The following is a 50,783-nucleotide window of genomic DNA, read 5'->3' as shown; positions in this document are numbered from 1 at the left end:
GCGGGTATATATTTTACCTCTTGTTGATGTTCTGACTATCTATTATATTTTTCCACATTTCTATTTACACATATAAACATTTTTTCTGTGGATACTTGCTTTTCCTTTTAATGATATATATCTTTGATAATAGGAATGATAAAAATAATAATAATTCTTTTGAATTTGCGGTTTCTTAAAATTAACTCATTTATTATCGGTTAGTATTTGTAATTTATGGCAATACCCAAGTGGTTTTTGTCTAGTTCCTTTAATTCTAACTATTCTTATATATCTATAAACACTGTTATGATGACTTTTCAAAGTCACTCTTACTTCGATTTTTAATTTTTGCTTTCTGTAGAAATTTCATGTCACAGTTTCATCACTTATTGATAGACTTGCTTATCATTAGAGTTACTTGTAATTTTTGGCCAGGTTTATATAAAAAGCTATGTTGCATCATACCGCCACCCTGAATTACATTGGAATGTATAAATATTTTTTGCCACTATGTTCAGGTATATCATGCTGAACTAGACAAAGGAAATTTCCCATCTTGAAACTCTTTATCTGATACAGATGTGTACCGGTAGGTTTTGCAATGGGTTTTTTTTTTTTTTTTTTTTTTTTTTTTTTTTTTTTTTTTTGAGAGAGAGAGAGAGAGAGAGAGAGAGAGAGAGAGTATATGTCTTGTGTATAGCACGAAATATGGAGAAATTGAGTAAATTTCTCATGAGTTCTTGCTTAGTGGGTTCCAAAGGGTATGACTATTTCCTGCACCTCGGATGATAGTGATTTTAGAATTAATTGGACATTTTATTTATGTTGAACTTGCTTTATAATTGCTTTTACTCTGTTATTCCAACAGTTTTTCTTACACATTATTGCGTTTGCAGTAATTTTATTACTATAGTTCGACAGATCTAAACTGATAGATTGTTTACCTCCTTGAGAAAAGCGCTGCTGCCACTTCTCTCTTAACCTTTAAATCGTCCCCTTCTTAAGTCTTCAGCCATCTCCCAGTAGGGCAATATTTGGGACAGTACTCAATGGAAGTGACCGTATAAATCCTAATCCGTTAACTCCATCCCCATTCCATTTGGTTATTACTTTGGAGACTTTATTTATTGTTATATTTGCTATGACTTTTACCTGTAAATTTTACGTACATTACACGTCTTATTTGATGATCTTTTTCATTAAAAGTAATAAAAATCTGTAATTACCATTTATTGTCTTATGACATTTTCATATAATCTCGTCAGTAGAGTACCTTATATTTTTTTTTTTTTATTATTATTTAACTTTTCCGTCTGCCATACTATCCATTTCCTAAACAAGTTTGTAACATTTTGCATTTCATTGCCCCGTATTTTAAGTTTCCCCTAATCTTCATTCATCAAGTTATGATTTACTTTAGTTTCATTTCCTTTTTCATAGTATATTTTATCTTTAAAACCACACAGTATTCTGCCTTATTCTCTCTTGACTACAATTTCACTGATCTCCATTCTATTTGGTTATAACTTTTAAGGTTGTAATATTCTCTTATGTTTTTATAATGTATACCTTTCAAGTTTTGCATAAAATACATGGCATTTTATCTAAAACTGTTTTGCATTTAAAGTAAAAAAATCATTATTACTATGCATCATTTCTTATGACATTTTCTTCTGAAAAATATATGACATACAGAAATGAAAGCATAGTGTAAAAAAAAAAGATTGATTTTTTTTTTTTTTAGTTTCACATCCGCTTTTTGCCTTTTCATGGATTTTATAATGAAACTTGGTAGGAGATATAATAGAAGGTTTATATTGGGATAACGATGGAAAGTTGCCTCAGGATGCGCAGATGATTTTGTTTTAATCAGCCAAACATCACAAGATTTACAAAAAGTTCTTAATGATATAATAACTTTACAGTGGGATGAAATAGGTTGCCTTTCTAATATGTAGGAACAAGGGAAAATACAGAAATTCCGTAGGCAAGTGGGACATTGATGAAGGGAAAATTGCTTTTTTATGTCCTTCGTACCACCCAATTACTGGGAAAACTTGGGCCCACGGTATGAGAATTATGGGACGGGAGCCCGGAGATACGTGGAAGCGCAAACTCCAGAAAGAAATGAGTGTAATAAATTCACTGAGGCCCTTCACTGCTCATAGTGTTAGGCAGTGATGGTAATGGTGAGTGTAAGCACGGTGATAAAGATTATACCAAAATGTAAGGTAATTATGCAGTTGCATCAAGTACGTGTACATTATTTACATTACTTTTTAGAGTCAGTACTTATTGAAAGGTAATGAACGAAAGTAAATAAATTAGGCAGTGGTAAAAGTGATCCTTTGCAATAAATGAAATATGTTAATATATAACTTCAGCAATACAGTTAATGTGCTTTACTGTACGTAACAAAATTACCAATGAAAGCCATAGGTTTGCATGGTACAACGAAGTATAGAATATTTTTCAGTTGATTGTTTTTCTTATTTCGACCTTTTCTTTTTAGGTTTGTTCTTTTGAATATAACACGATAAATTAAAATATCCAACTATACAATGACACCAAAATGAGTATTCTAGCAAGGGAAATAACTCTACAGATACCCATCAAATATATACGGTTAGAGAATTTAACTTAGTTAAACATACAGCGTCCATTTTATTCCTTCAGTTTTAATTTGCCATAGGTGGCGTTTATAGGCTTAAGCTATTATCTGTAGTAAGGCAATTACCATAGTTTTGCATGGTGCAGACAAAATCTGTATATAATTTTTTCAGCTAATACTTCTCTACTGCAAAGTACAGACATTTTTGTTTTTTGCTAACTTCAACTCATCATTTTGAGCTGTTATTTGTACTAATTTACGCTTTTGAACACTGCTGTAAATTGCAACTATTTAGCTTTAATTTACACCAAAATCAATGCCTTAGTATGAAAATAAATGTACTTAAGCGAAATTTTGCTAAGCACAAATGAGTTCAGTGAGGAGGGTGCAGTGAAGTGATATACACCAAAAAGTACATGCGTACACACTGTGTTTTGCACAATAGAATTATTATTATTATTATTATTATTATTATTATTATTATTATTATTATTATTATTATTATTATTATTATTATTATTATTACCTGCTCAGCAACCACAGACTAAATTTGGCCGCTGGTCAAAAAAAAGAACAAGAGCAAGGGTGGATGTAGTAAAGATATATTTAAAAAAATTTATTAAACCAATGTAAATTAACAGATAAAATCAGATAGTGAACTATATGTAAACAAATTATGGTAAACAGATGAGTGAGTAAAACAGAATAGAAAGAAGTATAATTTTAGTGTCCCTAAGTAAGGGCTCTGAAAATCCAAAACAAAAGATGGCCATGACATAAAGACTGGGGATTTGAAAACACCAGTTAAATGGTCGAAGCTTTTTGTGAGGCAGTTAAGTGTGTCATTGGACATAATTCATCTACACAAGTTGTCTAATGAAGCAAATCATAGTTCGAAGGAGATGGATGTTGAGTGCCACAGCTCCTCCTTTGTATGATTATACTGAGGATATATTTTGAGAATTTGGATACAAAATACTTGAATATTGTTGATATGTAATGTGGTCTTGTATTTTGTTCGTCGTGATTTTATGGAAAGTTCATTTGTGTATCCATGAACAGAACTAAATGAATATGGTCTATTGTATCCTCTGTCGTTTGCTTTATATAAAACTTTACCCTTTACCCTACCATGCTGCAGGTAAACAGGTACGGACTGCAAGTCTTTGAAAGTGGATTGGCTTATTAAATATAAGTACCTTTTAATATTAATTTCACAAAAGTTTTTGCCAGTTTTAAATTATGTTAATATTGCAGAATTCATGTTCTACTTCCTCTCTCTCTCTCTCTCTCTCTCTCTCTCTCTCTCTCTCTCTCTCTCTCTCTCTCTCTCTCTCTCTCTCTCCTTTAATGAAGGTTTCCATTGTTGAGAAATTAAGAAGTAGATTTAGAATTAGTTTACTTACCTATGATTGCTGATACTAAAGATTGTCTTTATTTAAAAATAAATCATACAGACAGTCAAGTATTTATTAATAAAAGAGGTTCGAGTGCTTTGATGTAATTACTTTCTGTTGGTTAACTTTGTTTATGGTAAGGTCATTCTACATAGAATGACCTTATGAATAACTGTTGATCGACTAAACAAATTTTAAGGTAGGCAGATCTAAAGCAGATATCAATTAATTTTCTGCTTTAAGATTTGACTGATTAATGAGGCGATATATAACTAGGTAAAGTCTTAGCATCACGTATGTTATCCTAAAATACAAGATTTATAGTGAGGCACTGTAGAGATTGTATGGTATTGAATTTGCTGTATGATGGAAACTGTGTGGAAGTAATTGTTCATAAACGTCATAGTCTGGATGAACAAAACGTTGTGTGCATGGCTCAACAACTTCTGGAGGAAATTCTCTTTGCTTTGTTTTTAATTGGCAAAGTATTTAAGGTGTTTGTATATGTGACTACTCATTAACTTATGTAAATGTCATCAGCGCTAGGGTACAGACGTGGCTGAACTGGTTATAATTTTATTGCTTGCTTGAGGTCTTGCCAGATTCAATCCTTGTGAGATTTGGACAAACTTTAGCGTGTAAAAAGATTTTATAACACTGAAATATCCTCACAAGTTACATTGGAGAGAATGCAGATCAAATGAAATTGTCATTGATTCTGCTTGGTTAGCATACTGTACTATTACACAGTATGAGGATAACACTTTGTGGAGCTGTCACCATGAAATTTGTGCTGAAAAACATTCGAAAAAAGTACGTGGAGCTGGTTCGAAACAAAAGGTTCATCTTGCACAATTTTTTGCAATTTACAAGTAATAGTGAATGTCATTTAAAGGTTTACCAGTCACAGAACTCAATTTAAGTGCAGATTGGAGCACCAAATCCATTCCAGTACAATGGAAGGTTGTTTACAAGCAGATTTATTTTATTAGCTGGTATATTGGTGTTTAGGATCAAAGTATCTACTTGCATGGAACGAAGAGATCAGAATTATAGTTAGAGGTAAAAGTTCAAATCACAGTCTACCTTTGCTGTTGTATTTGAATTATAAAAGAAACTTCGTAGTTTGGTATAAATGTTGAACAAATGGATCCAGTGTGTATTGTGAGGTTAATGGCTTATTGTGGAGGTTAAATGTCAAATACAGCTGCCATTACTAGGGTCATTTTGCTTCACAATTTTATTTGATTGTTTCTAATAACTTTTTCAAGTTAGTTACACTGTTTTGTATCAATTATAGACATTCGGGCCGTAACCCATGGTCATTTGATTGAATGTAAAGTTCAAGGTTACCTGCTATCCTTGCTTTTATTCGTGAAACGATAGATTATGGTAGCGTAGGAGAGGCAAGCCAAGTATAACAGTCCTTTGCATAACCTAATGTTATCTGGATGCTGTGTAGCTTGCTCTCCCCCCCCCCGATTCTTGTTCCATTAAAATTAATTTTACAATTTCATCCCAGCTGTTTTAATGTTGATATAAGGGTGCATTATATAAGCTCTACTTTTGCCAACATATAAGTGTCTTTCCATCTGAATATTGTTATATTGCAGGGTTCAGTTTTATCGTAAATATTACTGACGATTATTGCCCTTTTATTGTAGAGCTGTAAAATGAGCCCCACACTTGAATTTTAGGTGTTGATGGATGCATATTTAATAGGTTGAAATCTTGCAACACTATCATAAGCATTTTGTTCATATTCCATTATTCATATACTTTGTTGATTTTTTCTACTGCTCATTCCATGTGTTGTACTTATCTAATTTTACTCATTCTTTTCTCTTCTGTTGTTTATTCGCAAATGGACAGCCTATAGTCGTTGCATGTGAATAACATCTCTCTTCAGTACTGTGTCGTTTTGGATTCGAAAAGAAAGTTAACTGATTTCAACCTTTAACAAATGAAAATAGAATTAATTTAATGTGTAATTTTTATAGAACAGACATTTCTTCGTTTTACGCTCAGTTTGATTAAAATCTATCGAAAACTCTTGAAATGCAAACACTGAAGCAAACAGGAAAACAAAGGCAAGGGATGAATGAATCAGGAGTGGAATAGGCGTGAATTGATGGCTGATTTGGTCTAAGTTATGATCCGTAATTCAGCTTACAAGAAATATGCAGCAAAATCTCTCTCGCTCTCTCTCTCTCTCTCTCTCTCTCTCTCTCTCTCTCTCTCTCTCTCTCTCTCTCTCTCTCTCTCTCTCTCTCTCTCATGCGTAACATGCACGTGTTTGTGCTCTCGCATTTAGATTCCCTTTTATTTCACTTATTCCCGCATGTTGAAAGTACTCCGTTTAAATGACTCACAATGCCTTACCAATTACACCTTGGCAGTTAATTTTCACAAGTATATTGTTAGTCAGTGTGAACTTGAAACCTGTTTACAGATAATTTCTTTCCCAAAGTTTTTGCCGTCTTCAGCTGATTTTTCTTTTTCTTTAACAGCTGATTGTGTTTGTGGGGTTTAAAGATTGGCATTGATAGTTTATATATAAAATTGTTTCTCTCTCAGCCAGATCACCGAAAAAACTGCGAATTGTTTTGAGGTGATATTTAAACATATATTAGGAAGCACCCTTAACTACATTTTTTATGGTTTACCTTGAATCTAACGGGACCAAAATATACAGTAGGTCCTGTCCTGAAAAAGTCGACGTCTGAAAATAGAGAATAACTTTACATACTTGGTGATGGAAGCGAGAAATTATTGTTTTCAGTTCCTTTTTTGAATTCGATATAATTCTGGATAAATTTCTTAGAAGTTCTGAGAATGAAAAAATTTCCTAATAGGAAAAAGTGCCATAGTTTTACAATTTGCTTTCTTCAAGGAAGTTTCTTTCATGGCAACCCAAACTAAGTTAACGACCGTTGTACCTGTTATTTCAAAATATTTATCTGGACTTACCCAAAGGTAACTAAATTTAGTTATTATGAGATAAGGTCTTTTATCTGCAAGCATTTATTTTTGTTCTTTTGCTTGCCCCATCAAGAGCTGCACTTGTGGGTAGTGTCGTCAGTGCATCTCACGTGGTGTGCTGTAGGCTTTACAAACCGGTGTTTGCTGCGTCCTTTCGGCCCCTGGCTGCAGCCACCTTTTCGCTTTTTACTTTACATCTATTCTCGCTTCCTTCAGCCTTGCTATGCAACCTCTCTAAATTTATCCATGGCTTTTAGTGCAACTATAGGGTTTTCTCCCAGTTCCACATTGTACTTTGTCCTTTATTTTTTGGATGTTTATCTTGCTGTCCAGCCACTCTCACACCCATATTTTCATTCTCTTAAGCAATGAATGGCCCAAAGTTCGCCAGTGCTTGGCTTGACAGCTGGAGTTTCATGGAACTAGGCAAGAGGTACATTTATGAATTATACGGTTCTTGCAGAACTTCTTATAGTCCTTTCATCTGTGCAGTTAATAATTTTGATTCCTCTCCTAAATCTTACGAATGTTCGATTAATTGATTATTCTTTTTTAATATTCTTGCTGAGAGCTGATACTCTGTGGTATTTGCTAATGTTGGTACTATTTGTAATTCAAATGTTTTCCGCTCTTTCTTAATTTCTGAGCTTATCTCGACACATTTTTTATTCTTTATGGTGGCCATTTTTTTTTCATCATCCCATTCCCAAATTTATCATGCTGAGTAACTTATCAGTACCTTCGTCCTTAAAAAAACATCTGTTTGGTTCTCAGTCATGGTTATATTGCACATTTCATCTATTTTTTTTTTATTAATGTTGCTATCTAATCTTGAAAATGTTTTGTAGCGATTGCGTAATCACATCCACATTTGTTATTCGTCCGTGAATTTATATATGTAAATGTTAAAAATATCTCTTTTGTCTCTGATACATTTTTGAATAAATTTCTCCTAGCGATAATCAAGAATATGTTTTATAAGCTAGCCTCCAGTGTACAGAACGGTAATACTCTTTTATTGTAAGTATAAGGTGATTTCAGAAAATTCATTTGATTGGCTGTCGAGGTATTTAAGTTTTGTTATATTGTTCATATAGAAATGTCTCCTCACGAAAAAGAAACGGCAAAAATACCATCGTTGTACATTTCGTAGAAAATAAGCGGCGAATCTGTATTTTGACGCCCGCCATTCCATTTAGTCTGGTAGTAAGCGAAGAATTGCTACGTTACCGTTCACTTTCTGTTTCGTAATATTTTTGGATACCTTTTAACCTCAGCCTGCGATACTAACCAGCATGGGTTCGAATTCCTGCATTCATTTCTTTTAGGGTTTCCTGATTTTTATAGGAATACATATCCAAAGGTATTGCAGTGCATAGAACAGGTTAGATACTGGAATCCCCTTATGTTTCGCAGATTTTGATGACATCCCATTTTGAACGGAATGCTTTTTCATGCAAATGAACGACATGAGACGAAAATTTCTCCAGAAATCATGGGATGTGAAATTTGCATGATATGCCTACGAGTATATGTTATAAAGGATTATATCCAAATAGATTTAGAATGTAAGGCGAACTTCTTAACCAGTGAGCGGTTTCCTTTTCTGTTAAGCACTATTTAGATGAGTTTCAAACTAACCAATGCGATTTTGCTATTTTAGGATTTGTATTTTGATCTTCGTAAATATAGGTCCAAACTAATGCTCTAAATTGCTTTTTCTTGTGTTCTACTGTAATGTAGCCATGCAATTAGGCGTTAGAAGACAATGCTAATATTTTTTTAAAGATTAGAAACAAATCATGTTCATAACTTCCTGTACATACACACACACACACACGTATACTGTATATATATATGTGTGTGTGTGTATGTACAGGAAGTTATATACATGATTTGTTTCTGATCTTTAAGAAAATATATAACTTTTAAGTTATTCAAAATGGGCAAACAGTAAACTGACTACCAGCACGTACCGTTATGTGAAAAAAAACTTTCTTATAGAATAGAATATAGAGTTTAGACCAAAGGCCAAGCACTGGGACCTATGAGGTCATTCAGCGCTGAAATGGAAAGTGACAGTAAGAAGGTTCAAAGGTGTAACAGGAGGAAAACCTCGCATTTGCACTATGACACAGATGTTAAAGAGGATGGAAAGTCAGATGGAAGAAAGAGAATATGAACGGAGGTGCAGTAAAAGGAACGAAAGAGGTTGCAGCTAGGGGCCGAAGGGACCCTGAAAAGACCCTTAAGTAATGCCTACATTGCACCAAATGAGGTGCACTGACGGCAATAACCCCTGGGGGGTATTTTCATATAGAAATAAATATGTGCTGTGATGGCTTGGGCTCCTAGCAGTTAGTTGTTGTTCTAGGCAAAAAATACTTCTCTTTTCATAACATTAGAGACAAAAGAAGATTATATATACTGTATATATGTGTGTATATATATATATATATATATATATATATATATATATATATATATATATATATATATATATATATATATATATATATAGCCCAAGCCATCTTAGCATAAATTTATTTCTATAAGAAAATATTCCCGCAGGGGTTATTGCCGTCAGTGCACCTCATTTGGTGCACTGTAGGCATTACTTAGGGTCTTTGCGGGGTCCCTTCGGCCACTAGCTGCAACCTCTTTCGTTCCTTTTACTGCACCTCCGTTCATATTCTCTTTCTTCCATCTGACTTTCCACCCTCTTTAACATCTGTGTCCTAGTGCAACTGCGAGGTTTTCCTCCTGTTACACCTTTGAAACCTTCTTACTGTCAATTTCCACATCAGCACTGAATGCCCTCATAGGTCCCAGTGCTTGGCCTTCGGTCTAAATTCTATATTCTGGTCTATGAGAAAATAATTTTTTTTTTTTTCTTCACATGACGGTGTGTGCTGGTGTTGTCAGTTTATTTTTTGCCCATTTTGAATAACTTGAAAGTTAATAACAATAATTGACGCTGGAGCGCGTTATTCCTTCTGGACAGTCGAAATCTAACAACCTTCCTTGTTTGTTTTCAGTGGGAAGTGTTGAGAATCCATTTTTAATGGGTATTGATAAATATTTTAAGGTGAATATTTACCCTTAATAATTGTAAAGGATGTCATAAAACTATAATTTAGACATATATGTTTATGAAGCAAGGTGATATTCGACATGAGTAGAAAGAATTGGAACTAAAAATAAGATTTTAGCAATTTATAACCCTACGTACCTTATCTTCAGTGAGATATAATCCTAACCACATTAAAAAAAAATTGCGTGCCAAGAGTTCAACATAGTGCTGGTGGATCACCCATAGTGCATCATAAAGATAACGACAGGGTCACCGTAATGCATTATGCTATATTCATGTACTAGTATTTAATATATACTGTATATGTGTGTATATATATATATATATATATATATATATATATAATATATATATATTTATATATATATATATTTATTATATATTTATATATTTATATATATATATATATATATATATATATATATATATATATATATATATATATATATATATATATATACACATACATACATACACTGTGTGCGTTTTGCTGTAGGGAAAAATGAAATACCGGGCTCACCTGCTTATTAACATCACGTGTTCAGTAGATATCAATATCAAACGTATAATGTTTGGGAATTAGTGAGTCTCGAACAGCAAGTGTCAACAGTAAGGGAGCTGTGTAGCTTTCAGAATCCTGGACCAATTTATCTTCATTCTGTATTCATATATATAGTTCATTTCCCGCGTTCCAGCCATTTATCCTTCTGGTAACAGTATATGTTCAGAAATGAGGCCTCTTCAGCTTTATTTTGTGAAAAATATACTTCTCTTCTCACATATATATATGTGTGTTTGTGTGTATACATACATACATACATACATATACACGCATGCATACATACGCAGAGTGTTTGTGTTGGTTGGAATTATGGGAGAGGGTATAGAAACGAGAAGAAAGGCTACAGAGTGGTAGGAATAGAGACATTATTTTCATTCAGGAAGTCCAAACTTCATTTTTCTTTTTACACATAGCTGTATTATTTTGCAGTCTGTTTTAAGCTGAATCTTCTGCATTATTATTTTTGTATACCATGTGCATCTTAGATGATTCCTGAAATTTTCGGGAAGGTGCAGACTTTTTTTGCAGCTTCTTCAAATTGCTCTGATGTGTAGCCATGTTCACAGAGATTGATTATCACATACAGTAGGCGCACGACGTAGGGATTCTGGAAGAAACAAGAATATAATCTAAAACTGACTTGTGCTTAGATTACAGTGTGTATATGTATGTGTATATATGTATATGTATAACTGAATCACGAAAATATGGAACGTGATGAATATATAAATAAAGATAAAATCCACGAAGGAAACGGAAACACGAGTGCTGCGAGGCCTTTCGTTGCTATGTCCTTTAATTAGCGTCGAAAGGCCTCGCAGCACTCCAGTGTTACTGTTTCCTTCGTGGATTTTATCTTTATATTTATATATATATATATATATATATATATATATATATATATATATACACATATATATGTATATATAGAGAGAGAGAGATAGAATAACTCACGACAATCCGCTAACAACCCTGTTATGTATTCACTTCTTAGACCAGCAGAGCAAATTAGCTATTAAAGCAGGAGAACAAATCTCACATTCCATGAAATGATTTTTTCTAGTGTTTTATGTTAATTGAGTCACCTCACCTGTCCTATATTGAAGCACAGTTTATCGAAGATATCAACCGAGAGCTCATGGCACTTCCATTGAGTGATTTTCTGGGACTGATCCTTCACAAACATAGCTGATTTTTCTTCATCTCCAGTTATTTCCTTCACTAGGATATGCGTAACAACTTGGACCAACAGCCGGGTCTGTTGGTTTAAACAGAGTGAGTATTAACATTTTTGCTGTGGGTCTCACACACTATATATACGTACATACATACATACATACATACATACATATATACATATATATATATATATATATATATATATATATATATATATATATATATATAATTCCTTTTTGGTATTATTCCCATGATAAAGTGCATTCAGTATGGAGATGCATTGTTGGTGTAACATTTGAGAGCACAATTCAAGTGTGAATGTGAAATATACATACATACATATGTATAGAGTATATATATATATATATATATATATATATATATATATATATATATATATATATGTATATATATATATATAATTTTAATTATACTGCAGGTATGCTCACATTTTCAACTGATGAATAGTGGATGACATATAGGCAGAAAACTTTTAGAGCATTAAATAATTCATATACCCACACAGATGACTTATTAACAGCTTGTGTAACTCCTTAGATACACAGCACCACTCACTTCTATCTTGTACTTACTCTTATGGTTTCTGGATATTGCCTTTCCTTTGTAGTGCCTCTTTAACTCCATCCACACTTCGCTTCCTTGGAGTTGCCTCACCACTTCTCTCATACATTCCCACCTTGTCTGCCATAGACTCTTCAAGTGTGAGCAACCTTTTGCATACACCCTGGTATCTGCTTGGTACACCTATTTTGTGGTTCAGTTCCTCCCTCGTTTCACCATCATCCGTTATATTTATTCCCAAATACCTAACTAGCCAAACACTATCATCCCTTAAGCATATTCATTAACGTTCACTGCCCCAACTTCCATATATCTGTTTACCTTCATAATCTCACTCTTTTTCACATTAACTATGTGCGTCATCCTTTTGCAAACACTTTCAAACTATATACCTATATACCTTTATATGATTGTTGTTCTGTCATCCCCTCCCTCCCTTGGCCCAGCACTTCAATACAAGGGAATGTAAATGTCCTGAATAATAACAGTTTTACCTTCATGAAACTTCTCATTTCCTAGTCCTAAATCTTGCTACTTTTGTGTCCTGTACCCACAAAAATTTTTCCATATGTCCAACTCTTCCCCATATTATAGAATTTCACAAACTCCTTGGCTACATCTTCCACCTTAGTGTCCTTAACCGTAGCTTATGTTCCATCCATGTCTTCCTTACTTGCTGTTTCTATCAAACTCACTTGTCTTAATTACATTTATCTTAATTTCATTTACAGCTAAATTTTTGGCCCTTCTTCCCAACTTCAGTTTACATTTATACTACCAACCACTGCTCTTTTCACCATTGCATCCATTTGCTCGTCCTAACTTTTTGTCACTATGCCTCTCATTGTACGTACAAAAATTCACGATAGTCTGCATAGTGTGAAAGTCACTGAATTGGTAGGGGCATCCAGATTTTTATTAGCTCCCTAACCTGTAGTGTTTTCCGAAAACATCAGTCTGTATATATGTATGTATGTGTGTATGTATGTTTTTCAAACTCAGTATGGGATATAGTAAAAGATATGCAGCTGCAGAACTCATGCCCATAGCCATATATTGATTTTATGCCATGCATCCCAAAAGTCATTGGATTTGTTGGATGGTAAAGGTAGAAGAGAGGCATAGCTGGAGAGCTAAGAATAGAAAAGTTGATGGGTTTATTGGCGAGATCCTTTGGTACAGTGGGGATTATGTATTTACCTGGCTTACCGTTAATTTGCACACGCTTAACTCATTCCAGATCCTTCAAATTGTTTATTAAACTTTCTTTTTTATTTCACAATTAAAGTCCAATACAAGAACGTAGAATCATTTCCATCCATCTCAGAGGCATATAATTATTTTAATGACACTACCATCAACAGTGCAGTTGCCTCTATTCCAACATCAAAATGGAAACCCTCTAGACCAGCAGTTCCTTGGTGAAACAAAACCTGCAGTAGTATGAGGAAGATCACTAAAAAATGACATAAAAAGTATGAGAGGAGTGGAACCGCCCAAGCCAAAGTTATTTACCAACGTGCTGTGGCCAAGCAAAATAAATATTTTAAAAAAGCAAAAAGAGAGTCATGGATGTACTACATTAATGGCATCAGCTCAAAAACATCATCCAAAATGATTTGGAAGAAAATTAAAAAAACTAAATGGCAGGTTCGTCTCTGAACCTCTGCCTTCCCTTAAAATAAATGGTGACCTAATCACCCAACCAGAGAGGGTCACAGAAAAATTAGGAGAACATTTCTCGAGAATATCAAGCAGTGAGAACTATTCTCTAGAATTCCAAGACATTAGAAATGCCCAGATTTCTCATGATTTAAGGGAAAATAATTTTGAACCATATAATGCAAAATTTACACTGCAGGAGCAGCTACCGGCCAACAGCTCTCACTATTTGTGTTTGTAAGCTGGTGGAAAAGATGATTCACCAGACTTGTGTTGCACGTAGAAACAAATAAATTGCTTTCTCCATTCCAGTTTGGTTACAGGAAGTTTAGATCTACTATAGATCTCTTTCTCAGGCTCTCAAACCAAATACAAGGTTTTGCTAAACAGAGCCAAACAGTAGGAGTTTTCTTTGACTTGCAAAAGACATACGACACCGCATGGCATTTTCTTAATATAAAAAAGTTGTATAAGATGGGCATTAAAGGAAAAATTATCAGATTTATAAATTCGTTTCTATCAGAAAGAAATATAAAGGTAAGAGTTGGGAATCATGTATCTCGACCTTTCTTACAAGAAGAGGGAGTTCAACAGGGTAGTGTCCTTAGTGTCACCCTCTTTGCTGTTGCCATTAATGAAGTCTTAGAAAAGATATCACCACCAGTAAAAGATGAATTTTGGCTCTGTACTGCACAGGATATGATGCAGTATCTACTAGGAGGTTCATGTAAAGAGCCATCGATAAAGTAAGCAAGTGGGCTAATGAGCAAGGATTCGATTTTCTGAGTCAAAAACTGTCGTGTTCGGTACTGCATGCACCGAACTAAGGAAACCATGAATTATTTTACCTTACTCTACTAAAGTAAAATTTTTAGGAATGGCCTTTGATGAAAAACTCACTTGGAATAATCATACTGACCAGTTAAAAATGAAAGTGAAGAGATCACTAAATACTTTAAAAGTAGTCCCTAGCTTTAATTGGAGTGTTGATAAGAAATCGTTGTTAAGGCTTAATAATGCAGTATGTTTATCAAAGTTAGACTATGGCTGCCAAGTATACACTTCTGCTTCAAAGACTAAACTTAAAGAATTGGACGCTGTGCATAATATTGGGCTAAGGATCTGCACTGGAGCTTTTAGAACTTCACCCATTGAAAGTATTTATGTGGACTCCCATCAACTGTCACTGGTCTGAGATACACCATGCGGCTGAAAAGCTCTAAGGAGAATCCTTTTTTTGAGATCTTAAAACAGTGAGACTCGAGTCTTTTTGGATCCAGATCTTCAGTACCATTTCAAATCAGACACCTGGGTGAACTGGAGGATGAAAGTATAAAAATGCAGAAGATCCTACAAGTTAAACATCCTGCTATCCCTCCATAGTTTATTCCAGCAATAGATGTCTGCATTAAAGAGAGAAGAAAGATCATCCAGAAGAAGAAGTCAGAAACAAGTTTTGGAGCATGATGAGAGGCATATAAATGACAGGAAAATCTATACTGACGGATCAAAATCAGAGATGGAGTAGGATGTGCGGTGGTGTGTGGGGGGGGGGGGAATCATATATAAAAAGGTTATCAGACTCCTCATCCATATTCACTGCTGAAGGAACAGCCATAGTTGATGCTTTAAATCTTGCATCTGATAAGAAATTCAAATTCACAGTAATATGTAGTGACTCAGGAGTGTTAGAAGCCCTAAAAAAGTTTAATCCTACCCATCCCTTAATTCAAAAGGCTCAGGAATGACTTTTTTTTTTTATCTTTCTGTTCGCCACAAATCAGTAAAGTTTTCTTGGATTCTTGGGCACACTGGTCTAGAAGGGAACCAACTGGCCAATAGTAAAGCAAAGGATGCTGCAAGATGTGATTTTTTAACTAATAAGGTGCCACATTTGGATATACGTCCAGTTATCAGATGATACATTCGTACAAAATGGTAGCAGAGATGGACTTCCCCCATTTTATCCACAAATAGGAAGTACAGAAACATTAGAAAAAGTATCGATTTTTGGAATTCGGGTTTTAATCGTAACAGAAGATACGAGGTCATCCTAACAGCTTAGGATTGGCCATACCCGCTTCACCCGAAGCTGTATTTTAGAGGGAGCCAGTGCCCCAGTTTGTGTTCACTGTGACGGTCGGCTGTCTGTCGAACACATACTGGTGCGCTGTCCTAAATCTAATTGCCATAGGGCAAAGTACTTACTAACTGGGAAGACTATTTTAGAAATTTTAAATGATGATGTTGAGGTAGACAACCTTATGGGTTGTCTGAAAGAATCTGGTTATTTTAATGAGGGATATGATCTTAGTATATTTAATAAAGATTTTAGTCATTTATTTTATATACTATGTGTTATATTAATTATAAAAGTTTAATATATATTTATTTTTTGTTGGTTTTCTGTAATATCATTCTTCATTTTTTGCGTTCATATTTTAACACTGAATTTTACTAGTATGTCATCGTTTATCTATTCATTATCAGTCATATCATTAATTTATATATTTCACCTTCATTACGGCGCTGAATAATCCTGATGGGTTCCGATGCATGGTCTTCAAGACCTAAATTTCATAATCAATCAATCAATTACAGTCCAATGAATAAGTTACACATGTTATATATGCTTCAGCCCATAAAACATGCTTAAATACTTACTATAAGCAAGGTTCCTAATTCTCTCCTCCTTTCATCCTTTTCCGTGTCATTCTTACTAGTCATTATTCTAGACTCCAAGATTTTGACTGGTACATCTGGACTGGCAATTGCTGAAGCCTGAAAAACAGAATGTAAACCAAGAAGAAAAATTCACCTGATGTGTATGAAATGCAAAGTAGTTTACTGCAGTCAAATTAAAGTATGTTTAAATCAAGCTTATTTTTCATAAGTTTTGCTATACATTTTGTTAGTTTCTGGTGTTTCTACGTATCTGCTTTAGCAAAGGCCCCCAAATGGAAAATTGAAGCATCTTGTCACCAAATGCTCATGAGTAGGTAATTGTTAAACACTTCAATAATTGAAGCTATTGAGGAGGAGAGTCTTCATACCTGATATGTCTTATACTCTTTTAAAGTTAAGTACACACAAGAGACTTGAGACAACTGGTCAGATGCTGTGAGGGAGTTCTGTGATTGGTTGCTGAACCTGATAACTAAACATGGCTATAACAGTACAGCTGGGAGCTTACAGGGCTCCCCGTCCATAAGAGACGAAAGAGGAATATACAAAGTGACGACGTTTATACACCACTGCAGATATTTCTGAAGTGCTGTGTACATGATACAAATAGCAGTTTTTACAGTTGAATTTATAACTGCTCCACATCCTTACAAGGCTTAAGCTGTCAATGATTCTGATAAGGTACTTGATCACAAAAATGTAGTATTTTACAAGTAACATATAAAAATAGGTCATTTTTTTTACAAATCAGTGTGCAGCTGTTCCAGATCCTTATTAGGGTGATGTTCACGATGTTGATACTGTGCTAGGTCACAGTATAAATAACACTATTGTTTCACTTTCATACTTAGTGAATACCTTTTGGAATACTGGTAAAGTATAAAGTTGCAATGAAAAATAGAATTTATACTAAAACAGTAACAAACAGGATGTTGTAATTGCCAGTAAGGTTCTGTCATAGATTGCGTTTACATGGCATACGAATTAGACTCCCAGAAAGGTTATCTTCAGCTTTAAGGTAGGCCTGTTTTAGCCTGTCAGTGGAAACCCTGTCCTTGTATGCATAGTAGTATTTTAAATGCTTTGTCTTTGCATTTGAGGATTGGGTTAGGGCCTCTGTATGGGGTGTTAGAGGTGGTTTGTGGGCCTCTTTCTGAAGGAAAATGAATTGGCAGGTGCTCAAATGACTTGAGATGTTTCTTTGTATTTATTATGTCTTTATGCATGGCGATTTTTCAGGGTCTTGAGACTTCTCCATTTAGCTGAGTAGTGCTGTTGGCAGGGAAGAGTCTGCCTGGGGCACACATGGGTTCACTGAATACCAGTTCTGCAGGAGGGTGGTAGATCTTTTCTTTAGGGATGGTGCATAGACTGAGGAGGACCCAGAGTATTTGTGATGCCAGATTAGGTCCACTGCACTTGGCAGTGAGTACAACTTTGAAGTGATTGGTGGGGTCTGTATACCATGCTGTTGGTGGCAGGGTTATAGACAATGGTGTGGAGGATCTTTGAAGTTCAAGAGAGTGAGGAAGCCAGAGCTAGAATGTCATGTTTGTTCTACTAGTAGCTTCTTTTATTGGTAGGTATAGATTTAGTTCCCTTTTATTGCTAGGGTTGGTGCAAAAACCATGCTGGGTTTGCCAAATTAGTGGAGGACGACCTTGTACTCTTAAAAGATTGCAAGGTTGGTAGGACATGGGCATAGCTAGTCTCTTAGCTACGAGAACATTTATATGAGAACATGTTGGCCTCTAAGATGTCACCAGTGTAAGGTCAAACACACTCAAGAGTTTGGAGGCAGCTGATTTATTCCCAGGATATGACCCACTTCTGACATGTCAAGCTGGCATTTCAAATGATGTAAGGGCACCTTGTAATTGGCTGAACCGGGCATCGAGACCTGGGTTAGGCAGCGAAATTTGGAACTTAAATTGTTCACCCAGATCTTGTTGCTGAGTGAATGTACAGCTTAGAGGCGGTTGTTGCGAACAAGCAGATCAGGAGTGTGTGGGTTACCCAGTCATATTGGTTTCAAGACAAGAATCTCGGTCTGCTCTGTGATCATGGGCTGAACATTTCCTGACTTCAACCCTTCCTGTTTATCTGGGCTTTGGAAAGAACCTGTGCTGGCAAATGGCCATCCAATCTTCAAAGCAACAACTGTCCCATCTAGAGGTTTACTTACTGTATGACTGATCGAGGGACAGCATACTTGGATGCCCAGCACTTACAATAAAAATGATTGCCCACTTTGCTACGATGGTGAGGATGGGTCTATTCCAGCTCTAATAACTATATCTGAAAAAGACAGGTATATGTATGTACAAGAGGTAATAGACTTTTATCCTTCTCGTGGTTAGGTCGGCAACGTGACCTCCTTGTGATTAAGGTGACGTGGGTTCGTTTTCCACGACCAGGCATCACGGACACTTCAATTTCTTGCGTTTGGATCTTACGGCTTTGTAGTGATAAGCATATCCAAAAAAGCGCAAAGAATTCAAGAAGTTAAGAGGGCATTGTGGCTATTACAATTACACACACACACACACACACACACACACACACACACACACATATATATATATATATATATATATATATATATATATATATATATTGTGTATATATTGTATATGAACTCTGGTTTTGCGCATTAAGAACAAGTGACAGCTGGATATGAAGTTAATGATAATATACTGATGGATAGTATCAGAAGAGGTACTATCCTTATAATTGAAGAATCAGTGAGGCTCAGTTTTGATTGTTTAGTATTTAAAATTTGGTTATGAAAAGATAACCTAAATTTAATTATGACTGGTGTCACCAGTTTCATTTTTGACGCACTCTAAACAGTTGCATTTAGTGTGAATGTAATGTTGCATAAATAGACAAAGAAATAAGGAGAGACGTTACTTACAAGGCAATCATCTTCGTCGGGCATGTCACCTTGCGTGAAGTTGACATTTATTGCACTTAAGTAGCCCCCATCTGTGTTACTCTTGTCTGATTTTCCATGCTGATTGCCTTTCCCTTGTAGGTGATGTAGTTGTGATACATGTTCAGGACTTGCATAGTTAGATTTTGTGGTATCATTGGAGAGCTGGTTTTCAGTGTTAAGAGAGCGAATTGAATTCTTGCTGCGATCATCACGTTCTCCCAGGAATTTCCACAACTTCTCTCTGCTGATTTTACGTTCACCCCATTGCTCGACATGAGAAGTAGTAACTTCTTTTTGTAGTATGTGGAACTGTTCTCTCAATGTTTCTTTGTGAATGTCTTCCTGCATAGGAAAATGTAAATACCTTGTTAGATTTATGTGTCATAACCTAAAACATATTTTATGTCTACTGCAAGTTAAAAGGACTTTTGGCAGTTTTATTTGATATTTGTAATATGTAGTAATTTTTTTTTATTATTATGAACTTTGTTAAGGAAACAAATTACACTTCTGAAGAAACAAATGTAACGTAAGTAATCGCAAATACTAATGTTCCTTTTGAAGAGGATGGCTATAATTACCCTGCACTCACGTCACTATTAGGAATTTGTGGGTCAAGAACAGCTAAGCCTTTCCTAATTAGAGTAAATGAACAAGTTAATAACATCTAAGATCTTACCTGAAATTTCCCTCTGCCTAAAATCCTTCTCTGAAAACGAGCACTCCCATAGAAGAGGTCAGCTCCAAATTCCCTAACCATGATGCTGGGTCTCAAGATCATGTGAAGTTGTTTAGGGATGTTCAGGGATTGTTCAGCATCAGAGAAAGGTTTTGGATGTGCTGTAATCATGGGTAGCTAAGTAACCTGACTGTACCTCTGAATTTGCCGCATAGTTTACAGTATTAGTTTAGGATTTAGATCTTGTTTGAAAAAATACTAGAATATGCTTTGTCATATACTGTGATGCTAAAAGTGCATTAGATTCCCAAAAATTATATAATAGTTCCTACTTTAGTTCGAAAAGCTCAAGATTGGCTCTTTTGCATTTCTTGTTGGCGGAAAAGAATTACTTTCTACTGGGCTCCTTCTCATATTGGACTTTGTGGTAATGAGGGGGTGGGCTGGGAAGCAAAGGAACTCATTTTAAACAGTAATCATTTGTTAGAAAATGTACCCTACTTTGATATGAAAAGGCCTTTTAGGTCATGCATTTTAAGAAGGTGGCAAGAAAGATGGGTGTCCCCTCTCCTTACCAATAGTAAAAAATAGCAAATTGTTAGGGTTAATGTTAGCCCCCGACCTGCAAATTTTAATAGGAACCGAGTTGTTTTAACCCGACTAAGGATTGTTCATGTCTGTCTCACGCATACAGCTTTATTGTAGATGGTATTAGTGTGCTACTGTGTTCTCATTTTGACAGGTCACTGTCATGTAAAGGTTTTCTGGTGCACTGCCTTGATTATAAACAGCTGGAGAAAATGTGGACTTCACCTGAAATCCCTTTGTGAGATTTTGGATGACGAAGTTTTACTTGAGCATCCTATAGCCGTCTTCAAAGAAATCAGTATTTTTATCATTAGATTAAATTATAATTAGTGTTTTAAATGTATAGCTGTGTGAAATGATTTGCATAATTTTTAATGCATTGGTATATGAATATACGAGTTTTTAATTCGTTCATCTCTTCATTGCCATGTTAGTGATGAGTGGCTTCCCTAACCCCAGTGCTAGTCCTATAGATGGTCCAAGTTTCAGACATTCATTCATTCACTCAGTGCAAATTGAAAGTCAAAGCAACTCAAGTATCAGCTTACCTTGTCTGTATCTTCCATCCACTTAATGCTAAATACGTCGCCGAGATATGTTCCAAGTTCTTCATCCAAATAGCAGGCATAGGAAGGCTCATGGGGATTTGCAGCGGTTAAAGCATAAACTGAAGGATTGCCCAAGTAATGTAAAAAAAGAAATATTTAAATTAGAAAAATTATGAAGCTATTATATCATTTGGTTAACAACCATATTGAAGTTTTGCTTTTAGATCTTGTTAAACATGAGCTGCATTGGGAAAAATTGCAAGTTTTTGGCTATTCGCGTTGACCTTTATTTCATTTGTATGATGGAATTCATGATAATGCATGCGGATGTGAGTGATTCAAGATTATTTCCAAAATTATGTTATACAGAAATTTAGTAGAGATTTAGTAACTGGGACAAAGACAGAGTGTATGGGAATGACAACACCAAAAACAATTTAGCTGCAAGTTAGACAAATGTGGTAAAATAATTTAAGAAATGGAATGATTTTACATTTTTTGGTAGCTGGATAATATCAAAAGTGCACTGTGGTAGGAAAACAAGTGTAGAACTGAGCAAGAAAGAGGGAGTTAAATGTAAAGTTTAGTAAAAAAAAGAATTTTTATTTTCTGGGCGTGAAATGTGGGAGATTAAGTAAGGTGATGGAATAGACCGTAACATTAGTGTGGATATGGAGGAGAGTTTGTGTGCCACGGATGAAGAGAAAAAGAAAATGAATTTTAGAAATAATGGGTACAGAGGAACTAATTAACTTATGGTGATTGCCATGAAGGGTGCGTTTTGGAGAGTATGTTTTGCTGATACAGACGGCAGGAAATAAGGAAAGATTGGAAGTCCAGGATTGCCTAATAAATCCTTTGTAATTTTTATGAGAATCACAGCAAAGACATATTTCCTTTATAGCTAAAAGTCATTATTACAGTAATCCTCATTTATCCACATTTCTTGAATTTGCAATGTGCCCATAACCTTACTTTTTGAGGGTGAATTAGTATAGCCTATGCACTTAACCTCATTAAATTACAAAAGTGTCAATAGAGCTGTATGGTGATGGATGTGTGGAACAAAGCTCAAAACTAGCTTGACATTGTACGTATTTTTTACTGGCTCAGTGAAAAGTTGTGTTGATTGGCTTAATGATGATGAGAGGCTTGTGGAGAAAGGGTAATGTGCTTCAGCGTGGGTGGTGATAAATTCACACACCTTTAATCAGCCTTGATCCATGTCTTGCCACTACTGTGTTACCACTTGTATTACTGATGTGTTTTGCCCAAAGTAGCTTGTTTTCTTTGGTGTCTCTATGCCTCATTAGGGACCATGTTTTGGTGTTTTGTGTTTGTTTGTACTGATTACACCACCACTCCTAAGTGTCACAAAACTGTGTTGCCTTTGACCAAGCTGAGATTCTTTACCATCTTGATGTCGGGTGGGCATACTGTACCTAGATATTGGTACCTGTAGAAAATGTAACAATGAGACTGTAGCAAATGAAGGTAGCAGCATTGCACTTTACACTGTGCACCAACATTGAGACACTTGAAATTTAATATGTTTGATTTTCTCCTTGTTAGCCTTGTACATACACAGCATTCATTATACATACACATAAATTCATGCAGCAGTGCCCCAGATATTTTGTGTGAGTTAACTGAACACGAATACGTACGTAATTTGCTTTCTAGGATTGTATTTTTTGTTTTGTTTTAATTAGCGCTTGTCATAACAAGACAACACAATCGCTCATATCTCTTTGAATTCTATACTGTTTTTATAAGTACTGTGTGTTTTATAGGCCAGTTAGGTTATACTCAATTCTGGGTAGCCTAGGCTAGAATAGCATATATTCTATAACGGCACTGGGAAATATTCACAAACTTAGACCTCACCTGATGTTTGGCAACAGACCCTGAACAGTGACCCTGACTCGCATGCTTAACATAGACAACCATCTGCAAAGAGGGTAGTTGTTTGTAACCGCATTGAAGAATGACAACTATCATTTAATGCAATTGCCTGTTCTTTCCCAGTACTTGCCAGCACAAGAATGATAACTGTTGTTGGGCAGATTGATGTTTGATGGCAAGAAAATTTTAGATTGTCGAAAATTTTGAGGGGATGATAAAGAAAGAAAATGCATAATATTTATAAGTAATTTAGCAAGGACAACGGTGAAACCAAGAAGGGTTGGAGTGCTTGATTTGACTTTGAAGAGTTTTATGAAGAAAAATTAAAACTCAAGGGGTTGTGGGTTTTCACATAAATGCATGGTGCCCTAAAAGTGATGAATGGAGAACTGAAAGTCCCATAAAAGTTTAACTTGGGGTTTTGGGTTGTACCACAGACACATTATCTCAAGCATAGCTTGCAGTAGTTGTTGAAGGATACATCTCTTTTGCCCTAAAAGTGAGATGAATTGGAGAAAATGAAACTTCCATAAAAAGTTGAACCTTGGGGTTAATGGCCCCTGACATATGTCGCCAAGCAGATTGTGTAGTTGTTAAAGGGTGGGCACATCTCTTTTGATGAAAGTGTCTACACATACTGTATATGGAGATTAGAGGAAAGAATCTAGTGAAAAAATGGTTTGAACAGGTACTCCAAGTTTAAGTACGAAAAATGAGAAAATGGGTGTTCTGTGACCTCTTCTGAATCTTTACCGTGCAACATGTGAGAACTGATGATGTCAGTGCATGGTCATCAAGTCAGTCGAAGTACTGAAATGCTGTTGTATTTAGGACAAATGTGCTGAATTTAGATATTCAAAGTGCTTTTCACTTTGTCTGAAAACTCTGCATACTACCGAGCATACAATGGGAGAAAAAAATGAAAAGTTAGATGTGATCTATACTACGTGAACTGGGTCCATGTTTATATACTCTCTCTCCTCTCTCTCTCTCTCTCTCTCTCTCTCTCTCTCAAGGTCTCTTCTCCACAAATAGTAACTCAAAAACAAAATTTTATAACAGAAAAAAATAAACTTACAAAATTTTCGTTACTATATCCATTTTCATGTATAAATGTTCTTTGGTTTATAGTTAAGACTGAATAATAAAATAACAAGAAAAAAAACGTCCTATATAGGGTTATATGAATAAAAATCAGGCTTCTGCATGTAAGACATGTGAGCAAAGTATGAATCCATGGATGTAATTAAAATTCTTTGAAATGACTGCAGAATTTTCACAAAGGTGTGATAGCACCATGGTATGTAAAGGTTACATTTTAATGGTAAGGATCGCTGTTAAAGAGATGATAGAAATAGAAAAATCTTTACAGCATTTTAAATTGTATAAAATATCCTACAAAATGTCCACTTCATAAAGATGAAGGAAATTGGTATGATAGTTCAAAGAAGCAATCAAACACAGTCTTAGGTTACACTAATATCGACCCATCTTTGAATCTTGTCATGTTGATAATTGAGGAATGGATTCAGACTGAATATCCATCTTGTTCATGCTGAGTAACCTCATGGTTCCAGTGCCAGGGTCTTTAAACCAATCAGTCATAAATCACATCAGATCAAATCCACCTTGTTCACTATAAGTGATGTTACCTGTTTATTTAGAACTTGCAGTGACATTACTTTAATAAATGCCACTAGTACTTTGTTTTTCAGATTATGGGAAACTAGAATATAATCAGAGATAACATAAGTAAAATGTTTAGATGTATATATTTCTTAGGTACATCAGTCTTAAAATTCAAAGTAGCCTTAGATACATTGTGTAATTTTACCATTGAAGGGTTTTTAAGGGCCCCCGACCTTGATGAAAACCCCTTCATAATTTCGACGCTTGTTAGGTTTTAATGTTCTTGAAGGTTTTGTCAGTCTGTCTCATATAAATAAATAAAGAATAAAAGAACACCCAGATTTGAACCTGTGGCATCACATTCTAACAAAGAATCAAAACCTTACCATTCTTGGTGCAGTAATTATTGACCGTTGGGAGTGGTTCAGTTATTTACTAAGGTAAAAATATATTTTATACTTGATATAGTATATTGGTACTTTTACCAAGATGGTTATGCTAATGTAATCAGTCACCTTAGTAAACAGGATCCACAGTGTTATAGCTTGAGAGGGATCTGTATGAGATTGATGAATCCACTATTGTCATTCAGATGAAATCTGCTTGAGAGGATCAGGTGGGAATGTAAAGTAGTTATTGGAAGATTTTTTATGAGTGTGAATTATATATATATGTATATATATACTGTATATTATATATATATATATATATATATCATATATGTATATAATATATATATATATATATATATATATATATAATAAATATGTATATATAATAAATGGCTCTTTAATCTTCACTCTTCACCTAAATTTTATTAAAGTTGTTTCTATTATATTAGCTTGTATGTATTGATCTGTTGCCCAATGAGCCGAAAAGAAAACAATATAAACCTACACATAATCCATTGTGTAATCGATTCTCAATATTCTTTTGTTAACTTCTGCAATAGAGTTATTGTTTCCTTCAGGTGAAGCTGAAAAGACGGCTTAACCTATTTTACCAGTCTGTTTGAACTAATTATCGTCTTAAACGTGTATCCTAACCCAGGGATTAACTATAGTTTTTTTTTTTTTTTTTTTTTTTTTTTTTTTTTTTTTTTTTTTTTCAAATCTTACCTCTTTAAACTTGCGCTTTTTATGGAGGTCACGGATGACTCTGGCCAGAACTTTAGCATGTAGCACATGCTCTGGGAAACAGAAGACTCCAGGACCACCATGGTCTACCAGGTTAATAAAAATCCTGTCTTTGTCAGTGCTGTTTATCACTTTCCCGACTCAATTCCTTCCATGGCCTTGGCGTTTCCCTGTAAGATGCAGAAAGTTTCCAGGGGTAACGTCTTTGCCAGTGTAGTCTTTTTTTTTTTTGACCCCTTTATATACATTAGGTCCATTTGGTCGGTTGATGATGACACCTGGGTTTGGGTTCCTGTTGAAGAATACTCTCCATTGGTTATATTTATTATTTAGTGTCGAGAATGTAGGCTTCCACCATTAACATTACAGTTGTCATTATGAAAAATTCTTAGTCACAGTGCGAATAACTACAAACAGGTATCTTGAAGTGCAGTATAAAACACTAAGTAATGAAGGGAATATCATTAGTTTGAAGTTGATTTGTGATATTCTTAATTCATTTTATGGTTAATAGCCATCTGTAAACAATACTCACCTTGAATTGTTACTGATATCGTCGTACATCATGGTAATTATATGATCATCTGGAACACCATGTTGATGTAGGATTTGATAAGCATGGCACACATCAGCCTGAGAAGCCAGATGGTAAAGTTAAATTCAGGTTCATTATTATTGCTAAGATATGTGAACATTCATGTTGAAGATCCTGAAAAATCAGCTTCCACAAATGGAATGCTCAAACCGTGTATACCATAGTAAAAAGAAAAAAATGGCATATATTGGTTAATCATCATCTTTAAATATATGAGTAGCGATAAAGTAAAAAATAAAATTAAGGTACTGTGCAAAAGGTTTAAAGACTAAAGTATTTTAGTCTTTCAGACTAATGAGCACTAGCTTCAGTACATTAGGAAAGACTATTCTACAATTTTAAGGTAAAAAGAATGCAAGACCTCTGGGTGACATTACCATCAAATTAAATGTTAGCAAACACAAATTACGCATGTCGATGAAGTGAATATACAGTATAACGACGCATTCAAAAACGTTGTGTATAGATCTGACCAAAACTGATACAGGCGCTTGGTCAACATATTCCTTCTTCAAACAAGAGCTTCAGAAAGCCATCAGGTTTTAGTAGCGAAAAACCTTTACCTCATCGTTAGAATTTCTGTCTTTCACCGCAGAGGAAAATTCTGCTCCTCAGTTAGTAACTTGGTACCCGCATCTTGGCATTTTACTTTTTAATTAGTATTAAAAGTAACTCTATATCTGAAATGTGATGATGGGTAGTTTTCTTCTACTTAGGCTAAGATAACGGCGACAGTAGGCTACACTCTTTGCCTTTATTGTCAAGTCCAAGTCAGGTGCGTTGTGTATGTACAGTATGTACATGTGTACCAGGTTGGCAAACTTTCAGAGGAATATTCACCCCATCTTTGTGCCGAGCATTATGAACTGATCTTGCATGTTATAGCTGAGCTGTAATAACAAGCTTTCAAGACTCGGTATGCTGAGATTTTGTAAGGAAATATGTTGCATTTAATTTTAAAAATTTCTTGGTACAGACTCAAGTTAACAGGTAGATAGGCTGTCGATCAGTCTTAAGCCAGTATAACCTCAAAGCTTTCAGTAACGCCTCATTCATCTTGGCTACCTTGCCCTTTGGTTATTATCTTTGTATGTCCTTTTAAAATTTTTTAAAATTTATATATTTTAGTGAATTTTTTAACTTGATTTTTTTGGGTATGATTTTTAAGTTGAAAGCTAAAGAGAACTCAAAGAATTTTTTGCTAAATAAAATATATAAAATATATTTGTCAAAAAAAGTGAATGAAAAAGAAAAGAAAGACTACATTGCTTCAGGATCATGGACTTTTTATAACAGGTTAGAACAAAGGAAGTATTGATTGTCCATTATGGATGTTCCAGTTTTTAAGTAAGCACTGTATTATGGCCTCTTTTAAATGAATGGTATTAGTGACTGATACAGGCAGAACTGGCCAGGAATTTTTGAACTTTTAATCTGGGGTCCTCATTGTATTTCAGTTTGTCACAGCTTCTGTGAAAGTCCTGTTGAACCAAATCAACAGCCAGTGTAGAAACGCAGTGCAATTTGGGTGTGCGTTAAGATTCGGTTGTACAGAGTGGGGATTAGCTTTGCATGTACATATATGCATATTCTATACAGCCTCACGTAATTCTTAATAGGTAGGTTGAGTAACGAAGTGTATTGTCCCTCTCATTTAATTGGGAATGAGTGATTTTGGTAATTTTTTCCCCTTTACAGTACAATATAAATTTTCCTTCACCATTTGTTGAGGACTTTGCCTAGTGCATTTCCCGTAGGGGTTATGTCCAGCAGCACCTCATGCACTCTTAGGATCTTTTGCAGTCCCTTTGGCTCGTAGCTGTAACCCCTCTCATTCCTATTACTGTACCTCCGTTCATAATCTCTATCTTTATTACTTTCCACCCTCTCCTAACAATTGATTCATGGTGTAGCTGCAAGGTTTTCCTCCTGTTGCACCTTTTAACCTTTTTTACTGTTAATTTCAGTTTCAGCGCTTTAATGGTTTCATAGGTCCTAGCGCTTGGCCTTTGGCCTAAATCCTATATTCTATTCTAGTGCATTTCTGAAGAAGTGTTCCTTAAGAAGTGTTCCTTTGTCTTCACTATTCTCCTCTCTTTTATTTGAATATATATATATATATATATATATATATATATATATATATATATATATATATATATATAAATATATATATATAAATAATTATAATTATATATATATATATATATATATATATATATATATATATATATATATATATATATATATATATAAGGTTTGTAAGTTGAACTTTTGTAAAATATTGAACTGGGAGATTCAAGTGGCTAATTGTGAGTAGTGGTGAGTGTCTAGTGTTCCTTTTAATTTTTGTACACAGAATTATTGGGAAAAGTCTTATGCAGGTGAATTTTTATTACAAGATGGTACAGTTTTTGAAGTAGTTTTTCTCGGAGTGTGTTGCTCTAGGTTTGAAGATTGTAGTCTCTGATTGGTCAAGATCGGGTTTACCTTTGATAGTGTTCCACTTTTGTTTCTGTTGATCTAGATTGTTAAACTCCCTGGTTTAATTGCTTTTGTCTCAAGAAGTACAGTTTGACTCACTTTAATGTGGAGCTATTTTTATTTTTCGCCTGCTATTTGTGATCTGTTTGTCTGAGGTCCTCCTATCAAGCATTTCCTGTAAGCAATATGTCAATTTTTTATTACCTCGAAAAGACAGATAACTGCTTGGAGACACGCATTCTTAAAACTATTCATAATTTATGACTGGCCGAATTGCCACTATTTATCAAGGGCATAGGCCTATAAGGTAGATCGTTTTTCCCTGGTTAGAATGCGTGAAACTTAAGAAAAATGCCCTTAGGAAAGAGTTCCCTAAGATAGTGTGCTGTGTGTAACCTTGATTTAGCGATCAGTGAAGCATCCTCACTCATTCCCCATGGCATTCTGTGGATGATCTTTAGTATCTTGCTGGAGCAAGAATGCCGATGGTAAACGGAAAATTCAGATAGTAATTAACAAAGTGTTACCTGGCTAATGAGAATTGGTTTAAATTTTCCACTTGTAAAACTGTTTTAGCTCATTTTAGCCACATTTGAGGGATATATCCAGAGTCTGTTATCTTCCTCCGAGATCTGTGCATTACCTTTTGTAGAGAAAGACCGATTTTTAGATTGACTTACTGAGCATCATGCTGGTATTAGCTTGAAGCCAGGCGCTTTAAATCTCCAGTTCAATCTTAAGTTGATGCTTTGAGATACCTTCTCAGACCCTCACCGCCAACCTGCATCAATACAGCCATATGACTTTAGTGCACAAGAAATAAAAACGACTTTGACATGGCCAGAAGTGAGTTGCCTCTATTCAAGACACCAGCAACCCTCCCACTTTGTCAGCACCAAAAATATGAGAGGTAAGAAGCCGAGGCAGTTTTTATGGAATACATATGAGGAACGGCTGTTTTTACAGACTAGCCCAAATCCAGGCCTGGGTTAGTTGAGAAGTACTTAGCCGTGAATTTTACCGTAGGGGTAAACTTCTTTCAGTATCAAGTCTGTGGGGTTTTCACTTTACAAGTATGTTCGTTTTCAAGATTGTGCAATGGCTAAGCTTAATGTACTTGAATGCCAGCAAACTTTTGTATGGTTCCTACATATGTAGGCATACATTGTAACGAAGCTAATAAATTAGTAAAAGAAGCTTCACTGAATTCACTTTGAGGGAGATATGCACTTATATATATATATATATATACATATATATATATATATATATATATATATATATATATATATATATATATATATATATATACTGTATATATATATATATATTATTATGTATATGTATATATATACACACACACACACAAAGATGTGACATACATAACCACATTGTTGTATTTTTCAAGGCTTTTGAAAATGTATACAGCAAGTTCATTAAACAGTAATTTATACATAACAACACTTATTAAAACACTAATAAAACCTATTAAAATAGTTCTTTATCATTCGAATTGATCAAAGCACAATGATGCTACAAGAATGATCTACCCAGATGGTAGCTGAGGTAAACTTGAAACATGTAGAAAGAGAAAGATTAAAAGGAAATGAAATGACATTGAATCATCAGGCAATAAATAATTTGATGGTCCAATTTGTTTTATAGTTTTCTTTTTTTTACCTTTTTTGTTTTTTTTTTTTACTCTTAAATATTTTTATGTTAAATGCCGTCTGAGTAGGTCATTCTTTTTGTGTCATGGCACTTGTACTTGAAGAGAGTTACTTATTTTAATGGTTTTATTAAGTGTTTTAATGTGTTTTTATGTATAAATATTGTTATAAAACTCACTGTATGTGTTTTTCAGCCTTAGAAATGCAACAAAGTGGTTGTAAAACGTCACCCTGAATAAACTCAAATTGTATATATAGTGGCTTTCCCTTGATGCCTACCACAAGTCTGGATTCATGAGCTGCAGCTCTAGTGTATAAGTATATATATATATATATATATATATATATATATATATATATATATATATATATATATATATATATATATATGTGTGTGTGTGTGTGTGTGTGTGTGTGTGTGTGTATTACATGTATACTAGCTGACCAACCCGGCGCTGCCCGGAAAAAACTGTGAATGACAACTGATTCTCTCTCTCTCTCTCTCTCTCTCTCTCTCTCTCTCTCTCTCTCTCTCTCTCTCTTGCTCTTGCCTGTGAAGATAGTTGCTTCAGTTACATTGCCCAGCATTTTTGACATCTTATATTTCACCCCTTCTCACCCGCATTCCTATCGGGGCTGAACTTTGACTTACAGGGCATCGAGAGTATCACCATTCATCTCAGCGACCTAGAAAACCATGGATTAGACACTAATATCTGTCGTTTTCAGTTATTTTTACATGTCACCCCCTTGCCACCCCCACGCCCTTTGGTGCCAGCGAGATCTAACCCCCCCCCCTCCAGTATTCTTTTCCAGATAGTAAATCATATGTATACCGAAGTGAGGTATGATAAATTCGCGAGTTTATTTAGTAACTAAATTTATGGGCAGAACCAGCCCCGTTTCAAGGAAGCCCTTCCCACCCCCATCCCCTTTGGTGCCAGTGATGTCGTACCCCCACAACACTCTTCTAGATAGTAAGTCATATGTATACCAAGTTTGGTTGATCAATGCTTTTCAGAGTTATGCTGGAACACACACACACATCCATTTTCATATATATGGATATATGGATTATTTATATATATATATATATATATATATATATATATATATATATATATATATATATATATATATATATATATATATATATATAATCAATCATATGAATGTCACTTGTCCTTCCTCTCGTGGTATGTATCATTATGTTGCTCCGTTTTGTTAAAGATAATAAACCCTGTATCCATTTGTAAAGTCCAATTAAATTAAATATATTGCTTTTCATGTTTACGCAGTTTTCAGGCAATGTTTTACGAAAGCCTTAGCTCAAGTCGCTTATGACGTGTTTTAGACAGTGAAAGGATTTCGGTAATTTTCGTATGCCATAGCAAATAAATAACAAAATTCCTGTGACATATCTTCAGTAAACTGTGCAAGCGCGCACACAGATTTGGATGAAATGTTCTTTAAATGATTAATATGTAAATACCAAAATGCGAGTACTGAACAGTACAGTCACTCAAAAATGCTTTGCAATATGTTCCAGAAGTTTTCGTTCACCTAATAGTAATTTATTCGTTTTATATATACAAGGAAATGTGCTGTTCTTATTCGATTTTGATTATTAATCTTACGGTTAACAATATAAAAAAGAATGGTGAGTGAAAAATCCGTGTTACGAAAAATAACGAAACATTTTGGAAAATTTCGCTCATGTTGGTAGGGTAAAAAAGTCAGACTTTGATAAATAACCCAATGGAAAAGTATTGGGAGAAAATCGGGTAACACCCAATGGATACTTAATGGCAGAGAGGGATAGAGAGAAGGAATGAACAAATAAAGGAGTTATAATAATGATGAAGGGAGAAATAAAGAAATTATAATAATGATATAGAGAAATTGCAACCGGTTTAAGGGAGACGGGAGGTAATTTCTCTGACGCACCAGTCCTGGCTGTGCTTGTTTCATGCGCCTACCAATCGGAGTTGCCAAATAGCGCCAGATGTCACTATTAGAAGCTGTTCGAAAAATTTGAAGTATGTTGCAAAACATTTTTGAGTGACTTTACCTGCTGGATTTCGTGTCAAATTGGGAGACATTTGGTACTTTGTAATTATTAATGTTGCTGTGCCTGCATTTTACTGAATTTGCTGTTCTGTCAGCTTTTAAGGCCTCATTTCATTGGAATAGGAATTATCATAAAAGTTAATGTTATAATTAAAGTAGCTATATCAACAAATCTTTGCATGTTGATTTCGTTTCACAATATTGTTCATTTAAGAAAATCATAAGGGTCAAAATGTTATGCGTGTTTTAAAGTAGATCGGACAGGAGCGAATTCGGAACTGATAGGCCGAGTAACGCAGTCTGAAAATTTTGATACCGTCCAAAAGTTTTAAATGAGATTTTGTTGTTATGTATTGTATTATTTCAAGACTGTGTTCTAATATATTTCATTATAATTTTTGTGCACAGGAAGCTGGCATTATGGTGGACAGTATTAAGCTCAAGTCAAAGTCAAACAGGAATAGTAGGTCTTAAGAGTAGGGCGTTCGAAAACGTTGATGCAATATTTTTCGAAAATTATATATATATGATTTTGTTGTCATGTATTATTGTAGCACTTCATATTTCTATATTTATGTAGTTTGTACTCAATGAATCAATATTTTAATTTATAAACCCTTCACTTAACATTGAAATAGACAGTATTAAGCGTAGTCAGTGAATGGGTACCATAGGAAAAGACGTTAATAGTTTTTACATCGTCTCATTTGCGCTAATTTGGTAGGTGAATTAATCATATTCATGAATGTATTTCTTTTTTATATAGAGTACCATTTATATTAATAATTATACTATACAGCATCTGTATATACGTGTTATTCAGTGTTAACCTAAAACTACAGCACTGTAAGTTGAAAATTCATTCTCAAAGAAAAGAAAAATGATTGTGTGGACATGTAGAACGACTTTGTCCTGACACATCTGAAAATGAATCCTGTACTGGACACATATCAAATAATTAAGTTCCGTAAGGCTTGGGTATAGTTGATTTGTGGTTCTTATCAGTACAATCTCGAGCAGCAAAGATATTAGTTGGTAAACGGAAAGTGCATCGAGTGTTGCCCTTTTAGAACGTCCAGAAACTGCCCAAAATGAAAGTGGGCTTATGCCATCTTGAAACTGGACTCAAAATAACACTTTTTGATCTTAAAACTTAGCTACCTTTTAAGCAGATTTCAATATTTAAAGAGTGGCTTTGGCTGGAATAGTTGGTCATTATTACGTTTGAGTGTAATAGGACTTTGGTAGAGATGTCATTGAATGAAGTTCCTTCGTAAGTCACGTTAGTAGGATTAATTTTGTTTTTGAAATAAACAAGTTTGCCATTTCAAAATCGAGGAGTTCCAGTATTCTGCTGCTACATGCTACTGTTTAATTTATGCACACCATTTTCATATTGTAGTCTCTCTCTCTCTCTCTCTCTCTCTCTCTCTCTCTCTCTCTCTCTCTCTCTCTCTCTCTCTCTCTCTCTCTCAAGAAACTTTGTAAAGATTATTTTTTTCCGAGGTTAAGTCGTGTTTCTCAAATTTTAAAAATTTAAAGTATACGTCATGGTTTTGATTATGCTGATATTGACAGCCACACCTTATTTACTGTAGAAAGGAATGAATTAATTATCAGCATCTGGCTGAGCATGGGCTGTGTCAAATTATTTTCTGTGTATGGGGAATTCCCCAAATGTGGTTTTGTATGATAGTAGTCAGGTCTTGCATATATATAAAGAGGTTTTATTGACTGCACAGGGAAAGCGGAATAAAATTTTACATACGCGTAATGGGATTGCATAAGATGAGCCATCTTTAAAATATGGAAGTTTGGTACTATTTGTATAATAGTTTGTATAATGAAACAATTATAATACAGAAGCATAATTTTAATTAGTAGCTGCTCCGTAAAATAGAGTTCGGTTAGTCACACGGGTTACTTATCTATGGAGAACGGCAGGTTGAGGTAACTAACAATAATGGTGAGTTATCTGTGGACAAACAATGTCAGTGACGACAAACAGATTTGCTACAGCATTATCACTTGTGCAGGCTCCTTGCCATTCCTTGTTTTGCTGTTTCTTGAGATTAAACCGAAAAAAAGATTGATGAGTGGTATATAAATGGTTGGAAGAAGTGTTATATTGGTAAGTTGTTTCAATTTCCACTCTAAGTATTTATTAGAAACAGATAAGCCACAGCTTATTAATTCATTTAAGGGTTTTAGTTGGTACTGCTGGCGTAAAATTCATGAAATAGGTTCGTATTGTAAATGGTCAGCGCACTGATTAGAACATAATTGTAGTCGTGTTTGGGGAGAATGGAATTATATTGATATTTTAAGGCATAGGGATTGGATTTGTTACTGCAGAAAAGCTCTTAATCAGTTTTTAGTACAAGTTGGGTTAAAGTGTAAGTCTTTTTTAAGACCTAGGTGAGGATGCGAAGTTACACTGTAAATTATGAAAATTTGTTGTGTCATATATATATATATATATATATATATATATATATATATATATATATATATATATATATATATATATATATATATATATATATATATATATATACAATAATCGTCAACTGTACGATATCAAACTGCTGCGAGGTACACATTTTGAAACTAGATATGTCATAATAAGCTCACAATTTCCAACAAATTGGATATGACTCCTGGTTACAGGAAGCGCCAATAACCAAAACAAGCAATATCCGGGAGTTATGTTTGACGTCAATTCATTATCAGTTTGGTGCATTTCCATGACGTTTTGTCCCTTTTGGATGACTTTCATGGGATGGTCGTTTGCTCGTTTGGAAAATGCAAACTTTTTTTCTTTGAAAGACATTCTTAATGTTGACTTTAGTTTTTCGCCTGAATTAGGTATTCATTTAAAGGTAGTACATTTTCCTGTAAAAAAGTCAACTTATTATCGTTGAGGGTGTTTGTATTTCTGTTAATCTAATTAGACGCAGAAAGGTGTTTGCTATGATAGGGGCCGCCTGTGCAGCAGTGAAAAGTAGCATTATTACATTACAATCAGTCTTGTTACGAACATTAATCATGTCGCCATGATACTTTAATGTTTAAAACATTCATCTCAATGGAAATGTCTGTCTAGTTTTACTTTGTTGTTTGCCATAAGGGAATGGACGCATCATATATATAATATTTAAAAATATGGAATGGCTAATGCTCACAAACAATACAGTATTAATTTTGGATTGTGAAGAGAAAGACTATTGTTAATAAAATAGACCCCCGTGGGGGGTGGGGGGACATTAAGTGCCGTCACTGTACCTCACGCTGCAACCCCTTTCATTCCTTTTACAATTGTTTCATAGGTTTCTTGGCCTTTGGGTTAAATTTTATATTCCATTCCAGTTCAGTAAAATAAGCTGGATGTATTTTTGCGAGTGGAGAAAGCTGAGAGTACACGTGGTTAAAAGTAAAAATATAAGGATAAATGAATCCAAGACAATGAAAAATGGTGTCATGTCGTTATGGATGGTGAGAGAAAAGATTTTGGATGATAGTATGATGAGAGAAGCGTGAATCAGAGAGATGGATACTAGAATTGTTGCAGGATTTTGTAAAAGTTTTGAGAAAATTAAAGTGTGTATGGAAGCCAAAGATGGAGTGTATGAAGGGATTTTTAAACCAACTCTACTGTGGAAGTGCAATGTGGATGTTGAATCTGAACGAAAGAAGGTGGAAGCTTATTAGATGAATATTTATATGCGTTTGTGGTATAGAATTGAAAGTGGAGAAATGTAGATACATAGAAAGAACGGTAAAAAGGGTTTGGGTAAATGTAACAGTGATTGTTGTTGCCTTTTCTTTAATGGGAAGCCACTCCCTGTTAGAAGAAAAGGCGTAATGATTTTACAATTATTTCAGTAGTTCACCATCACAGATCAAGTGAACAGTCACCGCTTACTCCTTCTGGAAGACTAAAAGGCGACACTGCTTTCCTTCTTATCGTCCAGATGTGGTTAGGTGTGTAATAAAAAAAGTGAAAAGGTTTAGAACCATTATGTTCCTCATCCCTGCTCACAGCTAAAATGTTTGAAGGAATTTAAACTGCTTTTAATTACCTGATGGCGGTAGTTATACCAGCCGTTAGATCCAGCAACTAATACCGCCCAGAGTTCACCAGAATCGGAATCGTTTTCCAGGATGTAGTCCAGCGATCGCAGTCTAGCTCCCCACTTATGCATGTGACCTGTGGCCACACTCCATAGGAACCAGTTCATGGGTATCGCTGGAAAGAATGGTAGCTATGTTAGAGTAAATGGAATATTATATAATATATATATATATATATATATATGTATATATATATATATATATATCTATATATATATCTATATATTATATACATACATATATATACCTATATATTATATATTCCGTATATTTATGTATGTGTACCCTCGCACATACAACGAAGACAAAAGCTGTTTTTACATTATCTGTTGAAGAACATCGCCCATTTTCCCTATTACTGTGCCAAGTTAGCTCTCATATTGAAGGAGTTTGACCTCATATATATATAGGATTTTCGAATATATCTTGGAACTGATTGACATTAGGTGATTTGGCATTTACCAGTTTTTATTTAGGGGCTGCTGGGGTGAGGAGTTTGTCTTGTTAAGAAATGTAACTGTGTTGTGACAGTGAAAAGCAGAAATGGTCCATTCTTCTCCAAGTCTGCTATTGCTCGCCCAGCTTTTAAACCGTTTCGGCGTAAATCAGTCAACCAACCTTTATTGGTTAGAGTATAGCAGGAGTGTCATGTAATACAGTAATCTTATACGGTTAACAAATTTTCATGGAAATTTAGAGCACTGTCATTTGTGTATCTTTGATTGAAATTATCTATAAAATTCACATATGGGGATTTATGTGGCTACTTGATCACATCAGTAAATATTTTTTTCATGTGAAGATGGTGTTATACAATTACACCACTTCTGAAGAGTAAAGCGGACTTGGACGTTCACCTAAAATTGACAAGATTGTTATTTTTGTCTAACCATCATATATGTACAGTATATTGTAACATTAACACGTCACTGGAGTGTATAATAAATTTGTTTGGTAAAATGCCAGACAGGACATTTTTGTGAAAAAGTGTCGCCGAAGTGCATTCACGACTAACCTTTTCTGAAGTGTCCTTTAGAAGCAGCTGGCTCTGAAAATAAAACGTGCACCCTTTGGCAAAGTGACCCTGCCTTACTGCAACAATTCAGTGATACCACTTGGAATTATGAGTTCAATTTGTATACGTCATGATTAAATTTTTTTCCTTAACTGCTCCTTTTTTTATTTTGGTAAATATAGCTGTGTTATATTTTTATTTACATTGCTCTTTTTAGCTCACGTGTGCCTAGTAAGCTCAAGAGAGAGAGAAGAGGTAGGTAGGTAGGTTGCTTGATATTTGTTTCAGTTTGTATGCCTCGTCTTGTACTCGACTGCACTTGTTGTCGGGCGGATGTGGGATGTTACTGTGTTCATTCCTTGTATCAACGCAGTGGCACGTGACCTTACTGCCTTCGTAGCCATTTTTAATTATTTTGTTGAGCAGCTTGAGTATTTAGGTGAAGTTATTAAGCTTGTCGATGAAATATTTAGGGAATAGTAGATGGCGGCAATCGTAAGCTAAACATCTCCAAAAAGGGATAAACTGGCTCGATAACGACGTACTTCCAGTACATTATTCGATGTCACGAGGAATCCTTGTGGTTGGTGACTAATACAGTGATAAGACTTGTAAATGATTTGTTGTCATAGGATTGAAGGTTATTTTTCAGTTACTGAGGAATGTAAACTTGAAACATGCATACACATATATACTGTGTGTATGTGTATATATATATATATATATATATATATATATATATATATATATATATATATATATATATATATATATATATATATATATATTTTTTTTTTTTTTTTTTTTTTTTTTTTTTTTACGTGCTTTTATTCCCATTTTTGTATGGGGTAAGCACGATGCCTTCTTTTGAAGGACTTTTTGATTTGGCTTTGGAATTTGCAGCGAGAATTATTGCGCGGGTATGGCGAGTTTCGAGACGTGTGGAGATGTTTGTTATGTTTTTTAGAAGGTTGTTGTAGTGGCTTTGTTTTGTGTGTGGTATTTAGTCTGTAACATCCATTTGCTTTTTACAAACCTGTCCGTTGATTACATATATAATCCGGGATGTCTACACGGATAGCAAAGTATCCGCCTCTCTTGATCAGTTGGCTGCGGGTTTGAACCCGCGCCACAGACCTCTACGAAGTCCGAAGCTGCTGCTGTAACCGACTGAGCCATCGAGGCTCTATATATATATATATATATATATATATATATATATATATATATATATATATATATATATATATATATATATATATATATTATGAGACCAATATTCCAATATTCCTGAATGTTTATAGAAGGGAGATATTCATTTACATCATAAAAGAAATCAAAGCATTTGAGCGCAGCAAAGAGAGAAATGAGTGGTGTCTGAAGACATTGAACTTGACAGAGAGCGGAACCCTTAGTCTCAATGATTCACCAAGCCAGAATTGATACGTGAAGAAACTACATTATAATTGTAAGGTCTATGAAGACAGTAGGGTGCAAAAAAAGTCTTGCTGATACGTTGTTAACTGTTTCTTTTTTATAATGCCATGTTTCCTTGGCAGTACACGTCATTAGCCTTTTAAATTACATTCTTTTGTACACTTGATTATTGTGATTGCAAATTTGAAACCTGTTAAATGGAAAATAAAGCACTGAGGCGTCTAACTTCTACTTGGAGAACCTTCAAACCATGAAATAACTGGCTGTGAAGGGTAAGATTAACGTCATTAGAAATTCTTTTTATTTGATCATTGCTGTAATTATGATGATGTTAAAGTTACAGCGTGCTATTCTGGTGTACATGTGTGTTCATGTATTCATCTCCATTCCATCCTTACCATTCTAAGGAACATTTGTAATATTTTTTTGCAAAAACCTAATTATATATTTATTTATATGTATGTATAAATATATATATATATATATATATATATATATATATATATATATATATGCAGGGTGTTTCGAAATTAGAACCCCTCCCCTCTACAGCATAAACTAAAATTGATATGGACAAAAACAAAAGTAATTCAGAACAGTTATTTATTTAAGTTTCTCTCTGAATATTTAATACTTGTGTGGCCTCCATCTGCCTGTACCACAGCCTGCATTCTTGAGGGGTATGATTTTAGCAAATTGCAAAAAAGCTGAGACTCAAACTCCATTTCCCTGAGCACTTCGGTCACCTCTCTTCGCAGGTTGTCAAGGCTTGGTATACCATCATAGTTCACTGTGTGTGCTTCAGCACGATCCTTTAAGATACTACCAATGTTTTCACACACATTAAGGTCAGGGGAGCTACCTGGAAATTCACTTGACGAGAAGAAATCGATACCACTGTTCCGAAGCAGCTCCTGTGTCTGAAGAGCCTTGAAACATGGTGCCATATCATGCAAAAATGTGACTTCTTCAACAGATAACACATTTTCAGGATCTTTGAGGAAAGGAAATACTCCACCAGTAAGTTCAGTTTCTCTGAAGTTTCGCCATACCATGACTGTCCTTTTTCTTTGATGATCCACATTAACCGTTTGGCTGTGAAACAGAGAAAAATTCCCAAACATTCAGGAAATTTCACAACTTGGCGATAGCGCAAGTCATCGCTGATATCATCCAACTTTGCAGCCCAAATGATGTCATTTTTATGATTTGACTTCCTGACTGTGTAAATGAATAATTCATCTGATGCGGCAACATGGAGAAAGTCAGCTTTATCCCAATCTGTAAGAAATGAACCACAAAACCATGCACAGTCTTCCCTCTGTTGCTGAGTGATGTTGGGCTTGCTGATAGCATGAAATGGCTTGATACCAGATTTTTTCAACTCACGATATACAGCATTATAACTTCTCTTCTTTCCCCTTTTTGTTTCTAGTTCAAGTGCCAATTTATTATAAAGACTTTGTTGGTCTACCCACTGCCTCAGCTATGATGTCTTTTGACTCCTGAGAAAGGACTTCAGGCCTTTCAAGATTCTCACTCTTTTCGCTATAACAGTCATACAGATTTTTGTTCCAGTTTCTTTTAACAAAGGATTCATCTCTTTTAATGTATTTAGCTATCCAGGAACGTGAAATGAAGGATGCGCCAGCACCCCTGGCCTCTCTGAAGGCTATAGCCCAGATTCGGTCAATCCATCTGATTTCCTCCGAGTCATTCAATCTGAAAATATAACAAATGTAAAATGAAAAATAGCTTAATAGAAACTTAAAATAATGTACTTGGAGATAGACTATAGCAGAAAACTTCATAACTTTCCATTTGTTCTGTGGAGGGGGCTTTAATTTTGAAACACCTGGTATATATATATATATATATATATATATATATATATATATATATATATATATATATATATATATATATATATATATAGGATTAAAGCATCTCTTTACCTCACGCTTTTTCATTGTTTGTTCAACTATCGGTCTCTACATCAAGAAATACTTTTTGTTTGAAGAAACCATAGTTGATCGGAAAGTGCCAGGAAGAATTTCCCTTGGGAGTTACAGTACAATATTATATCGATGAATCTTCAGTACCAGTTCTGTTTGTATGACGCATAGCTGTATGATTGGTAGCAAGTCCCAGCCATTAGGTGATAAATGATAAGTCATCATGTCTGTAAGATAATTAGTTACTGAACACATAGTGATGAAAATGAATTTCCTTTCATTGCTTTAGCATTACTATGAAAATTATCATCTTCCCAGTGATAAAAGACAGCAAATTTTCACCACGTTTTCTCATGCATTAATGCGACCTAAAGGAAATAATTGCTTTTGTTTTTGAAACATTGAAACATTTTAATGTACTTAGTAGCCCTGTTTAACCTGTAGCATTTTCAGTTTCTCTGATTGAGAGCTTGCATGCCATGGAGATTTATGTAATTTTAGGTAGAGTAGGTAGCAACTTTGCCATGGTTTTATTTAAATTAATGAAATCGGAATATCTCAGTTGGATAATTCATTTAGAGAAGATTACTTTTTTGTGAATCAATAAACGGCTAATACTCCTCAATTTTTTAAACTTAAGTGTTATATTTTGTTTCTGTTCCCTATTAACACAATTTCATGTTAGTGTTTCCGGATCCAACGACTTTATGATTCACTTGATTTTTGTGAACTAGCAACGAAACAAATATGGGGAAATGGAATCTCCAAGTCCTTGTTACCGAGGAAGAGTATCACCCAATTTAGGAGTCCCATCTTAGTAATGTAAATGTTGGCTTTTAGTGTCTTGCGCAACTCTTGTATTTATTTATATTTTTTTTTTAGTAGGAAGAAGGGGGAAACAAGAATTGTGTTATCCAGTGTTGAACTGCATTATATATAGGAACACATATACTGTTAAAAGTTTTTGAGATCTAGATTTTAGTGGACTTTTGATATTATTTTGAATAAATATACTTTGGTATCGTCGATATTATTTAGCTCTGATTAGCCATGGATGTTATTGGAGTGCCCTGTTTGGATGAGTCAGTGGGATAGCACCTTCCATTACTTGGGTGAGTTGAACTTGAAGTATGCAATGTTTCATCAGATTGGAATGATAATACATAAAGCATATTTTTTTTAACGTTTTCCTTGGACGCCTTTTCTCTTGATAAATTGTGGTCGTGCGTCCATATTTATTTGCCCATCATCCAGAAACAGCAAGCGAAGCAGCGCCTTGCGACTTCGACCTGGTGATAAAAAGTAGTTCTTGAGTGGTTCTGTGACTTACTATAAAAATTCTCGGAATCTTTAAAGATGGCAAAGAAAACAGTTTTGAAAACGAATTAAGTATGGGTTTTTCATAAAAGACCGATTAATTAAATGCTTATGTTTTGAGAAAAGATACATTGATGTTACTCGGGAAATTTATTTCATATTGCATTCGCTAATCGGTTTTATCTTGTGGGTGAATGAGTATTTTAGAGTAGCGTTGATTATTGATGTTGTAATTTGAATAAACGATGTAAAACTAACATATTCCAGATAATGTGACAAATGATAAGTAAAAGATTATCTTGCTTTATTGGTGAATATGAAACTAATATGAGTAACAAAGGAAGAGAACATATTTTACAAATATGTAATTAAGAAGAACAATAGCCGACTTGTATATTTTGCAATGCTCGCGCTCATGCTCCCCAAACAGCAAGTGTTTCAGCGCAGTTCAGTGTAATGCCGCGAATTTAATAGTTTCCATCATTTATAAGACGTATTTGACATTTATCTTCATTTGAGTTGGGGTTGCTGTTACTTTCAGGAGAAAGCTGTCAGCATAGAGAGGAAAATAGCACTTACATTAGACGGGGAATAATACGTTGGTAAGGCACGAGGCGTACACTTTCTTTATTTTAAATTTATTTCATTTCAAACAAAGCTTAGAGTTAAGAAGGATCTAAGGAATCACTTTTCAGAGGAAGATCAGTATTTTTCACAGGAGCTTGTCCAAATTTCGTCCGATCACCTACCCAGAAGTAGGCACAGTCAGTCTTTTGGAATTTAGGCAATTGGGACGAGAATAAAATGCAAGTGTAGGGAATTAGAAAGTGATTCATACCTACTAATGGATAGAATTTTATTTTTTTAAGAGGCGTTTTTTACAGCAATGTATCAAAAACAGTTTATTATATAAGTATGAACATTACATTTCTTACGTTTGGGAAGACCAAATATTTACAAAATAAATATTCATATAAATAATAAATTATGTACAGAAATAAATAGTATGACAAAAGGATCAGGAGGCGTCAGGAGAAATCATTGGCCGTTAAGTCTGAAATGTGCTATTATGACTGCTGGCCCGAGCATGAAATATTAAAACGACTGGTTAGATATTGAATTGTTATTGACTGTGATGGATATGGAAAGGGCGGTTTGTGTTTTAGTCGAACAGTTGAAAATTCCTTCACAAAATTCAACATAAAACATATTCGTTTTGCTGTTCAACTATGGTAAATTGTAAGAAAATTTATGAAAAATCACGCAGTTATTTCACCTAAGTATGTGGAATTACGCAGTTATTTGATGAGAAATATGTAACATTTTTTTATATTGGAACGTTTAAGCTCTTGTAAGAATAGACTTTGCTTATGATTCATTGATTCTAGGCAAAAGAAGAAAGGTAATATTGTAGATGGATTTTGGCCTCGTTCTCCCGCCCTTTAAAATATGTAGCGAAGATTTTACGTATGTTTTACTTGACGTAATGCATTCTTGTAAATAAGTTAAATTGTAGTTTGTATGGGAGATTCAGAATGCAACGGATGAGAGTCAAGTTGTGAAATGAAGGGAGGGGGCGGGGGCGGTTGTTGGGTGATTGAGTTTTAAGAATCAAATCCCTTTCCAATATCATAGTAGTTAATAGGGTGTGTTTAAGGTGGACGTTTACTGATGAAATTCCTAACTTGTTGTTTTAAGTTTACGTAGGCCACTAAGCTGTCTGGTAGTCAGTTGTGGTTAAAGTGTATTGCTTTTATTGATTGATTTTTAAATTATAAGCAGATTTATATTTTGGTGTTCATTGAACAAATATCTCAAGTTCTTACCTAAATTTTCTTGATATATTGAGGCGGCTCTAGTAAAAATTAATCATTTTTGTCGCCAACGTGATGATGCTATGATGTATTATCTGGAGTGAAAATTTGAAGTATTTGTTTGTCAGTCAGTGGTGAATGTGAAGAATGAAAGTAAATAGTATTGTACTTCAAACAGAGTTTGATTTGCTTTGGTCTTTTTGGGTCTTTTTCAAGAAAGACCAAGGAAATTTTGGATTTCTTGTCCACAAAAGCTCGATTTCTTGTAAAGTCTTGCCTTTGGTTTCGGGCAACACGCAAATTACCAGTAACCCAAAAAGCAAACATCCAATTGATGACACTCCGTACTGAATGTAAGTTTCTATTTCGTTTTGAAAGTAGGTGAATGTATAAGATAAAACAAAAGCAGTCAAAGCACATACTGAAACATTAATGGCACATCCGAGTGATCTTACTTCATTTGGCAAAATTTCAGTAGATATTAACCAGGAAGATGGTCCTATTCCTGGAGCATACCCAATCATGTAGATGAGTAATGCTGCCGATGGTAGCAGAGGTCCATCGGCAATGCTGTGTCCTTGATCCCTAAAGAAGAAATATGTACAAAGAGTAACATTGGCTGCTCCAGCAAGTGTGATTCCGTAGATCAGGAGTTTTTTCCGCGGAAATCGACTCAATAAAATTGAACCTGTGACTCCGCAAACAACTCGCGTAAAACTAACAATAACTGAACCCCACTTGGTTAGAATTGAAATGCCTGTTGTCTTGAAAATGTCTACCATGAATACCATTATGTAGGTGTTTCCGGTAAGTTCTTTTAAAAAGATTACAGCTGCTCCCATGATAAGTGGAATGATGTTTTTCTTCTTCTTCAGTGCTCGAAGTGAATGAGACATAGATGAATTTTGTGCACTTCCTTGTAAACACCCTTCAATTTGCTTTAATTCATTAGATGCATCTTCGCGGGAAGACCTCATAGCTGTAAGGGAATGCAGAGCTTTATCCATTTGACCGTTTCGAGCCAGCCAAAGTGGTGATTCATGAGATGCTAGAAGCCCCATAAAAGCAGGGAGTAGAGTCACTGCCGGAAGTAATAGCATCAGCGTTGACCAGTGAAAGAAAACTCCAAGGAAATAGCAGAGGAGGAAGCCGAGCGAGGCCCATGCATCTGTGAGGCTTGTGAGAAACCCACGAAGTCTCGAATCGCCTATCTCACAAGGGTACTGGCATGTGGCAGGATTTGGAAGAGATGCAATTATACTCTGTAATGAATATTTGGGATTTACATTTTTTGTGACAGTATGAATATTTATGCAATGTATATTTATACCAATCTCATTAATTATGTCATGGAACACTACAAAAAATTTCTGTAAAACCGTAATGTACAGTATTAATTAGGAGGTATGCCTTACGGCTCTATTTCGGATTAACCAGGATATATGAAATTTACTCTTTCTCTCCTCTTCAGGCGGACTTCCCTGCCCGGGGTTATATTGCTGTTAGTGTACCTAACGCGGTGCACTGTAGGCTTTACTAAAAGGGTGTCTGCTGTTACCTGCACCCACATTTTAGTCTGTTACTTTACACCCATTCCCGCTTCCTTTTCCCCCGTCTTGAAATACAAACTCTTTAACTGCTGCTTCTCCCGTAGGGGTTAGTGCCATCAGCGTACCTCACATGGTGCAATGCAGGCATTACTAAAGGTTGTTTAGAGCGTCCCATCGGAACCCAGCTGCACCCACTTTTTAGCCCTTTATTTTACCTCAGTTCCGCGTCCTTTCTTCGATCCTGCTGTCTTATCACTCCAACTCCCTCTTTTCACTTGTCTTAAGGGCTGAATAGCGGAAAATACCCCAGTGTTTGGCTTTATAGCCAGATTGTCGTAAACAAATCTAGGATTCAACGACGTGATTGTATAAGGGAAAATAAAGTAGATGGGAACGTTGCAAGTTACAGTCAGAGGAAATAGTCTTACCTGAAGAACTCTAGCTGTTATTAGTAAACCTTTTGCAGATACCAGTTCTTGAACTGACTTCCACGAGGTAGTGTGCATGAGGATGTACGTCGTGAAGAGCAGGGGTATCATCATCATTTGAATGCGACGGGGTCCAAAGCGTTCTGCCAGAATTCCTCCCAGAAATGTTCCAGGTATTCCCATCAGAATAGGGATGTTTGCTAGTCGTAACGAGAAATAAATTATATAACTAATGTTATTAAACGTAATATCAGATTCTCCGATGTCTTTTTCCTCGACGTGGTTGATTTAAAGTCTCAAGCTGTCCTTTGTCACTCTTCTCTCCTCAAGCTTGAATGAACATTTGGTGTGAACTGTTATGAATCTAACCATGTTTTTCATTTTCTAAGAGCTGTCTACAGATTGATGCTTAACCCTCATCAGATGGTTTTGCTGATTGTATAAATAATGCCAAGAATTGAAAGAAAAAACGAACGCTGTGCATTTCTCTTTGTTGTCTTGTAGTCTGTATGATAGTTCTAAGTCATATCTTGTAATTGGAATGTAAAATTGAGAATACTATTCGCAAAAGCATTTAATTCACGGTTGAATTGTCCCAGGGAACTTAAAATTTGTAAACTAACTAAAAGTTTCCCATGATACATGGCATGTGGAGATAACCATGCGTCACATAAATCTTCCCAGACATATATATATATATATATATATATATATATATATATATATATATATATATATATATATATACATATATATATATATATATATATATATATATATATATAATATATATATATATATATATATATATATATATATATATATATATATATATATATATATATATATATATATATATATATATATATATATATAGAAAGAGGGAGAGAGAGATTTGAGTGTCTCCAAAAATATTCCGTCAGAAATAGTTTTGATAGAGTTTTGCGTATACTAAAAAATCACATTATGAGCGTTCATCTTTTGGTCTATCGTGAAGACCAGTTGCGTGTAAAATAAACGCCACATTTCAGCCAAGAAAGAGTACTGTATTATAGAAAGTTTCCCTACGTGTTGAAGGATATTTTTTTTAATATAACCAAGTATTTTTATTTGTTTATTTTAATGTAAACATTACGAAGTATTAATAAATGATATGTATTGCTGAGGGTAATCACATGGTAAATATTAATACTTACCGAACCATGAACATTCTTCCGGCGTTAGGTAAAGCTGATCTCCAGGTTTTTCAAAAGAAGCCAGGGCCTTATGGGATAATCCCCAGACTGTCATAAGACCACATAGTACCATGCCAGATGATGCTGCTGCGAAGATCTGTTTGGAAGAATTGAGAAATATTGAGAACAGAATTGCAAAGTGCTCTCTGTATAGCTTTAGATTTCTTGTCGATTAAGATGACAGTTTCAGTTGAATTCGTCCGTGAGTGTGTTTTAAAATTATTTCTTTAATCCATTATAAAACATAGATACTTGATTTTATAAGATAAATCACATACAGTTGTATCATGGCATGATTTTTATTCATCATCGCCTCCATCACCATTCGATGTAAAGAGCCTCTGAGAAATTCCCCCATTCGTGTCTTTCCTGTGTTTTATTTACCACAAACTGCCTCTTGGCTCCAGCCTTCCTTCTCATAATTCTCATCCACGTAGATCTGGGTCTTCCAACTCAGTTGGTGCCCAGTTGAGATGATCTCAGCTGACACAGTCACGTAATCTTCTCCCCGGTTGTGCGAAGGACATGTTCTAGCCAGCTCCATCTCGCTTTCATATTAACCTCGTCAACATATTGAACTTATGTAATTTATGTTACGGCATCACTTCTAATTCTATCGTGCCTTCTGACTCCTATTCACTTTTGCTCATTACTCTGAAATTTGACAAAATATTTTGGATAATTTGATCGTCATTCCATGACTCACGTCCATTTAGCAATACAGTCATATCGGACGTTTGTATGATCAAATTTTTGTACGGAGTTTCAATCTGTTGGCTTTCCAGATTTTATTAAGCTTGTCCATTGTTTAATATGCCCTTTTTAGGTTTTCACTTAAAATCCCAATGATATCCTTTATTTGATGTTTGAAAGATTCAACATCATTAATCCTGTCTTCATCTAATGTTATTTCATCCTTTTGTGCATACTCTGCTATATAACTTTTGTTTTCGTACATGATCAATTCTAAAAAGCAAGTATGAATTTATTACTCCGAATTAATTTTTCATCTGTTTTGCATTGCATATGAGCTTCTGTGAATTTAGTTTTTTTTTTTTTTTTCTGTGAAATTTAGATTGAAGGTTTCCATCCAAGAGTTACCTGTTTATGTTACTGTTGTAATTGCCCCAAGGCCATTGGTATAATGCAAACTCTTGTAATGTCTTTCGTTCCTAATCTTGAGCACACAGGAAGGAAGGGCTTTGTTTATACTTTATACATTCATTCTTTTAGAGATCAGGTTACACCTCGTGTTTAGTCAAAGCGCAGTTGCCGTACAGATAGACCTCGTGAATCCGTTTAGATTTACTTGGCCTTTAAGCATCCTTTCTTTGTTCGCTGAATCACTTCGAATCTCCAAGCTTTTGTCATTCTCCCTCTCTTGCTAATTGGAATGTTTTGTTTTTCTTCTGATTATGCAACAGAGGACGTTAGAGTAAGAGTGCGTCAACACTGCAGTAAAACATGCCATGAACACACGTGGGCAGCTTAAAGTACACACGTCACCAACAGGTTAAGTACAAGTTAACGACTATCTGGTATACCTAGAAGATGCTTCGTATGATTGTCTAGCATTAACCAAAGATTCGTTCTCCTCTTACGGTCTCCGTAGGGGTTAGTGCCGTCAGTGCACCTCTTGCGGTGCACTGTACGCATGACATGTTTCTTTGCAGCGTACCTTCGGCCCCTAGCTGCAACCCCTTTCATTCCTCTTACTCTTCCATCTTTTTTTCCACCCTTTCCTAACAATTGTTTCATAGTGCAACTGCGAGGTTTTCCTCCTGTTGCACCTTTAAAACCTTTTTACTGTTAATTTCCGTTTCAGCGCTATGACATTATAGGTTCCAGCGCTTGGCCCTTGGGCCTAAATTCTATATTCTGTTCTCTTAAGGCCGTTGACTTTTTTTCAACTTGTTTATTATATGCGATAGGGTGAATTAGGGACATAACCTACGAAGAAATGCTAATACAGATCAGAATGGTAGAACAGGTGCTTGAGGTTAATCTTTAAAAATGAAGTAGACTGGGAATAATCAGGATGCAACAAACACGTTTAAGTGTTATACACATGTGCGAGACTTACGCAGGTGCATTAACATTGTTCCACGTTACAATAGGTCTTTTAGTTCCAAGGGAACAAGCACAGCGAATTCACACGTTGCTCCTTTTCCTTTAGTTTTCAAACAATAAACGTTTATGATTGAATTGTGTTATTGTATCAGGATCAGTAGTTGGCAGTTGCTGATTATATTAACATAGATTTAAGTTCAAGCTGTATCATTTCACCAGGATTTGGAAGAGAAAGAAATTCTTCCTGTGCTGGCCGGTTTAATTTTTTGCAAGGCACTCCTGGAGGAGCAGTAACACCCGAGTGTGTTGTACTCGGAGCACGAAATTTATTTTGTCTGTCAACCTTATTGCCTCGAGAAGTTATTTTAAATTCATACTTTTTCTTTATTTTTGATGATTGTTGGACGAATGGGTACTTTCCGTCTCATAAACATTATTTATGTTTAGCACATTTGTATGCTCACATTTATGATTATAAAAAACAGCATGGCTACGAGTTTTCCCCACATGCATACATACATACATACATACACACTACTCTTGTCGTCGAAAATGACGCGACTATAGAGTGAAGACTGCAAGCTCGGACCAACGTTCGTTTTCTGCATAATAATTATATAATCTTCATAGGGCCAGTGCTGAGAGAGGCTGGTCCTGTTACGCATGTATACACACACACACACACACTATATATATATATATATATATATATATATATATATATATATATATATATGTGTGTGTGTGTGTGTGTGTGTGTGTGTGTGTGTGTGTGTGTATGGTTTACCAGTAAGTTGTTTCACTTGAAAAGGAATGGCGTCATCGAATATAGCAAGTGCTGAATCAAGGA

The 50,783-nt window shown here is 34.9% G+C and overlaps 1 pseudogene; it reads right to left on the bottom strand.

Moving 5' to 3' along the window:
- Positions 1–10,996: 10,996 nt before the first annotated feature.
- Positions 10,997–48,407, bottom strand: LOC136835826 (legumain-like; annotated as a pseudogene).
- Between the last annotated feature and the right edge of the window lie 2,376 nt (positions 48,408–50,783).

This window comes from Macrobrachium rosenbergii, chromosome 55, assembly GCF_040412425.1.
Source record: "Macrobrachium rosenbergii isolate ZJJX-2024 chromosome 55, ASM4041242v1, whole genome shotgun sequence".
Taxonomy (NCBI): domain Eukaryota; kingdom Metazoa; phylum Arthropoda; class Malacostraca; order Decapoda; family Palaemonidae; genus Macrobrachium; species Macrobrachium rosenbergii.
Note: the sequence above shows the minus strand (reverse complement) of the source record. Positions and strands in the feature narration are given on the sequence as shown.